General features: G+C 41.0%; 1 protein-coding gene across 1 annotated transcript; it reads right to left on the reverse strand.

Annotated features, from left to right (window-relative positions):
• Window positions 1-5,861: 5,861 nt before the first annotated feature.
• Window positions 5,862-55,158, reverse strand: ERBB3 (erb-b2 receptor tyrosine kinase 3). The gene is made up of 27 exons (XM_015812974.1): window positions 55,009-55,158; window positions 51,707-51,893; window positions 39,568-39,693; window positions 38,817-38,882; window positions 36,197-36,315; window positions 35,470-35,611; window positions 34,477-34,590; window positions 33,198-33,318; window positions 32,121-32,194; window positions 31,157-31,247; window positions 30,456-30,655; window positions 28,719-28,851; window positions 28,531-28,621; window positions 27,923-28,077; window positions 26,567-26,620; window positions 23,786-23,927; window positions 22,469-22,588; window positions 21,207-21,305; window positions 19,311-19,496; window positions 17,962-18,117; window positions 17,271-17,346; window positions 14,546-14,692; window positions 13,685-13,782; window positions 12,703-12,852; window positions 11,246-11,317; window positions 10,118-10,385; window positions 5,862-9,033 (listed from the first exon to the last, which is right to left on the reverse strand). Exons 1-27 carry the CDS (start codon window positions 55,087-55,089, stop codon window positions 8,492-8,494), a joined length of 3,810 nt encoding a protein of 1,269 aa, XP_015668460.1. The 5' UTR covers window positions 55,090-55,158; the 3' UTR covers window positions 5,862-8,491.
• Between the last annotated feature and the right edge of the window lie 1,318 nt (window positions 55,159-56,476).

Genomic DNA, 56,476 nt, shown 5'->3' on the forward strand with positions numbered 1-56,476 from the left:
AACAAAGAGAGGTTGCTCTACACCGTATCAGGAAAGGGGGAAATTTAGCATCATCCATATTACGGCCAACTCGAATTACGTTTCAAATCTCTGCATCAGGTCGGAGAGTATAGTGTTTGTTGCGTTGTGAGCATAGGGTGGTAACGAAGGACCAATCTATATAAACATTTACTAAAATTCCAAATTTATAAATTAAATATAAATTTATAAATTTAAACTCTAGCAGGATTCACATGATCACATCTCAAGATTTTATTTATTTACAAATTTATCTAAATTTATATTACACTAATTTAAAAACATTAATATAAATTTATATAATATATTTTTTTTAAATTAGTGTAATATAAATTATATAATATAAATTTTTAAATAAATAAAATCTTAAGATGTGATCTTGCTAATCCCGCTAGAGAGGTACAGTACTTGTTCAGCAGAAAACATGAGAAAACAAAAACAATATTCTGTGATGAATATGAGCTCTCAGCTGAGTAAGCAGCTTTGAGGCTGATGAGAAATTAAGGGAAAAGGGATGAAGAATGGGCATGTTGGCAAGGCAGACTACCCTAACAGAATGCCAGAGATAGACAGCCTTATGCCTTCCATGTATTGTGAACTGTAGTTTTCATCATCCTTTTCTAGTGACATGCTGACTGAGGCTGTTGGGAGTGGGTCAGAAACATCAGGAAGGCCCTAGGAGGCTTTTTCCTGAGTTGATAATAGCCAGATCACAATAGTGCAGCTTGATAGTTGTGAAACTCTCATGTCATGAAATGGGAACAAAGGTTGTATATCATGCCACCTTCAAGTCAAACCTTTAGCCACTCCCTATGTCAAAATTTTTTTTTAAAACAGTGCAGATTAAAGTTGAACAGGGCAGCATAAAGACAAAAAAAATGACTACAGTTGAGTGGGACAATGAGAATCAGCATGATAGCTCAGGATTTGAAAAGCTATGTGGTACCCCCTTTCCCTTAGTGCCCTAAGCATATGCTTATTTGGCTTAAATATTAATCTGAGGCTGATGATACCTCTTGAGCATGGTAGCCTGGCAGGTAGGCTGCTGGGTACGGAGAAACAAATATAAAATTGGAGCAGCCCCATGGCCTCTGTTGCACTGAGAGTACCTGTTGAATGACCAAGTGCTTATATACAGAAAGTTGTTGCCACATACCCCCCAAAATGAGGGAAGCTTGGACAAAACAGGTAAGTGTAGTCTATACCAGGGTAGGCAACCTTGGCTCTTTTATGACTCGTGGACTTCAACTCAGGAATGGCTGGCTCAGGAATTCTGGGAGTTGAAGTCCACGAGTCATAAAAGAGACAAGGTTGCCTACCCCTGGTCTATACCAACACAAAGACTGCACATTCCCATGCATAAATGCTTTTTCACCCCTTTGGGCTGAGGAATCCTCTGGCATAGACATGGAGAAGGATGGAATAAGCAGCCTCAATCTCCTTCTCCAGGAATTCTTAGATCTTACTGGCTTGGCTGCTGGGGTCACTTGTACTAAAGGCAATAAAGATACTATTGGGAAAGGATGCAAAACTTTTCCAGGCCTTTGCATGGGAAGCAGCTTAAGCAAAAATGTAAGGCATTTGATAAAGTAGATCACAACCTACTACTTGATAAGATAGAAAAATGTGGGTTAGACAGCATCACCACCAGATGGATTCGTAGCTGGCTGACCGGCCGTACTCAGCGTGTGGTCCTCAATGGAACCGCATCTACATGGAGGGAAGTGTGTAGTGGGGTGCCCCAGTGCTCTATTCTGGGCCCAGTGCTCTTCAACATCTTCATCAACGATTTGGACTAGGATAGATGGGGAACTCATCAAATTTGCAGACGACACCAAGCTGGCAGGAATAGCCAACACCCCAGAAAACAGGCTTAAGATACAGAAGGATCTGGACAGACTTGAACACTGGGCGCTATCTAACAAAATGAAATTCAATGGTGAAAAAAGTAAGGTTCAAATTTAGGCAAGAAAAACCAAATGTACAGGTATAGTATAGGGAGTACCTTGCTCAATAGTAGTAACTGTGAGAGGGATCTCGGAGTCCTAGTGGACAATCACTTAAATATGAGCCAGCAGTGTGCTGCAGCTGCCAAAAAAGCCAATACAGTGCTAGGCTGCATTAACAGAGGGATAGAATCAAGATCATGTGAAGTATTGATACCATTTTACAATGCCTTGGTAAGGCCACACTTGGAATACTGCATCCAGTTTTGGTCACCATGATGTAAAAAAGATGTTGAGACTCTAGAAAGAGTACAGAGAAGAGCAACAAAGATGATTAGGGGACTGGAGGCTAAAACATATAAAGAACGGTTCCTGGAATTGGGTATGTCTAGTTTAATGAAGAGAAGGACGAGGGGGGACATGATAGTAGTGTTTCAATATTTCAGGGGCTGCCACAAAGAAGAGGGAGTCAAGCTATTTTCTAAAGTGCCTGAAGGCAGGACAAGAAGCAAGGGCAAGAGAAGCAACCTAGAACTAAGGAGAAACTTCCTGACAGTTAGAACAATTAACCAGTGGAACAACCTGCCTCCAGAAGCTGTGAATGCTCCAACATTGGAAGTTTTTAAGAAGAGACTGGACAGCCATTTGTCCGAAATGCTATAGGGTTTCCTGCCTGAGCAGGGGGTTGGACTTGATGACCTCCAAGGTCCCTTCCAACAATAATAATAATAATAATAATAATAATAATAATAATAATAATAATAATAATAATAATAATAATAATAATAATAATAATAATAATAATAATAATAATAATAATAATAATTATTATTATTATTATTATTATTACTATTACTATTATTATTATCTCCTTGGCTTGTTATCCTCGGTAGAGTTCACAAACTGTATTAAGTCATGTAGTTTATTTAGGTTTGACTTAACAGATTAAATACTAACCACTGCAGTATGTAAACTATGGTTTATGGCATGAGTAAACTTAGATTTTGTGGTTTAAACCACTAATCACAGCTAAGGCAAATCATATTGTCCTGTAATACACAGATCTAGCCTTCTCAGTCCATTTGTCTCTTTTTAAAGCTCTTCTGTTGGCAGAAAATCAGTGATGCTTTTTTTCTCAAATGCAAATTGCAGTGATGAGGAAAGCTGCCTTTCATTACTTGGTGTAAAAATCAGTCTTTATTCTGCAGCAACTCCCCCCTTGAGGAGGGAGAGCAATTCCATCATGCCTATCAAGCATCAAATGTCCTCACCCAACTTCTCCCACGCAGATAACACTAAGGAAGTATACAGAACCCTTGAAATACATTATCACGTGGTGTGTTAAATAAAATTACCTCTGCCATACCCTAGTAATTTTCATCAACAGACAGATATAAACATTGTGCTTTATTGATATTTGTATTACACACACACATACACACACACACACACTTCTGTAAGGTCTTCAGCAACAGGAAGTACCTCTGTCTAGAAACTCAACCATCCCTTCTTTGAAAATGATTAAATGTGTAGTCCTTGCCCAGCAAGAAATAGACCTCTAGGTCTGAGGATATATGTAACAATTCATATCCAGCTCCAAGTGAAATCACAATAACTGGGGCCCCCAAATCTTGAAAATCTTGTCATCTTGTTAGATTCAGCTTTTCAAATCAGCACTGCTTTGATAAGGAAGCAGAAAGTTGTGATGTCTTTCTAAACATAACTCCACATGTAACCCGTGCCTGTTGCTATTCTTGCAATTTGCTTACATCTTGGCACAGGAAAGGACTCCCATCATCATAGCCAGTGACAATAGAGACAATGCATATTTGTTTGTTTGTTTGTTTACTTGCTTGCTTGCTTTAAAACACCACTATTATTCCTTGTTATACTGAAGCTGGAACATTTGTACTAAGCGATTTAAAGTATGCGATTTAAAGTATGCCAACCAATTTGGGTTTTTTTTAAAAAAAAGATAAAAACCTTCATTTCACCAGTTACAAAGCAAGGCAAAAATAAACAAAGCAATCCAACATGAATTTTATGACAAACAACATACAGAATAGGGAAACATTAAAAGTGGCACTTTTATCCTATAAAAACAATGAACAAAAAGTACCGGTTCTAAAACAATTCAACAAGTCACTTTCATGTTTTCGTTTTTTGCCATAGCCAACAACTAACATCTACTTGTTGTACCTCAATGAAAGCCTCATCTCTGATGTTGGCTGTTGTTCATATGGCACCAATGCATAAATGAAGAGAGAAGCAACGGGATCTGGAGTAAAGGTAGGGATTAGTACGCCTTCACTTCAAAATCTCAGCAACACAGATCCCTTTATTTTAACTCTAGTTTATCACTTTCCTTTCTCCTTAAATTGAGGGTGGCTCAAATTTCTTTCCTACAAATAAAACCATTAAAACCAAATAAAAGTGCCAAAACGACGGCTGTAGGGTTGCACAAAATACAGCATTTCAGTAAATGTGATTAATTCCTAGTAAATGCTGTAAGTGAAGGGAGAAGTAACAATTGGGGACGGTTTTTTTTTCCTCTCACCCCCAATATGTATAAAATAAATTCTCAAGGGTAAATCTCTCATAGATTTGCTAGATTTAAAAATGGCCTACATAGCTCTTCATTCTATTAAGAATTTGATCTGTAGCAATGTGATGGTGATAGTAATTGGGATCATCCTTCATGCTGTATTATATTATTTGCCTAATTTGGGGTTAATATGAGTGAACCTAGTCAATCAGGGGTTGTTAAACAAAGCATAGAATAGCACTGACCCTAGCCCAGGGGTGTCAAACTGCCAGCCTGCGGGCCGGATGCATCATAGCAAAACTGTGCCCACTCCATTGCCGGCAATGGCAAAAAAGTCATGATACGTCGTGACACGTTATGTGACATTTCAAGTTTGACACCCCTGCCCTAGCCACTATTTATCTTTATGCTATGAAAGCTTTAGCTAATGTTTCTTCATAATGATCTCTATTGGTAAGTACAAATAGTGCACACCAAACAATTTGGGTTTTTTTGCCAGGGATATTCTGGAACAACCAAAATTGGATTGCAGCCTTTGGAGACAGTTTGCAAATTCAAACAGTAATGTATCCATTTATCTAATACACAGAGTCACTTTAGTCTAGTGCAGGGGTAGGCAACCTCGGCTCTATGACTCATGGAATTCTGGGAGTTGAAGTCTATGAGTCATAAAAGAGCCGAGGTTGCCTACCCCTGGTCTAGTGGTTGAGGCATCAGGCTAAAAACCAGGAAACTGGGTTCTACCGTGGTCCCGTCTCAGGCATGAAAGCTGGCTGGGTGACTTTGGGCCAATCACACTCTGTCAGCCCAAAACCTTGGGTATGGGGATAACAGCTCAGTTCCCGTCACAACCAATGGATCAACAACCAGTTGGTCTGAAAAAGCAGGCTTTGCACTTGTGGGAAAACTCTAGGGGAAAAAATGGAATTATGCTAAATTTTAACACACCTATGTCTACCAGAATATGCCTCAATTTATCTGGAGTATTTTATGCACTCTTTGCATAAATGCTATCACAAAATGAGCATCAAAGCAGTGTCAACTATTGCTTCTTTACACTTGCAGATATCCAGGCCCAAATAGTCCAAAATCAGAACTTGTTAAAATTGCTTTTCTAATTTCATTTTTGCTATATGGGAATTTTTCCTTCAAAATTCACTGCATTTGAATTTTTTTCTTGAAGGAAGGTGGATTAATTTGTCTAATGAAAATTTTAAAATATTTGTAATGAGCATCCTGGTCTAGAGGTATGTGATCTTCTGGAAGAATAAAAAGTAGCTTTGGAAAAAGAGCTGGAAGAAACTTCCTGACTCAAAAATCAAGGCAAGTTTTTTTTTTTTTTTTTGCAATTACACACAGCTCTGGTGGATTTTGATTTTAGAATATAGCAAATCTATGTTTCTTTACTCAGAAGTACTTACTCCATTATGTTATGAATGTTGATGACATGCACAATTTAATCAATTTAAAATATTGGTTTTTACCCAGATACAGTGCTTTTTTTGGGGGAAAAAAAGGTGCTGGAACTCACACATGTCATACAACCCACCTTGTCTACCCTACAAGGTTCCATCCAAAAAAGGTGCCGGAACTCCGTTCTGGGCGTTCTATGACAAAAAAAGCCCTGCCCAGATATGTTCTACTATGGAGGGCAGAAGGAATGGGAAAAGCTATGTTTGTGTAAAGAACAAGGAGAACACATTTATACTTCCCATTTCCTCAAAGATTTTGTTTCAATGAATTTCTATCTCGGTCCAATCACAAAGCAAGATATTTTATGTAGTTTACTCACTAGAGGGCAGCCTACTAGCGTCCATAGCATCCTTTTCTTCTTGTGTGGCTCTCTAGCACTTCTAACTGGTAGGAGCTACCAGTAGATGAATTAGGCGGTTTATAGCCCTTCAGGTATGACTATACCTTAAGGAATTCTGACCTGGGCAGGAACAGGACAGATTTGTTCAATCAGCATTTTGTGTTTCTCAAAAGCAGCAGTAGCAAAATATCACTAATGGCCAGATTCCTTCAGAATCCCTTGAAACTCAAGGTCAGTTTAAATCCAATTGAGTTCAACAATCAATTCAAGAATGCACACCTGAAAATACATCATCATGGTTGTACTTGGCTCTCATGGGCAAAGAATTGAATTTCCTTTTATATCACACTCTTATTTTTATTTTTATTTTGTTTACTCAATGTGATTTAGAGGGGAAAAAATAGCTCGGCTGGCAACCATCAAAGCAGATTGATTGCATGCACATATATATAGGTTTTCTGAAATATAAACTGACATTTTAGTCAAACATTGGCAATTCAAAGGAATACCCAGGGACCAGCAGGATGGGCTCTTAAAACAACCTGGATAATTGTTCTGACCATAACAGTGCTGCATGGTAAATTCTACACTTGGCCACAACAGTGACCAGTTACAGAAGAGAGGAACATGCTGCTCAAAATTGTGGAGAAGCCATCGAAAAGAGCAAATCACAGCCTGGTCTCTCACAAATTGAGATGGATTTCTGCTTTTTCTGAATGCCTATTTATTTGGTGGAATCTGAAACACCTGGGTTATGTCGAGGTTGTGTATTCTGTAATAAGCCCTCAGGGTAGGGAGGAGAGATGGTGAGAAAAAGGGGGGGGATTGTTCCCAAGTCATGCTCTTGTATAAATGAGCTTGACTCAAAAGAATCATAATAATGCCATAAAATTCAGTGTGCCTTTATGCCCTTTCAAACAAAAGTACAGTAGTTACTTCAGGAATAAGGAGACCTCCCTCCTGTTATCAATTTTTTTGTAGCAAAGATTAAGTTGCTGCTGGTCTCTTTTCTTGGTCCTTAATCTGACAAACAACTCCATATTCCATTCTAGCAAAGGAGGAAATATAAAGCTTATTGCTTTTTTTTTTAAAAAAAAAAAGACTCTGGCTCTGGCATCTTCTGCATAGGACCATTGAAAAATTTCTGCCCCACCCCCTTCCTTATAACAGTTGGCACTCTCTCCCTATTGCTTGTGGTTTTGAGGTTATTTGGAGATTATTTGCTGGATCTTCCACAGTTGAGAAAAAGTTGCTTGTAATCGTGAATATCTACTGTAAATGCCCATAGTGGAAATTGGCCTCCTGCATGTTCAGACCCTTCTCACTCCGATATGGAGATTCCTAACAGCAAAACAGAAATATCACAACATAGTCAGAACCAAGAGTGCCAAATGTCTTATTGAGAGGTAGGAGCAAAACCTAAGTCATCTCATAGCTCATCCATGGGCACATTGGCTTCTTCGTTGAGGTTGCTTGTCACAAGTTCTCAGAAAAAGTACCATTATCCTTCATATCCACCCTGAGGATTAATCATTTCCTCTACTGTTACACATATTACTAGAGGAATATATTACAAGTATCAGCATCCTTTTTCTCAAGAAGTTTGTCCCTTCAGCCTTATGGCCAACTGTAAGGCTCAGCACATGCTTCGTTCACAATTAAAGCCCCTCTGCTTGTAACGGACAGAGGGTTGTCGCAGAGCACAACACTTCCCTAGACAGCACAGAAGGCTGGCTGTATCAGAGCTGCTTCCAGTGTTGTCCATCTGTGGGCAGAGCACTTTGGTTTGGAGCAGCTGTTACCAAGTCTCTTTCAAAACCCTACACTGCAAAAGTAGGCATTACTTTGTTTGCGAACAGGAATGGATTCCAGTTTGGACTCTGTTTCCTCAACTGGTCCTATTTGCCTTGCAGGTCCAATGCCTTTGAACCGAAGAGACCCAACCGAAGACAGCTGTTGATCCACAGTGCAAGACGGGAAAACTGCAATGCAGTTGTTCTTCAGAAGCCCATCATTGGTCTAGATATGTTGCTTACTAAGGTCAACATCACAGAGGCTTTGGAGACGAATAGAAGTCTGCCTTTGCAGTTCGCAATCACCATAAAGTGTGATTGCATTAAGGGTTTTTCAGCTACCCGTGAAAAGTCAGAAAAAGATTCCAGCCCCCAGCTATGTCCTCTGAGCATCAACTTTGCTGAACATCCGGCTGTGCCAGTAATCTGGATTATCGAAGGCACAATCTGAGGAGTCCAGTGTGCGCAAGGGTTTCATGAAAATATTCTTGGGACAGGGTGGACTCTGGCAGCCTTGACACTGGACTGTGGGCAACACAGTACCCATTTCCTCGTATCCCTGCTCATCTGGGGAGCTCTGGGTGATGCCGGAATCCATATCGGTATAGTCTCCCTGGGAACTGAGGATGCTACTCAGAGACTTGCTAAGTTTGGGCTGTTTGTTCATATACTCGTAGTCCTCTTCCTCGTCTTCATCCTCCCTGCAAGGTGTAGTCAATTGGGAGCTTGGCACACTGCCCAAAGAGGCACTCAGCTCTGAGCCAAGATCCATATACTCATAGCCAAGCTCCTCCAAAGAGGCTGGCCGGGGTTGTGAGGACTGTGGAGTGCGGCGGTTCATGTACTCATACTCTTCCTCCACTTCATGTACCGGGACGGAGCCACGCATCAGGGAAGCAGTAAGACCAGCAGCACGCTCTGTACAAAACAAAAAGGACAAAGGTGTTGTTGTTCTGTGGTCACCTAGGATAAGAAACAGCCATTGCTAAGATTGAGACAAGAATCCCCCTGAAATTAGTATACATCTGTGCAGTAAGTGAATTCAGCATTGAAGGATATGGGGTCTGCTTCTAGGAACAATGGAAGAAAAAAAAATATAAGCAGACTGTCTAGTGTTGCCTTGTGTGAAAGCAGGTAGGGTTACACTTATATTGACTCATCCCTATTCTAAGGAATAAGGTAAGAAATAACAAAAAAAACAACCTCAGGTGCAACCACATAACATTGCAAAACTGAGTTGAAAGCAGAGAATGAGATCATGGAAGCTATACCTGCAACTCCATTATAGGGCCATACCAGTTTCAAGATCTGCAATAATTTCATTCCTACGAGGAGGAGGAGGAGGAGGAGGAGGAGGAGGAGGAGGAGGAGGAAAGACGTAGCAGCAATTCCCCTAAATCATAGCTTTTGTTTATTCTATTTCAGTGTGACTGCTTCACACTGAAGCNTCAACCAGACAGTGTCGGCTGGCGACCCCCAGGGGGAGAGCCTTCTCTGTGGGAGCACCCACCCTCTGGAACGAGCTGCCCCCAGAGATCCGGGTGATTCCGGATCTCCCCTCCTTTCGCCGCGCCCTTAAGACTTGGTTATTTCAGCAGGCAGGACTGGCCTAGGGGTATTTTAAATTGGCTTTTAAATTTTTTTTAGTATAAGCGGCCTATTGAATATCTATTTTTAATTACTTTTAAATTTTGTATTATATTGTATTATTGTTTTTAAGTTGGCTGTAAGCCGCCCTGAGTCCTCCGGGAGAAGGGCGGGGTATAAATTTAATAAAACTAAAACTAAAAAACTAAACTTCAGAGTAAGTAAGTCAAAGTTATTAGCTATGGCCAACCAGAGCAAATCATGGTGAAAAGAGAGCCAAGATTATCCCTACAGGGCAGATCTGATAATAACCCTGGTTTCCCCATCACGGTATGGGTACATTAAGTGTTCTTTGTAGATGAGAACATGGATTGAATCTCATTTCTCTGCAGAGCCATTTCTGTGCTGCTCTTACCTCTGCCATTTCGATCTGGCATAACATAGCCATTGGCATCCTCCTCTCCGTCAGCATTGCCAATGGGCAGCATGAGACTCTCCCGCTGAGAGAGGTAAGCACTGTCTCCCCGGGACTGCAGGCTGCGGCATAAGCTTCCAGACAGTGACAGATCCTCCGTGAGGTCATAATCTGAGGTTGTGCCTCGTCCTTCAGAGGACTCCGATATAGTACGGCCCATCGACTCCTGCCTTATGCGCAAAGTAAGCCGGGAGCCCACTCCTGTACCCTGGATCCAAAAGGGGTCAGAAATCAGGTAACGATAAAGATTTATTGAGACTTGGAAGGCTCCCATTTTCTCTGATTACTAGAACTGGTAATGGTACCCTATACATGATTCTTTCCAAAATTCTACAGCCCGCTTTGTCACTGAGGAGAATTGTGAGAGTTGAATTCCATGCACCAAGAAGATACTTAGGCTGGATAATGCTGTCCGAAAGTTTTAAATATATGGAGCCACTTAGTTATGCTCCACAGTAGGCCTACCCAATTTGGAACCACCCAAGAAGGCCTAGGGCCTAGGCCAGGGGTAGGCAACCTTGGCTCTTTTATGACTCATGGACTTCAACTCCCAGAATTCCTGAGCCAGGCCTAGGCCTTTGGTTGTCAATGGTAGTCCATCAGAAGCTCAGAAGCTAAAAATCAGGAAGTTTGTCAAGGGCCTAACATGTACAAATACATGGCTAGTGACATTCAGAAGTCACAAATTATGAGGAATGGTCAGCGGGGGATAGCCTTTATCTGGAAGGTCTCTACCTGAGCTTCTTTAATAGCAGACACCAGACCTTCTAACGTAGCATTCTCCAACCTGGCACAGTCCAGATATTTCGGAGCAGAGCTCCCATATTTCCTCATTAACATAACCCAATACTTGCACTGTCTGGAAATAATAGCGTGACTCACTTGGAGATACATTAGGAAAAGCTAAGATAATTTTTCTGAAGAGCATTAAGGCTTTCCCTTTCCTGCCACCCACTAACAACACCCTCCTAATTCACTGCCTCCCTCCCATCATACTAGTGGTGGTCCTATGGTGGCTTATTGTTCTCCAGCTTTTTATCTCCAAACAAACTTAGAAGAAATCCGTACCTGCCGACTTCCACCGAGCCTGCTTTGATTCATGGGGATGTATCCAGCAGAGGAGTTCAGAAGATTTGGAGGCTGGAGTAGATTTTTTTTTTAAAAAAAAGAAACAGTGGTGGATATCATTTGGGTTTTTTTCTTAATGTATACATAGAATGGTTTTATTCTGCTTTCAACAAGTGTTCAATTATCATATAATGAGACAAGAATTAACATTTGTTAACCTTCATTTACAAATGTGCCTTGATCCTACATCTGTACGTTCTCCCTTGAGAAATGCAGCTACCAGACTCTAGTTGGCAGAGGCTGTAGGGCAGACATGTCAAACTCGTGATGTCACGTGACATCGTAAGATGTATCGGGACTGTTTTGCCATTGTCGGCAATGGGGTGGGCACGGCTTCCAGATGATGCATCCGGCCTGCGGGCCGGCAGTTTGACACCCCTGCTGTAGGGAATGCAGAGAAAGAGGGATACTGGGGTTGCACTGACTGGAAGCCCACTCTCAAACCTCAGCAGCAAAGGCACTCTAGCGGCAGCTCCTCCTGCACCAGTCTCCCGGTTTCCACTCTGTTGAGGATCCAGTTTGACTCTCTCTCTTGCAATTTCCAGAGAGCCCCAGTTCCCCATTTAAGACCTGATAGGATCAGTTACAACTCTTCCTGCCTATCCCTAGGTTACCTCCTGACCAGTTTGCTGTATATTAGGCCATCTTACATTCGTCTGTTTTCTAAGTGGGAGAAATAAAGGTAATAGTAATAGCACTTAGACTTATACACCGCTTCAAAGTGCTTTACAGCCCTCTCTAAGCGGTTTACAGAAGCCCCCAACAATCTGGGTCCTCATTTTATCATCCTCGGAAGGATGGAAGGTTGAGTCAACCTTGAGACAGTCATGATCAAACTCCTGGCAGTTGGCAGAATTAGCCTGCATTCTAACCACTGTGCTGCCATGGCTCTAATAAGGTAGTAGTTGAAAGCAAAGCCTCTTCCAATCAGCTAGAGCAGTGGCCCTCAACCTTTTGGGCACCAGGGATTGGTTCCATGGTTCCATAGAGAGAGGTTTTTCCATGCACCGGAGGGGGCGTGGTTTCACATGCTGCCTGCATCCTGTGGATGGGGCTTTGCTTGTTTGCGCGGCCCGATTTCTGGCATGCCGCAGCCTGGTACCAGTCCATGGACCGGGGGTTGAGGGCCCCTGAGCTAGAGTAGCAGAACATTGCTTCTCTCTGTGCAACTGAAAAGCCAGTGTTCTCCCAAGTAAAACAGAACCTTCTGGCGTGGTCCTCCAATTAATCACCCAACATCAGGAATCTCACTTGTCCCAAACAGTACATATATATTGATGGTGTCAGTGTAAATCTAATAAATCACTCTACAGCTTCAGTCCCCAACTTTCCGATTCTGTTCTCAAGTAGCTGTGAGGAGCAGGGTCACAGAGTATGATAAGGGGGAACCTTCTTACCCGCGTGGAGTCCACCCATTGCCGAGAGGCAAAAAGGTTGTGAAGTTCCTCCTCCTCCAACTCCGATTCCATCTCCAGTGTCTCCATCTCGTCTAACTCCTTTTCGCTGAGTGAGGGCGGCTCTACTGGAGAGAGCGTCCCACTTTCTCTCTGTGGGGAAAGCCAAGCATTGCCTTTTAACATTATTTCAAATGGCAACCTCTTAATACCTTGCCTCAGCAGCTGCTGAGCATTGTCATTAAACGTCATTGAGAGGAATATAGTGCGAGCAGACCATTTCATCTCAGGATAAGAGGCCTCTAGTGTAGAACAGAAGAAAGGGAAGGAATAGGCCTCCAGTTATCCTGGGAGTCCCTTCCACACTCCCTGCAGGTCTTGGTTTCTATAACATCCAGGCATGATGAGAGAGAAGATCCAAACTGCACATGAACTGCAACCAAACTTACTCTGGCAGACCTATTTCTCTTACTATACCAAGCAATATGCTAAGGAATCACACCTGTGTTTCCAGCAGGTTCCATGGTGAGTCTTGGGGCCTTAAAGGCATCTCTTGCCATGCCAAAGAACTCAGCTATGAGATGAGAACTTATGAAACTACTCTGTTCAATGGGGCATAGCCACTTTCTGGTAAGATAATTGCTTCAGCTGTGACATAGGAAATGTTTTATTATCCAAGAACATATTTCCATTAAGAAAAAGTTTTATTTTTTTATAAGTACTGGCATGCCACCCCCACCTCCTGCCTATGTCTCTCACACAGTATATTTCTATTTGCCTGTCTTGGAAAAGTGAAACATGACCAGGTCCTGTCTAATAAGCAGGATGTCACTACTGACCAAATAGGATTACAGAAAAAAAGCATGAGCACATCTCACGGATGTAACAAACGCGTGCTTAACCAAAGTGTTGAGTATTTCACACCTTTAAGGTCCTCATTGGTTTAATTTGTAACTTCAGCTTGGAAAGAGAGTCAACAACTGACCTTAATCACCAGGTAGCGAGGAGGGTCACGGGCCATTCGTGTGAACTCATTGGCTAGCTCTTTGAAGGTGGGACGAATGTTCTCATCAATCATCCAGCCTTTAAGGTTAGAAAAGGTGAAAATCTTTCAAATAAGCACCAAATACCACATCTCCTATAGTTTAGGACAGAGATAGGGAACTATGACTCCTTTATGACTTGTGGATTCAACTCCCAGAATTCCTGAGCCAGCAATGCTGGCTCAAGAATTCTGGGAGTTGAAGTCCACAGGTCATAAAAGGATCATTGTTATAAGACATGTATCCTGAACATTAGATCTTGTGATGTAATGTGATAAAGGGAATTGGGGTTATTTAAAACTTGGAATTTATAAATATTAATAAATTAAACATTAATGGGAAACTAAAATTGGAAAAAACTAACCAGGACATTGATTGTCGAAAAAGATTGAATGTTAAAACAACTAAGATATATATATATATAAACAAAAATTATTGATAAATGTAAGAAAGTTATTTTTATTTAAGCGATATAATAAGAATTATATTAATCAAAATATGGGACAGTAAATAGTAAGGGGAAAAGAGAGGGATTATTTAATGTAATAGTTTGTGATCTGCACTAAGGATATTTGTATATTATTGAATTATTGACCAACTCAGCCGTCACGTTGCTTTTCAAATATTTAAATGTAAAATTAGAAAATTAATTTAAAAAATTCAAAAAACAATAATAAAAGGGTCATTGTTCCCCACCTTTGGTTTAAGGTAACATCACAAGCCTATGGTTTCTGGATTAGTTAATGAAAAAACATTATTTTAGAAGCTGTTAGGGAGGCAGGAGCATAAAAAAATATACATACATTTTACCATCACCATGTAGACATCAATGGTGCAGATCTGGGGTTGTGAGAGGCGTTCTCCCTTTTCCAGTAGGTCAGGAACTTCTGAAAGGTGGATTCCAGCATAAGGTTCTCCTCCAAAAGTCATCATCTCCCATAATGTCACTCCTGTTAGGATGAAAAAAATGTGAGAGAACAGGTCAAACTAGACGTTGCATGATTAGCATGGTTACATATACCTGTAATATATGTGAAAATAGAGTTCTAATTTTTTTTCAGTTCAAGTTACACAACTCTCCTGAAATCTATCCATGGGAGCCCTAGCTTACAAAGCCATTTTAAACTTTAGAACATTAAAGGAGAAAAATCTCCTGGCCCCCAACATTGTAGACAGTCTCTGAATAAGCCAGAAGATTTCCACAACCTCAGAAGCAAACATGATTACAGGCAGTCCTCGACTTAAAATAGTTTGTTTAATTCAAAGTTACAACGGCACTGAAAAAAGTGACTTATGACTGTTTTTCACACTTATGACCATTGCAGCATTCCCATGGCCATGTGATCAAAATTCAGATGCTTGGCAGCTGGCTCATATTTATGACAATTGCAGTATCCCGGGGTCATGTGATCCGCTTTTGCGACCTTCTGATAAGCAAAGTCAATAAGGAAGCCAGATTCACTTAATCCCCGTGTTACTAACTTAACAAATGCAATGATCCACTTAACAAGTGTGGCAAGAAAGGTCGTAAAATGGGGCAAAACTCACTTAACAAATTTTTTTTTACTTAGCAATACAAATTTTGGGCTCAATTGTGGTCGTAAGTGCAGGACTATTTTGCAGTCTGTATTGTCCATGAGTGGAGAACCACAATTTGGCAAGCAGCAGCTCTTAATAACCTAGCACGAAGATTCCTAAAAAGTAAGAGGAATGTTGTCAGGACTACCAAAATAGTTGCCAAGAGAGTGGGCAGATCGTTCCCGCATTCTTCTCATTTACTGCATGTTTGGATCTGGAAGGAGGAAACGTACAGTCCCTTTTCTCCATGCATAAGGAGGACAAGTACTTCACAATTCTTATGCTGATTGTTACTGATAAAAATCTTTATAGAGTATCTCTAAGTTCTTAACTGGATCTGCTCATCAAAAGATCTCAAAGTATTTTAAAGCTTAATGAAGGCAGGTCTTTTACGGTAGGGCTGTGGGAATCACCCTTGATCTGATTTAAATAATTCAACAACACGAGTCAATTCAAACCATAAAATCTGAAGAGCATTTGGAAGCTATAGCTGGCACAGACTGTGGTGGCATGGGCGGCTCTTGGGACCTCTAGAATGGTCTGTGTTATTTCGCAAGCTGCACTGGTTGCCAGTTTGCTTCCAGTTGCGATTCAAGGTGTTGGTAATCACCTTTAAAGCCCTGCATGGCATGGGCCCAGGCTACTTGAGGAACTGTCTCACCCCGATGGGACTGGCCCGCCCCACCTGTGCTGGCCAAGGGGGCCTATTGCAGATCATGTCAGCCAAAGAATTTTGGCTAGTGGGATTCAAGAGAAGAGCTTTCTCTGCCATGGCTCCTGCTCTCTGGAACATTCTGTCCCCTGAGGAGAGATTGACTCCCACCCTCCTGACTTCATAAGAGCTTTAAGGGTTGCTCTGCCAGATGGCTTCATACTGGAGGTGGTTGACTAAACTTAATCCATATATCCGGCTCCCTCTTTTGCCGTCTTGTGTTAATGGTTTTATTTGCCGTGTTATTTTTGTAATTGGTGATCGTACAGGTAATCCCTGACTTACGACCAAAACTGAGCCCAAAATTTCTGTTGCTAAGTGAAATATTTGTTAAGTGAATTTTGCCCCATATTACAACCTTTCTTGCCACTGTCGTTAAGCGAATCACTGCAGTTGTTAAGTTAGGAACATGACTGTTAAGCGAATCTGGTTTTCCCATTGAATTTGCTTGTCAGAAGGGGATCACATGACCCTGGGACACTGCAACAATCCTAAATGTGAACCAGTTCCCAAGCATCTGAATTTTGATCAGGTGACCATGGGGATGCTGCAATGGTTGTAAGTGTGAAAAGTGGTCATGAGTTACTATTTTCAGTGCCACGGTAACTTTGAATAGTTGCTAAACGAATGGTTGTAAGTTAAGGACTATCTGTAACGTCTTCTAATGTTTTTATGTTGTAAGCCCCCTAGAGTCATTGGATATGAGATGGGCGGCAAATAAATTTCATAATAAATAAATGAAAATAAGTAAATACAATCATCAGATTGAGCTAATTTGATTAAGCTAGTCAATTCAGTAGCATTCACTTCAATTTACTTCAACACATTTATTGTAAGATTCATCGTGTAAAGATCGTCAACTGAAATCTTTAAATTCAATCTTTAAATGTAATATTTCAAAGCCTGAATCTGTCTCTCTGTCTTGAAATGCTGGTTTTATCATTAGGGACAAATCTAAAGACTAAGAAAGCAAAACTAGCTATAACTAAGCAGGCTCAAGTAAAAAAAAACAACTATAGATAGAGTAGAATATTTGTATCTCAGGGATGAAATAAAGGGTCATTGGTGCCCTTTGATCTTGATTGTTTTCTTGCAGACATTTCATTACCAAACTAGGTAACACCATCAAAACACCAAGGATCCCTAAAAATGTCTTCATTTCTGGAAACGTATAAACAATAACAAAGATTGAGTAGCTACAGTCAAATTCTTAACAGATGGAACAATCAGACACATACCATAACTCCACACATCACTTTGGTGTGTATATTTTCCAAAGTGTATACTCTCTAATGCCATCCACTTTATTGGTGTCTGAAAAATAAATCAGAAAGGAAAAGTCTAAGAATGAATTTGATCTACCTGTAGATACACATACATGGAGACACCGGTAGATAGATAGATAACCTTTATTGTCATTTTTTTCCTGTGGGCACAATGGCACACATTAAAAATGAAAATTTAGTTGCTTCCTCTCAAAGTGCACACATACATAACACAGTAGAAGTTTCTTCGTGGGTTGAGCAGCTATGAATGTGATTCCTTTCCCCTTGGAACCTTTGAAATAAAGTGGTCCTTTAAATCTATTTTTGTCAAATTGTAGCTCACAACTCCTTGGTAATAAAACCTTGACACATTCCAGTCAACCAAGAGTGTGAGAAGAGCACCATTCAATTGGTGTCCTGACCCATTTGACTGCTTGAGGAGCAACAAAAATCACCACTTGGAATATAAAGATAGCTTTACTCCAGTTTCAATGACCTAGTGCAGAGCTACAAGTAATTAACTTTTCTCCCCAATGTCAGATTGTGAAATCAGGCGTATCTATAGCTGAATCTAAACTGGTACAAAACATTCATGCAGAAGTGCTCTTATACACGTACAGATATACCCATCCATCCAATATCTTTCATTGAAACAAGCACTAACCTTAATTTCATTGTAAAAGTATTTCTTATCATCTGGGTAGAGCAAATCAGCAATGCCAAAATCTGCCACTTGTACTTGGCTAGAGGATTTAACCAAAACATTACGGGCAGCCAGGTTGCGGTGTACCATACGATGTTCTTCCAGATAGTACATACCCTGAATATTAAAAAGGAGGTATTAATTTTGCCATTTCCGTGAATTCCATCATCTTTACATTCCTCCGTTATGGATATTTCATTATTTTTTCCATCTTCATGCATATAGTAGTCTCAATGCAGTTACCATATATAAGTCTTTCCTAATTGGTTATCTATAAGTCCCAGTAAGAACAGTTCTGGTTTCATCTGTGTATTAAACTTTAGAATTCTTTGTATCGCCTATGCATTTCTATCCATTATTTTTTTTTTTGCTTTTTCACAAGTCCACCATGGATGATAAAATCAGTCTTCGTATGAATGACCGTATTCCAAAGCTCAAGACAGTTGGATTCGTTGTGGTTTGAGCATCTGATTTACAATATTCTATGCTAACCCTGCCCATACATGTTAGCTCAGCTCATCCTAATATAAATCAAGTATTGCATTTCATGCCCCCTCTCTTCAAGAGATTGTGAGTTTTGAAAGGGCTGCAGATCCCTTTCTGTAAGAATTTTCATCCAGGAGGTCATCCAAGAACATTTGCGGAAGAGCAAAATTGAAGGAGGTTGAACATTTGTGGAACTTATGAAAATATATTACATCATAGAAATTTTTGAAACAAGTTTTAGGATGTACACTTAGTTCACATTAGATTAGATCTGTTTAGGCATGTGGCTGCATTGTATGAGTCAAAAGAACAACCAAGAACACCCTTGGACAGACACATAATGCAAGGTAAGTTAAAAGAACATAAAAAATATTTCAGGGAAGTTTCTCCAAGTCCACTTATGTCAGTGAAAATGTACTTGTGCTCCTAGAAAGTATCCTGTGTCCTTAAAGTTTTGCAATTCTTCTATCCTGCAGGTGGCCCTGGGATATATCTCATATTATTCTAGAACAGGGGTCCCCAACCCCCGGTCTGTGGACTGGCACTGGGCCACGGCATGCCAGAAATTAGTCGCACAAACAAGCAAAGCCCATCCGCGGGATGCAGGCAGTACATGAAACCACGCCCCCTCCGGTCCGCAGAAAAACCTCTCTCCATGGAACTGGTCCCTGGTGCTCAAAAGGTTGGGGACCTCTGTTCTAGAAGATTCCTGTTTCTGAATTAAGATATACTGGAAGTAGAATGGAAGGCATTCTTTCCCTCAAACAATGGGAGATCCTAACTGACCTGAAAAAGGATTCTAGCTGTTCTTGTACAAAACCTACCTTGGCAATCTGGACACACCAGTTAAGCATCAGCTGAGGACTAATGGCATCTCTGTTTTTGCGAATATACTCCAGCAGGGAGCCCAATGGGAGAAGCTGGGTGACAAGTTGCAGCTGGGGACCAATACAGATGCCCAAGAGACGGACAATGTATGCGTGATCCAGGCTACCTATAGCTAGCATGTGCTACACAAAAGAAAAAGAAAGGCATCAGGGCAAAGTTTTGATTGCAGATGAAAGTGAAGGCAGGAACAGGGAAAGCTCCATGGGGAAAAAAAAGTCTAGTGCTGACTGAACACAGCTTGCTTCAGACTTTTCACTATCTACCCATCCACACACCCCTCACCCCTAGTCTGCCTATGCATATATAACAGATTAGCCATCTCCTCCAAACAGTAGCTAAGAAAAGCTTCCAACAGATTGTCAGTCTGTGCTTTCAATACTAGTTTCCACAGGGGTAGAGAGTGGGGATCAGCAGCAATGATGGTGCTATTGAAAGAGCATCAGATAAGGATCCTTCTTGCAATGCTAATGCTTGGCATTATCTACAAGGTACTTTCTTTGTCATTTTAATGCACCTGGACAGGTTAATTTGGGCATAATTTGCCAAAGATCTGCCCTGTCCATCATGCCCCAATCTGTTACCAATACCATGGACCTCTGTACACCCTTATGGCAGTTCTCTTCCAAAAAAATGGGATGTGTGTTTTGACTTTCACATAGATGACTTAATTTACTACAGTTTCTTCAGTCTGACCCCCTACAGGATTATAGTTCCCAATTTCTAATCAGCATAGAGAACCAACACGTCTGGAAGGCGCTGTTACAGAAATCCAGATTGTTACAGAATGTGCCCTGCTTGTGGTCAGGCACACTTCTTTCACTGCCTTATAGGGTAAAGAGTGCATTGGCCTCTTCCCCACTTGCTTTTCAGCTCCAAGGGGTCATTAGAATTCTCCTAGCTCTTGAGTTGGATGCAGCTGGAAGAGGAAGGAGACTTATTCGTGGCGTACAAGTGGAAATTTACAAGAGGAGGTTTGCATTTACAATATCAGTGTGGACAGACATCCTCAAGATAAACTACAGGTTCCTTATTTAAAGTCTGTAGTACCTAAAATCAGAGGAACAATAATGTTTGGGGAAGTGAAACCAATGGCTATATAGAAAAGCCCTAAACACCCCCTTGTTTTTACGCACAGATGCATGCTCACACACACAATATCACGGTCCTATTCCCAAAAGACTGATATGCAAAGAAGGTGGGATGTTGAGAGTCAGATGTTGGTAGACTGGCTAAAGTGGTGACTGGCAGTTCTAGTCCCACCATAGGCATGAAAGCTGGCTGGGTGAATTTGGGCCAGTCACACTTTTAGATAAGTTCACCGAGTTATATACTAAAAATGTGGGATTAAATAATAACTTATGTTTGACCACCACCCCCATCTTCCACGTTAAATGTTTCTGATTGGGACTACAAAGTGAAAGATTATGAGGACCATAATCAGTAATCACAGATGCAAAGTCTTCACTCCTACATAGAAATACTGAGGTGTAGCCATAAAAAACCAGCAGCTCAGGGATGAAGTTCACCATACATTCAAACGTACTTCTGAGTTATCAGTTATTAGCAATCCAACACAATTAAAAGTGACCAGCAAAGTTGAATAAATATTCAATCAAAAGCAACCAATTCATATCCAGATCAACTGCACTGAAGATGATTTCCTTGCAGTTGAAAAATAGGAAATCCGATGCCTTTTGGGATTTACTGCACTTTACCCAGAAATTTATCAATAGATAATGATCTATTAGTTTCTTGTCTGTCTGCCTGTGCATGAGAAGGAATTTGTGGAGGCCAATCACACCTTTTCTGCCTGTGAACTATGTAGCACTTACATCAGTTACAGCATGGAAGGACTGTCGACCGCTCGGATCCTGGATAACTTTGATGCTTACAGGGATCTTAATAGAGTCTCCTTCTGGAATCCAGACACCCTAAAATGGGAATAACCAATTGTTTAAAATGAGAAATCATGCATAAAACAATAAATGTTGAGGAATCACTGGGAATCATGATCATCTAACGTTCTTTTCTATCTTATCCTGTTTGTCATTCAGCTAAACTCCAGGTGGAATTTTTCCTATTTGCTGCTCTTTTCCGACAAAACAAGAAGCAGAGGATCCCATTAGTCTAAACTGGAGCAGTGGTGGCTCTAATTAAAGATCATATTTGCCCACCATCAGAATTTTTAATAGCTCCATCTCAGCCAAAGTAGAAAGTCACATTGAGCTGAGTCACTTCTCTGTTTAAGAGAGACAAATGCAATGTTATTCGGAAACAGAAAGCAAATGTAAGAGAATGAAGGATGCTTGATTTGATAAAGTATTTGTGAACTGTAGCTGATCATAAACTGAATGTAGGACAATAGTGAGATTTAGCTGCTAAACAAGGCAACTGCAGTTTTAGGCTGCATCGACAAAAACATTTCAATTAAATCATGGAACCCAATAATTCCTTTTTATTCTGCTTTGATCCAACCACAACTCAAGTACTGGTTTAGTACTGGGCACTGCACTTTCAGAAGATGGCAGAGAAATTGGAAAAGGTTCAGAAAAGAGCAGTGGAGATGATCAGGGACTAAGAACTAAGTTCTATGAAGAAATACGGAAGATGCTTGGTATGCTTAGCCTTTAAAAAATGGTTGAGAACTATGACATCATTTTCCCCTTTGATTATCTAGAACAGTGTTTCTCAACCTTGACAATTTTAAGGCATGTGGACTTCAACTCCCAGAATTCCACAGCCAGCATTGGTGGCTGTGGAATTCTGGGAGTTGAAGTCCACATGCCTTAAAATTGTCAAGGTTGAGAAACACTGATCTAGAAAGAGTTCATGTACAAGAGCACTGGGGTGGTTTTGTGTGCTGCCTGCATCCCGCGGATGGGGCTTTGCTTGTTTGTGCGGCCCAGCTGCTGGCATACCGTGGTCCGGTGCCGGTCCACAGACCGGGGGTTGGGGACCCCTGGTCTAGCTGCCATTTCTTCTTCGCAGGCAGAGCAATAGTCTCTGCTCCTTGCTACATTGCTACTTTAAAGCAGCCTGGAGCATGTTTAACCACACAGAAACAGAAGCTCTTCCTTCCAGGTTTCCAACTTACTCTATGCACTGTTCCGAACACGCCTGATCCTAGAACTTTCAGCTTCTTTAATTCCGTCTCCTTGAAGATTCGAGCCAGGACCTTATTGGCTTTCTCGCTGGGATCCAGAGGTTCCAAACTCTTAAGAGGAAAAAAAAACCAAAAGCTAGGTCAGGTGCTACTTGTTTTCTCAGTATTCCTCTTGGAAAAGGCAGGGGTGGGCCACTTTGGGGGCTAAGAGCACAAAAGGATTACCCCTAGAAACTTGCCTAGTTATAAAATGGATGCAATAACAAAACAGACATTTGTGAGAAGAAAAGACTAGCCTTCTCAAGTTGACTGCTGCCATCCTAGTGGGATTTTTGTAGGTGTTTGAAAGCTTTGCTAGGTATAAATATGATGCAGAGTTATAAATATTATGTTGAGAGCCAGTTCTTTGCTTCGCAACCAGCAACTTTTCTAATCATTTATTTTTTGTGAAAACAAACATCTAGAATCAGGAGAGCAAGGAACCTAAGGCACCTTTGTACCCATGGGCACAATGCTGCTTATTCCTAGTGATAGTAGCATCATAATTCTCAAACATACCAAAAACATTTAAGATTTTTAAAATAAGCTTCACTTCAACCTACAGAAATTGTACTAGGATGGCATCAGGCAACTTGAGAAGGCTAATCTTTTCTTCTCTTCTCACAAATGGTTGTTTCATTATTGCATCCATTTTATGGATTCGTCTGCTATTATCTCTAACGCAGCTTCTAGAAACCAAGATGATACAAAATAAAATTCTTCCCCATCATACCAGCATTTTTCAGTGGAATTTCTAATGAGTAATAGTATTTTTTTTAGGATCAGACATTTCTCATAGTCCTGAAGAACAGACACAATATCTCCCATCATCCCACCTCCATCAAGCAATGGAGGACTCAGGGGTGTCTGAAGGGTGGGGAGAAAGGGGGTATTAACAGTGTCAAATGACAGGACCAATTGGGCAACTGAAGTCCACCTTTTAGAAATGTATTTTATAACGATCAGTGCATATTAGGACAGTCCTAAATGGATTTTTCCTTTTTTTTCTAGGGTGATATTTTCCATTTCAGGGTATTTGGCTGTACTTCAGGCAAAGTTCAGTTCTATACTCTGAAGGCAACCTGTTTGGGTTTAATTTGGACTTATTTGCAAGCAAAAGTGCAGCTTTAATAGACTGTTCCCCCCACAACATAAAGAGATCCGGATCCAGTTTTGGATAATAAATGAAAACCTCCCCCTTCCTTCCATATGGTCAAATTTGACTGGTTACTTGCGATCCTCAGAGTGGCCTAGACTATATCCTCTTACCTCCCCTCTCTCTAAGTATCTGCGCATGGCTCTCTTCTTCTGAATCTTCTTGTTACGGCAGCATACGAAGGTGAGCAAAACAAATAAACAGAAGGCGGAGAGGCAGCCCACAACCACCATAGCAATCATTGTTGGAGCTTTCCTAAGAGAAAACTGTAGGTTAGGACTGCGCATGCATTCATGGCACATTAAAAACAGTAAAGGAGAAAAGGGGGTGGGGAAGAAAGATTTCAGCAACCTGAACATCCTAGCTTTCATCTGGAAACATATTTCTGGCCTTCAAGCTGCAATTAGTGAAATGAGAAGGCCGTACAAGTTAAACCTCGGTCGTGGGATGGCAGACATGTAAGATGTTTCTTGAGGGAGGGATAGAGGCTGAATAAATGGGTAAATATAATGGGCTTAATCCGAATCGGATTAAGGAAAAAAACCTCAGCCTCTCAGACCTTTTTTAAGAATTACCACAGAAAATGAAAGTGGAACATGACGAACATTCTAAAATAGGATGCTCGCATAAATAAATCCCCCAGTAAGCATATTTATTGTTCTTTGAGAAGGTTGCTCATAAATCATTTTCAGTACCATCAGTGCCTAATGCTGGAGATGCTTTAGCCAAGGAGCGATGCATCTGGCGGGTGGACAATCAAGAAAGGTGACTATCAGCAGTGCTGCCCAGCATCAAAGAGCTTGCCATAGTTCTACAGTCCATTGAGAGCCAGAGATGGAGCAGCAAAAGTTTGTGAGTAATTCCTCCTAAACGCTTCCATCATGCGCCTCTCTTGGAGAGCAGAGCATCTTCTGCACCCCCTTTTACTTGCCTGTTGTTCCTCGAGGCTCTGAGCCAAATTGTTTTATAATCTCTTCGGATTCTCTCCTTTCATCACGGAAGCTGCATCTCACCCGTAACAAGGGGGGTTTGGTGGGGATTGGCTACTTGTTTTGTGTTTTGCCAAGTGAGCCTAATTCTAGAAGTTTACTTTCCAAGCAAGTACAACAACAGCTCTTTTGAATGAAACTCAACTCTTAAAGGGTGAGTTTATGGGTATAAGCACATAATATTCGCTTGATGATGAAGTGGGTGGCATATAAATTTAATAAATAAACAATGGGATTCCCTTTTTTTTTTAATGCTTTTCTGACTTCCCAGGCTAGCCTAATTTCCCGATGTTCCTTCATCGAAGCATTAACCCGGTTTGACCCTGCTTAACTTTTCAAGACATGACAAGGTGCTGCTACCTAACTGGGCTCCAAGCCAACAGGGAGCCCAAATTCCAGCAATCCTCTTCACAATTGGCCTAATGACTTTCTCCCCTGCATTCTTGGCTCTGTTTCAAGAGCACGAGAAAGAAAGAGAAAGGAAATGAGCTTCCACAAAAAAAGGTGAGAACTTCCTTTCCCTTCTAGTTACGGGAGAAAACAGGTGGGTGGGAAGGAGATCAAAACGGGATGATCCTCGCCCTCCGGCAACAGGCCAGAACCTGCAGTAGCCAGCCCATGCCACCCATGAAGGCCTCCGGGCAAAACCACGGGCACTGGTGGGAAAAAGGCAGAAGGTTGCAAACAGAGCAGGAAAAAGTGGGAATGTGATGAGAAGGACCCTTTTAAGTCAACACTGGGAGAGGTAGAGATCTTGCACCAGGGTGGATGTGTGAGATCCAAATCTATCTTTTTGAATTTCTTCTTAATCCTCCCCTCCCACCAGCTTTTTGAAGTCTCTCGTTCTTTCTGAATGAGGGAGCTGAGAGCTCAGATTGTGAAACTATTTTTTTACAGGAGTGCCTGCCTTAGATGGAAGGACAATAAAAACAACAACGTTGGGGAGGAGGAGCCAACAGAGAAAAGAAAGGCTGTGATCCTGGCCAGTTTTTCTGTCTTGGCCCGTGGAAGCCTCTACAGATGTGCCAAAGTGCTCCTTCCAGCCCCAATTGGAAAGGGGTTAATCTTGGAGAGAATCCATGCCACAATTACAGTTTAATTTGGAAAAGGAACTTGAAAGAGGAACCCTTTGGCTAAAAAAAAATTGTAAAAATAAGGAAGCAAAAGCATTTATTTTAACCAGGTTTTAATGGAAAGAGGGCTTAACTCTTCAAAAGAAAATGTAATCTGTTATCTTCAACCAGCTGTTCACACAGTATGCTTTGGGGCAGAAGATGTAGTATATTATATACCACAACCAGGAATTGCCTAAGTTATTTTCTAGCTGTTGGAGGAAGATGTGCAAGAGAGGAGCAAAATAATAATCACGGTACAAAATAAATTATCAATTTCCAGTGTTCCTTGTAAACTGAGTGAACTCAGTGACTTTATCTAAACTATGATAATTCTAATCCTATGGATCTAACCTGAATAAATCTGGATCCAATTCATTATCTCTATCAGCCTTACAATCATTTGAAAGGACAGCCACTATTGTCTTCAAGGAAGACAAGAGAGAAAAGTACAGTGTTTGTCTATAGTCAAGATGTGATTTATACTTAAGAAGTGATTCAAATCAGGGGCATCACAGCCTATGTGGCAGACTATGCATCCATCAAATGGCAAGATTGGAGATACTAGAGATGGAATTTAGGACTTTCTTGCTACAAGGATACAGTGATGTAACACCATAGGTAAGGATATGTGATGTAACCTAACAATGCTTTGTAAGAGTTAAAACTTCTTTCAAATATTAGTAGTAATCTGAGAGCACAGGACAAATCACAAAGACTCTTTCTACCCACCCACTCTTTTTATATCCTCTCCCCGTCTCCCCCAGACTCCCCAACAGCTCCTGATAGGTACCTGGGGCCAGGCAGTCCCACAGTGAAGCAATTTTCAATCTCTGGACCAGAACACCTGTAAGAAATGGAAGCACAGGGTTACCTTGCTTACCCAAACCCAGATTCACTGAATTTATCCAACTGCTTGCATTCACACAACATCCCAAACCGTAAACTAACCACAGCGAATGGCAGAATGCCATGAGCCACAAAACAGCCTATGATGAGAACCCGGCCAGTATGTTTCTTACAGAAGAACTAAGTAGGTCAGGGGAATGCTCGCCTTTTTTGACAAACCCAGAGTCTTGCCGATATCACTCTCCTGTGGTTTTCCAAGACCAGGAGCCTATGAATTTTGTCCTCAGGGGACTCTATAGGTCTTTATTTTTTTTTTTTCAGAGCTGGGCAAGCAGTCCAATTCTTGGTCCCCCAAGCCCCATGAGTAACCTGACATTAATAATGCCTTGCCCTAACAAATACTTCAGTCCACAATCTCCATCCTGATAAGAGATTTTGGGCTGGTGTAAACATCAGGCATAATTTTTGGACTTTCCCCCATTTCAGAACCATTTTGCCCAATGAAAAATTCTGAAGAATTCAAACTCTTGCACCCTTGAATCCTTTTATCAATCAAATATGATTTGGAGATCCCCCCCCCCCGCTTTCTTCGCAAGCCTGTGAGGCTTGGACTGACAGGCTATTATTTTCATTATAAGGACTGTGGTCCCTTGACCCCACAAATACAATGCTGCACCTGAAGCTTCTCCAGGGAGAAACAGTACTGCCTATATTAACTCCAATGCAGTTTTCCACTGCCTTCCTCACCTGGCTGGGTTCCTGACATTTGAACAGTACAATACTTGTGGCTTCAGTCATAACAGTGCCAGCAAGAATTTTAGCCAAGTAGCTATCTGAAATCATGTTCTTAGTGCTACTTAAAAGATCTTAATTTCACACTTTGGACTGAAATCACTAAGCCCTGGGTTCAGAGCTGGGAGCAGAACTCTTCGCATATCTTGAGTGTGCCCTGTTCTTGAAAGACACCTGAAAAAGTTGGATTTTTCCAGGCACTTTGATAAGATATGTATGTGGCTTCTCCTGGATTTTTTGTACAAATATGATATCCTGCTCAGATAGCACTTGTGCACCTCTGGGGCGGGGTGGGTGGTTGTTACAGTACCAGCAATTAAAATCAATAAAAGGCTGTAACTAAGATTACCAACCAGAAGTGTGATATAATAAGTGTTTCTCAATCTTGGCAGCTTGAAGATGTGAGGACTTTAACTCCCAGCCAGCATGGGAGACGGAATTCAGTGAGAGATATTGCTGGAGAAGACATGATTGCAACAATCTGGGTGCTGGTTTTTTTAGCCCTTACCCCTCTGTGCAATTCTCATGGCACAGCCGACACTCCTTTTTGGCATCAGGATACTTGAAGATTAGTCCCTTCGCCCCAAGGATTCCTGATGGGCAGCTTTCAACACAATGGGGCCCATCCTTATAGTTTGCACAGGTCACACACTCATCAGCCCCCTGAAGAGGAAAACACAACACCATTTTATATGGGAAGGGGATGAAGTCAGAGCAGGTAGGCAGTACTCAGGATAGAGACAGTTCAGAAGTTAAGGTTATCAATCAAATTTCTGGAATATAGAGAGAGGGACAATTCAGAAGTTAAGGTTATCAGTCTTCCAAGGAACAGGGTCTTTACTGCCCTCCAAAAGCTAGAGGAACATCTCTAGAGACAAAGAGAGGAACATCTCAGCTCTTCCTGTCTAGCCCTCAGGAAAGGCTGCATCTGTTTAGGAAAAGCGGTTGTAGGATAGGAAATAGGAGCAGCTGTTTTGCCCCAGGACAATTCCTGGAAATTATTTTAGAGGTTTTTAAACTGCCTCTTGCCTCTGAAAATGCAGTGAGTTTAAATGAAGAAGTAATTTAAATGCAATCCCTCCCTCCCTGCCTCCTTAGAAATGTGTTCTATCATACTTGTCCATTACAGGTGAGGCCTCCCTCGATCTTCTGGCATTGTGGATGGCACAGCAAGCAAACGTCCCCTTGAGCAAACTCCCGGCTCTCCCTGCAGGCAGCCAAGGGAAGAAAGGAAGTGTTAGAAACAGGGGTCTGAGATGGAACCAGGGAGGAGGGAAGCAAGTGCCCTGGGCTGTTATTCTTACCCCTCGTAGAAGTTGCAGGAGACGGTGCAGACCCCTTCACGGCTGTAGTTCTGGCAAGAGACACACTGGTCTGGGCCAGGCCCCCAACACCCATCACTGGAGCAAAGAGGATCGCAGACCTTTCCCTCTTGCACTGACAGAAAAAAAGAGAACGGATCACAAATGGGAGGCATCTGTCAAAGCCCCTTTTGTTCCTCTTGAGCTGTCTGAAGGAAAACAGATCAAATCCAATCACCTCAGATTATATATTTTAATCAGAACCCTTTGGAAACACCGAAAGCTCTATTTGATAAATAGTTCTTGCTGTCCCCACCGCTATTACTGCAAGGAACAAGCATGCTTGCTGGCCATATTATCGAGGTGTTAGTGGAAGATTTGTGAGCAGCATTTGGCCAAGATAGCTGAGGGCAAAAGAGAATGAGCATTTTCAGAGTATGGATATTATGGGGTTGCAGTTTTGTTCACTACAATGGGATAGGAAAGGTGTGTATGAAAGACCTGTGACTGGTCTCTCCACCAGCAAACAATCGCATGTCGAAAGCAGACCCACATCATTCATTTTGTAAAGACGCCGAGAAGCAGAAGCACAATGCAAGTGGAAAATGTACGTGCCTAAGTGAGCCTCATCAAATCACTTTCCCTTATGAGGCTAGGCTGAAATTGCCATAATGAACCAGGCACGTAAGCAGGAGAGGACAAAAAGCCAGGAATCTTGACTAAAAGATCCATTTGGGAGGTAGATAAGAAGGAAACTTATTGAGGAAACAAAGGAAAAAAGTGTTACCTGAAGCAGACAAGGAAGCTGGGCCTGAGCACATGAGGAAAAACCCAATCCTAGCTAACCAACAAAACAAGGTCAAAAGAGGTTCTGAAACTGCCCAGTCCTGGAGTCATTTCTGCATCCAGACTTCCAGCAGCTTCCATCCCTCTAGCTCAGTGTTTCTCAACCTTGACAATTTTAAGGCATGTGGACTTCAACTCCCAGAATTCCACAGCCAGTGTAGCTAGTGCCTGCTGGTAAGTGTGGATGAGTGAGTGAATGACTCTTTCTGTGTGTGTGTGTGTGTGTGTGAGAGAGAGAGAGAGAGAGGGGGGGGGGGGGGAATGAGAATATGAATGAGAATGAATGTACCTTGTAACCAGGAAAGTTTTGCTACTTTAAATCAACTGGATCTCTGTATATTCAAAGAATCTGATATGCCTCACTGGTTGAAAGTGATTTGTATGTGTGTCCCCTATTATTTCCTCATTGTTGACTAGGGTTCTGTGTCTTGTCTTTTCTAGCCACACCCATCTGGAAAACCCAGTAGAAAGCAAAGGGGGCTTACAAGATCCACATTCCACAACAGGCTGTATGTGTGTGAGTAAATGAAACACTCCTTCCTATGAGAGTGCTCCCTTTCTAGGAAGGTGAAGAGGAGAGCACTCCAGGATGTCCTTGTAAGGTTAGTCCTGGAGAGGAAAAATGACCGGTTCATTCCTAAGGGATAGATGTGCTTCATGCTGTTTCCAAATTCTGGAAATTATAAATTAACATATCTGGAAGGCAGCAGGTTGGGCTGAGTAGCTTTATGTAATGCGCATATGTATGTTTGCTCACATCTGAAAAATAATTCCCAGTCCAGCAGTTAGCCACATCCTGTATTACTGCTAGAAGAAACAACTGCTGCTGTTTGATTCTGTTCATTAATGGGATCCCTCCACAGCCTCGCTCCCTTTCCTCTTATTCTCACTTACTGCATTTCCTGGAAGGTTTGTTACTCCTGATGTTAAGATCTGCCCGTCGGCGAGAGAGACGTGTCCAATTGATGGTGTGATAATAGCAAAGTTGTCGATTCTCAGTGATGTAGACCTGGCCAGCACTGATCTCCTGAAGGGAGCGGAAGTCTAAGGAGGTGATGTTCATGTTCTTCATGATCAGCAAAGAAAATCCACGGCTAAGAAAAACACACAGCAGACTCCGTCTCAGAAGAGGAATGGAAGCAACTCCATTAAGTTCATAAGTACTGGAAGCACAACGAGTGTGGAAAACTGGCAGAGCAGAATCCATATATGTGTCTTCAAACCCATCTTGGATCACCTACAGAGGAGTCTCCATATGCATGAAGGTGCTAGATTGCGAACCCTTTACTGAAGGGTGGAGAACCATGGCCCTTTTATGACTTGTGGACTTCAACTCCCAGAATTCCTGAGCCAGCATTCTCAGGAAATCTCCAGTTCTGGGAGTTGGAAGTCAAAAAGTCATAAAAGGGCCATGGTTCTCCACCCCTGCTTTACCACTGGAACCCACTATGGCAAAGCCTTTATTGTAGGGGCTTTTCAAACTTGCCAACTTCTCTTCAGCAGAAAAGGCAAATTGGAGGGATCGCTATCTTTAAAGTTTCCTACAACTCAAACGCAAAGGTAAAATATGCCGATCAAGGGGAAAAAATGCTTACTTATACAGGCTGCGCCCACCAATGGTAACCAAGTTGGAGAAGATGCTGAAATTCTGCATGTGCTTGGGCCATGACTGGATATTCAAGTAACCTACAGCAACAACAAGTTGTTAACTTTTGAATCCCTTATATACCTTGTTCCATCATTGCCAGGCATCCCCCTCTCCAGGTGCCTGCAAATAAGACTTTTTACTATGCAACTGACCTGCCCACTAACAGAATTTTGCAAGGGGGCAACATTGTCATTTGCTATTTACAATCCTATCAATGCTTCTTTCATTCCGTTTCTTTGTCCAGAAAATTCCCAAAAGTAAGATGAAATAATTACATCGCATATGTTGATTAGTGATATTAAGAATCAAACTTTGGGGGCTACCATTATGCCACCTCCAAAATTCAATTCCCTGCATGGTCAATTTTATTATTTTTCTAACTCCCAGAATGGCCTTGCCTAACGTTCTGGTATTCTCCAGAAAGCTCCCATAAGGACTAGGTAGCATGACTAATAGGTCACCACCTCCCCAAATAGTCTTTATTATGCAAGTTTTCCTTTCAAATAGCAAAACTGTACTTTTCATGTGGTACATTGTGGCCTGCATGGGTCTGAGGCTGTTTTATTACATCATGCATAGTCTGTTCCAAAATCTCATTTTATTTTATTTGAATTTTACTTTATTTGTATTCCATTTTGTCTGCCAACATAGTGCTCAAAACTCACAAAAGCAACTAGGACATTTGGGCTTTTCTTCTCCCAAACCCCAAAGTATAATCTTCTTCAGAGTTCCAAACACTCTTCCAAATAACTTTCTCTTACTTTCTAGTTTTTCTTCAAGCTTGCTTCATGCCAGAAGGAGGACACCAGAAAACAGATGAAATATAAGAAGAGCGCTGTCCTTCACACCTGCACTACACCCAACATGCTACATTTTCCATATTTCTCTAAAGTTCCCTGCACCCAACTCACCAGTGATCTCTTGCACTGTCCTGAAGACATTGAGTTTTTCTGGATCCAGTGCATTTATGTTGTGCCAGGGGTCTCTGTGGGAAGAATGGAGCTGATCAGAACCAGTGGAACACTTTGAGAAGGAATCTGATAGCTGTTTTCTTCAAGAATTTCATTACAGGAATATATATTACAGGGTATCTTATTCCAACTTGATTTATTTCCATAATTCCAAGTATGTGATTATTTACATGGCAGAAGGCCACACTGTGCGGCTTCTTGCCACGAGCAGCAGAAACGGCGCAAAGCACCATGCGGCCTTCTGCCATGAGTAGCAGCAAACGGCCGCAGAAGAAGTCAAGCAGCGGTGTGACAGGTGTTGGGGTGTGGGAGGCCTGGCTGTGGGGGTCCTAAAAATATAAGACTGGGTCTTAATTTCGGGAAAACATGGTATATATTAGTTAGCACATGTTAGTATCTATAAGTTAGTATCCACAAGAGTGCAAAGAAGCAACAAAGAGGATTCGTGGGCTGAGGGACAACCTATTCTCCAAAGCACTTGAGGGCAGGACAAGTACTGGATGGAAACTAACCAAGGAGAGATCCAACTTACAACTGAGGAGAAATTTCCTGACAGTGAGAACAATTAATCAGTGGAACAGCTTGCCTCCAGAAGCTGTGAATGCTCCATCATTGGAGGCTTTTAAGAAGAGATTGGACAGCCATTTTTCTCAAATGGTATAGGCCACTATAGGGTTTTCCTGCTTGAGCAGAGGGTTGGACTAGAAGACCTCCAAGATCTCTTCCAATTCTGTTATTCTGTATTCTATAAATTCAAGGATAGCCACATGCTTGTTACCAGGAAATGACCAAATTCCAATAAAAATGGTGGCAACTGGAGGGCAAAGAAGGAAGGATAAAAGAGGTGCTATATCTATTTCCATTCCAATTTTCTGGAGATATGACAGAACAACCCAAGCTAAGATTGACTCATTCAATAAATATAGCTATGTTTTAGAATGAGACACCATCTTTGCATATTTAAGTGGCAGAAAGACAGGATATAATTTGAAATAACACAGAGAGACACATACTTACCCTTCTAGACCAGTGATAAGAAAATCCAAATTGCCCAAGATTTTAGTGCAGTTTATAAATCGGTCAATGTTGCTGGAATCCACTGTCTGATATTTACTTCCAATACCAGTCCCTTCACAAGCTGTAGAGAAGAGAAAGTATGAGCTCAATAGTCAGTCGGTAAATGACTCCAATTTAGCCTCCTACTTCATATATTCTCAGGAAGTTAATGGAAAAGGGAAGGTTTAGGCCAGGGGACTGGGTTCTGCCCCAAGTTAGATTTATACAGTTTTACCCTTTGTAATCATCAGCATGCATATTTCTAAGGACAAAGGTGTAAAGTCCCAGAGTGTCTGTTTTTGCACTGGTTTCTTTAAAAACATCATAAGCAGCAGGCTAATACATTCCCAGTAAAAACACTTAATTTTTTCTAAAATAATATGCAGCTAATTTGTCATGCACAAGCCATGTATACCAAGAACATCTGGAGTAACTGAATGGGAGAACTGATATATGATAGAGTCAGTGACCCTGGTAAAATCAGTGGTTAGGTTAGCCATTGTAGATGACTTTAATTGCCCTCCCCCCCCAGCCTTTCCCTTAAATAATGTTCTCCCAGAGATAATATGATTCATATTTTCATTCATTGGCAGATGCTCAGGCTGACATGCAAAAGTTGATAATATATTGAGATAATTTTTAACAGCTCCACCCCTCCACCCCATACAGAATAGATGATGCAAAATCTATAAAACACACATATATATATATATATATACAAATTCAGTTTTTCAAACTTCACTCTGGGGTTCAATGTGATTGTGGTTTTTCTTTTTACTTCTTCATCCAGGAAATAATTTGTGTTGGGAGAATCAAAAATTAAAGTTACACCAACTGGAAGATTACATCTGAGGCCAATTAGTAATTTAGAAACTGGTTTCGCCTAGGCCAATAAGAAGCAGGAAGAAGCCTGCTCAATTTCAAAGTAATAGATGCTGGGATGATTTTTTAAAAAATAAACAAGTGCCTTTGATGTTTTAGTTACTGACAAATTTAAGTTTCATTTGAGGATTGTGGGCATAAAGACATTTAAAAGGACTTAAAAGTTAAGAATTTTTGCAGATGATTTGGTGTTAGTTTTGGAAAACCTTTCAAAGGGAATTGAATTATTAATGGTTAAATTTTTAAAAATTGTGCATTAGCATTATTAAGATTAATAAACCACTTGCATGGGACTTTCAAGTCTGTAACCCCTAATCCCATATAAAGTCTGAGAGTCAGAAGTGCTTCCAATTCATACCTTTTGGGCAGAGTCCCTCACAAAGCTGACAGATCTTCTGGCCATTTTTTTCAACTTCCATTTTATCATTGGGACAGGTTCTGACACAGGAGGTCCGATCCACCACAAAATTATCTGTGAGGAGGTAAAAATAAAGGGTGGGAAAAATAAAGCTGTAAGAATTTTGTAGTTGGAGAATAAGATATTATGAATCAAAGAAAGGCTGGGAATCAATCAATCAATCAATCAATCAATCAATCAATCAGAACAGAGCTGGAAGGAACCATGGAGGTCTTCTAGTCCAGCTCAAGGAAGAGTCCCTATGTCATTTCAGACAAGTGGATGTCCAGTCTCTTCTTAAAAACCTCAAGTGATGAAGCACCCACAACATCTGAAGGCAAGCTATTCACTGGCTAATTGTCCTCACTGTTAGGAAGTTTCTCCTTAACTGCTTCTTTCCTTGATAAGTTTCCACCCATTGTTTCTTGTCTTGCTTTCTGGTGCTTTGGAAAATAAATTGACACCCTCCTCCTTGTGGCAGCCTCTCAAATACTGGAATACTGCTATCGTGTGCCCCCTACTCCTTCTTTTCTCTAGACTTGCCATTCTCAAATCCTGCAACTGTTTTTCATATGATTTAGTCTCCAGGCCTTTAATCATCTTAGTTGTTCTTCTTTGCGCTTTTTCCAAAGTCTCAACATCTTTTTTGTACTATGGTGACCAAACCTGGATGCAGTATTCCAGATGTGGCCTTACTAAGGCTTTATAAAGCGGTACTAATACTTCACGTGATTTTGATTCTATGCCTCTGTTTATACAACCAAGGATTGTATTAGCTTTTTCGGCTGCTGCCGCACACTGCTAACTCATATTTAAGTGATCATCCACTAGGACTCCAAGGTCCCTCTCACAGTTACATCTTGGGAGAGGAAACATAAAAAGGAGAAATCCTAAGGAATTCGTCAATTTCTGTTTCATGTGAGTACATCACTGTATTCATGACCTAGGACTTACGTGGACAATTTTTAACACACACACCACCATATTGGTATTTAGCATCAGGATTGGTTTCCAGCTGAAAAGTGAGTCTGTTGTAGATCATTGGCTGAGGACAGAGGGTTTCACAGGCTCCACTGTCATTGAAGTGACGGCAGGCCTGGGATGGAGGAAAGAAAGTCATCAGATGATGAATTAGACTTTGTCCCCATCATCCCAGGCTGAGAGACCTTTCTCCTAATGAATGACAGAGTCTCCCCCACCCTTCCTGATAGCACACAACAGAACCTGAACAAATTAAAAGGAGACAGGATTTGGGGTGGATATTGCATAACAAGTGCTTCAAATTCTCCCTGGAACCTCACAAAAGATTGTAGATCAAAGGAAACCAAGGAGAGAAAATGTGGGAAGGAATACAGGAAGGGCAGAAAGGCAGGACACACTGGTTTTGGGATGAAAACAAAAGGCCTTAGCGTTCAAGAACTAGCGATGGCCAAACTGTGCAAAGATACAAATGCAGAGATTTAGCAAGGAGGCGGATGGTGTTGGCTGGCAGACCCTGGCAATGAAGTTCCAGAAGTCAAAAGAAAGTGGTAGGATTGAAACAGTATGACATTTTGGAAGTATTAGCAAAAGGGTAGAAATGAGGAAACTAGGCCAAATTGCAGAAAAATAGGCAGAGTTGTTAGATGAGGTAATGGCAATTGTGAAGGTCAAAACCCGGAAACTGGTCCTGGTTACGTACAAAGCACTTTGTCTTGAGCGGCCCAGTGCAACCTCCTGCACACTCATCGTGACAGCATTCATTGGGGTTGGGGCCAAAGCAGCGTTCATTGCACTGAGCAGCACAGATGGTTTTCGTCACTAAGGTAGAGATAGAAAAAAAAATGCTGGTCAGTGTCTTGGTAGCCCACTAAAGGTCACTCATTCTCTCCAATCTAAGGATTTGGGGCATCTACATGAAACACATTTAATACTGATCCTTTAACACAGAACCTTTCTAAATAATAATGAAAAGTGCAAGCCTTTGGGGCAGTGGTTCTCAACCTTTTTAATGTTGCGACCCCCAACCGGTCGTAAGTCGAGGACTAAACCAGTCGTAAGTCAAGGACTAAACCGGTCGTAAGTCGAGGACTACCCAACCGGTCGTAAGTCGAGGACTAAACCAGTCGTAAGTCAAGGACTAAACCGGTCGTAAGTCGAGGACTACCCAACCGGTTGTAAGTCGAGGACTTTCCTTGCCCGGGAGCGCCGCGCATGCGTGGTTCCGCCCCCTGCGCCGGCCGAGGCGTAGCTGGCAAGCGGCAGAGACGGAGCACGCCGACCACCAGCTGGCCCAGCCCAAGGGAGGTAAGGCATCCGCCGGAAAAGGGGGGAAAAATGGCGGACAAAAAAAATGGCGGACAGCCTTGCTTGGCGACCCCCGTGAAATGGTCAATCGACCCCAAATGGGGTCACGACCCATAGGTTGAGAACCGCTGCTTTGGGGTGATATAACTGATATGATGCTTAAACTGAACTCTAGCAAACTCTAATCCCAGGGTTTAAATGACACCGAACTGCCATGAATGGGAATGGGAAGGTAGCTTTGCTGTATTTGCAGCTTTTTTTTTTTTTAAAGGATGATTTTGCACTAGTTTTCCACAAATGGGAAACATACATAATCTAAAGGAAAAAAATAACACAGTTTTCTACACAATAAACAATTCTGAAACAGCAGAACGGGTTTTGTTTCCATCTGTACATGGGCAACTTCGCTGTTGAAAAATCAACTTTCTAATGCAATCAACACTTGACTACGACTCCCACAATCCCCAAGTAGCATTGCAACTGCCCATGTTGGTTGGGAAGTCCCAGACCTAAAAGCTACTTTTAATAGCATGTTCAGACAATGTCTGATTCCACTTTAAAACGTAACTGGAATTGCTAGAAACATGAGTTAGAGAAAAAGGAATGTGATATGTAACTTTGAATATATATTAGTAAGAAGACTATTGAGCGATTAATTAACATATTGTTTATGATAATTAACTATTATCTATTATTTCTTGTTAAACACATGAACCCAGACATTATGCTGTTTGCTAAATATTGAGAATGTTATTTGGAAAAACCCTAACCCCAACCCCAATCCCAACCCAAATCCCAATCCCGATCCCACCCCATTCCTAACCCTATAAAAACTAATAAAATTTATACCCTCCCCCCAAAAAAACTTAACTGGAATTGATCTGGGCTAGTTTAACTATTTGCAAACTCTTGCAACCTTCTTTCATCACAATAGCTCAGCCATAAAAAGAGGATTGGAATTGTCAGATGTTTGGTCTGTTTTCCCTTTTCTTTAACTATGATTCAGATGAGGTAAAGCTCGTATATATATATATTGTTTTCCCACAAGGGACCAGAGCTCGAGCAAAGCATTTGAAAGTGATTTAGCAGAAATGGAACATCTTTCTGAAGTCTTAAAGCAGTCCCATCCTCTGCAATGATGATGTGACTGCTTTGAATTCCACCTCCAGAAGCTTTAAGATGGTTGCCTCAAGAAGGGACATTCCACTTACCATATTTTTCCGTCTATAAGACGCACCCGTGTATAAGACGCTCTCCGTGCTGATCAGCTGTTCGGCAGAGTGCCAAACAGCTGAGCTGGCAAATCTGCACGCTCGGCCGGCCGACGATCTTGCCCCCTCCCCCCTCCCGTTAGTGGTAAGCCCACAGGAGCTTGATACCTGCACCAGGCAGCATGGCAACCCACACAGGCATGCCCTGGGCTGCGGAGGTTACCATTATTTTTCCGTGTATAAGACACACCTGATTTTTGAAGAGGGTGTTTGCAGGAAAAAATAGTGTCTTATACACGGAAAAATACGGTATTTATTTATTAATCAAATGTGTATGGCTGCCCATCTCACAAAAAGTGACTCTGGGCAGTGTCCCAACACTTTATGCTAAGACACTTCATGAAACACAGCTTTCAAATTGTTTGCACAGCCTATAAAGAATTGCCTTGAAAGGAAATTTTCCTGTTTATGGCACCAATGGGGATGGGGCTGCAATATATCATAACTTCAAGCTTCTGGCTTCAGTGCCATTTGTTCATGGGAGAGTTCACCTTGTTGAAAAGATAGATCAGGGGTCTTCAAACTTGGCCCTTTTATGACTTGTGGACTTCAACTCCCAGAATTTGAAATCTGGGAGTTGAAGTCCACAAGTCATAAAAGGGGCAAGTTTGAAGACCCCTGAGATAGATCGACCCTGCTGCTAAAAAAAAAAAGCTCTGAAAAAGCGGGGGGGGGGGGAAGCTGACTCCCAACTTTTAATTAAAGATAATAGCTGAATTATGCCAGATATTTTTTAATGCTTACATTTTTGACAGTCTTCAGGACCAGGTCCCCAACAGTGGCCATTGCAGTTTTCATGGCACGGAGTACCTGTATAGTGGGGGGAGGAAGACATATAACATCCCAACAATGTTAATGAGCTGGATGGATTAAAAGCAGGGTTACCATGCAAGGTGAATGCTAGCCTTATACCAACCGGCTGTTCTTACACTTCTGGAACTTTAGGTTGAACCCTTTAAAATCTGCGAAAGCTTCATTTAAAAATTTTAAAACATGATCACGGGGCAGTGTGATCAGTTGTGAGTGCAAATTGGTTGCGAAGCACCCAGCTCGTGGTCATGTGACCACACAGGTGCTGGAATGGCTGGATTTCCATGGACCAGTCATAACTACCATTCATTCAGGGCCATTCATTCAGGGCCATCCTAAGTTGCTTATTTATTTATTATTTAATTTATATCCTGCATTTATTATTATTGTTTTTAAATTACTCAAAGTGGCAAACATATCTTATATTTCTTTCCCCTCTTAATTTCCTCACAACCACAACTCTTTGAGGTGGGTTGGGCTGAGAGCGAGTGACTGGCCTAAAGACACTTAAAAATACTTATATCCTTAAATAAAACAACTCTCTCTCTTGTTTAATTTCTGACTCTCTAACCTGCTGTTTGTCTTCTTCTACTATGCTTTCTTTTAAGCTAATGAACCAGACCTTGCTGACCAAAAGGTCATAGATTCAGGATTTACCAATATTGGTACTGCAACCAATACTCACATTTCTCCCCGTTGTCATGGACCACTGCCTGGAATTTTGGTTCCCGGATGATGTCTTCCCAATCAATTGTGTTCACGTGACACAGCTGTTTGTTCTTTCCAATATAGACGCCCCCAGAGAGTATTTCTGAAAAAACAAAAACTGGAATCATTTCCTCTTGTACACTTAGACCTGTGCTACGCCTATATATAAGATACCCTTTCATGTCTGCTGTTCTCCTGGCTTCCTGCTGAAAATTACTGATAGGCAAAAACTGTGTTGAGTATCTCCATCAAGCCTGTTTCAGAAGGCAGAACAAGAAAGGAAAATGGGATCTTGAACCTTTGATTCCTGTAATTTGAGAAGTGTAAAAGAACTTCTAGGTGCTTCTGACCTAATGCAGAAGCTCTGAGCATTTAACATTTGTATCCAAGGACTTTTTTCAGACATTATTATGTATATGTGTAGATCTTCATCTCTGTTCAGTTATTATGTGCCATCAAATTGCTGTCAGCACTTAGTGACCACATTGATTTCCTCCATGATGATCTGTGTAATCATACAACTTCAAAAAGGGAGTAGAATGAACTCTCAAATAGAGTCTGAATTATAAATATATTTCCTTATTTGTTCCATCTCTTCTCCAAAACACTATTACAAATCTTTGGCATTATGTCCTATTCCCTTTTCAAATATTTTTTTCAAGCTGTTTGTATGCATGAATGCATGCATACTTACAAACTACTGATCCTTTCTATATACACCAAATTAGCATATTTGGTTCTTGGAGCCAGATGTTTAATCAAATGAATCCAGGCCAAATATATCATTGCCCTCACCAGCAGTTTGGAGTCTAAGGGATTTCTTCAGGTAGAGAAAGGATTATGGATATTTGTTGTCTAAAAATGGCTGTAAGAGGAAGTTTCCGAAGTATAAATATTTCATATTTATTGATGTGCTTTAGTTCCTGCTTGGCATGGGAGTTCCCTTAGGCAATTCTGACTGACTACCTGACTTAAGAAAATATAAAAAACTAGACTGCCACAACACATCACATGGGGTCCAAAGTTACATTTCATATCTTTGGATTGGTTCCCTAAGTGACTGATTACTTTGGATTGCCAAGGAAGTAATTTTATTGTTGTCTGAAGATACTCTGGATCTTCTTGAATCCTTAAAAGTTTTCATATAGATAGCTATTAAATTGGTCAAATTATTTGCTAAAGGTTATATTTGGAGAATTTTAAAATGCATATGGAGTGGGGAAAGATAAGCAATTGTCAACAAAGGCCAGCAATGTTTACATTTAACTAACTCTGCCAATATGAATTTTTCTTCCAAAGAAATCAGTAACAATTTTCTATATACTGCTCCAGGGATCTCCAAACTTGGCAATTGCTGGCTGGGGAATTCTGGGAGTTGAAGTCCACAAGTCTTAAAATTGCCAAGTTTGGAGACCCCTGTACTACTCAATCATACCTCCTACTAGGAGGCATAGCTAAGACACATAGACTACTTCCATAAATTCATTTACTGAAATGTGCAGACTAGCTTGTTTCTAACAAGCTTTTGGATTTTGGCTTGAGATAAACTAGAGATGTCAGCAAAAACATTCGCTCAACTAATCCCAGCAGGAATTTGCTTTAGTGGGGATGGAAAATTCCCATCATCTCTCACAATTAACTATTTTGGCTAGAGCTACTAGGAGTTGTAGTTTAGCCACAGTGGAAGAGTCATGAAATTCCTGTACTAATGTAGACACTCCTGCTGGCAGGAAGACTAAGTAGCAGATGTTGGCATATTCTTCATTAATGTAAACCAGAATTTGACCCACAATTATTAGAGTAATTTTTAATTAGAAAGAAGTATACAACACAGCCTGTATTCTACTATTCTATGAAGTATACAGTTGGTAGCATGAAATACATTCTAAGTCAGGGGTCTTCAAACTTGGCCCTTTTATGACTTGTGGACTTCAACTCCCAGAATTCCTCAGCCAGGCATGCTGGCTGAGGAATTCTGGGAGTTGAAGTCCACAAGTCAAAAAAGGGCCAAGTTTGAAGATCCCTGTTCTAAGTACTAGCAACAGACATGAACCCTCAAAGGTATTTCTGTGTAACAAGCAATTATACATTTTAAAAACACATACTGTAGTGTCTTTCCAGTTAAGGATGTGCTGTCATCCAACAGAAAGATCAAGTGATGGGAATACAGATAGACAGGTGTTGTCTTTTGGTGCCATGGTAGCTGAACAACAACAACATCAATATCAACCAAACAGGTTGGTTGGGCAGGAATTTACAACATGCACAGACCTGCTGCAGGTTTTCTGCCTTACTCTAACTCTGCTGACACGATCCCAAGAGCTTGTACACCTAGTCATCTGGGTTTAACTAATCTACTAATCAATAATATGGACAGCTAGTCTCTGGTCATCTGAGTTTAATTTAAAAAAATGTTAAACCAGACTTGGAAAACCTTTTGCTAATGTATATAGGTAACCAATCAAAACTGAGATTTCACCAATCAAAGCAGAGAAGCAGCCACCACGAATCACAGAAGGCAAAAGCTGATTGAGATTACCTCAGGGTCTTCAAACTTGGCCCTTTTATGACTTGTAGACTTCAACTCCCAGAATACCTCAGCCAGGCATGCCTGCTGAGGAATTCTGGGAATTGAAGACCACAAGTCATAAAAGGGCCAAGTTTGAAGACCTCTGTGCTAGGGCAATTAAATTTACTCTCAGGATGGTTTGCATGATCTCTATGCAGGCTTAAAACATAAAGATGACACCAGAAGTAGAAGGTTGATGAACATGGAAATAGCTCTGTGGTTTGTTTTAATCTAGCATGGGGACCAAGAACAACACTGACCAGAAAACTCTCAGAAGATAAGCTATACCTTTGACAGTTGTGCAAAATATAAATTAAACTTTGGGATTTTATTTGTACAAAGCATTTTAATATAAGGATTGATCTGGAACTTCAACCAGCCAAACTATTTAGCATTTGTTCCAGAATCTGGATAATGTAATCCTGTCTAGTCACTAAGAAAAATGATTCATAGAACAAATATTATATTGTAGCAATGATTTCTAGAGAAAAAAATGTGCTGAAAGAATCCTCCTGAAATGCTTTTCAAATACAGGGAGTCCTCAACTTACAACTGTTGGTTTAACAATATTTTGAATTTACAACAGCCTTTGAAAAAAGCAATTTACAACCTCTCCTCAAAGTTATGACTATGGTACCACTTCTGCAGTCACATGATCACAATCCAGATGTTTGGCAATCAGCTCACACGATGGTTGCAGCATACAGTAGTGTGATCACACGATTGTGATTTGCTAACTTCCCAGCCAGCTTCTGACAAGCAAAGTCAATCAGGAAAGCTAGATCTGTTTAGGTGTTTCACTTCAAAGACCACATGAATCATTTAACAGATGTGGCCAAAATGGTCATAACATTGAGTCTGGTCACATATGACTCGGTTAATGGCTGCATTGTTTAGTGACTAAAATTCCAGTACCAACTGTGGTCATAAGACAGGACTACCAGTACATACTTTGCAATCAATAAAATTGAATTTAGTGTTCTCCTTTCTTTTCCTGTTCTCCTCCCGCTTGATTTATCCACAAAGAAATCAAAAGTACCTTCCTGTATCAGGCATAGTTTGTTCCAGGCATTGAAAATACTCAGTTCACCAACTCATCTAAGCCTGTGAAAGGTCAGAGAACTGATCTGCAAACTTATGTGCTGCCTTCTTGAAATAATGTTCTACTTTTCTAAAATTTAACATACACACTGCCACAAACAAAATTAGTGACAAAAATTAGTGGACCAGAGGAATGCTGTGGGTATAATTTACTTGGATTTCAGTAAGGCATTTGATAAAGTAGACCACAACCTACTACTTGATAAGATAGAAAAATGTGGGTTAGACAGCATCACCTCCAGATGGATTGGTAGCTGGCTGACCGGCCGTACTCAGCGTGTGGTCCTCAATGGAACCACATCTACATGGAGGGAAGTGTGTAGTGGGATGTCCCAGGACTCTGTTCTGGGCCCAGTGCTCTTCAACATCTTTAATAATGATTTGGATGAGGGAATAGATGGGGAACTCATCAAATTTGCAGACGACACCAAGTTGGCAGGAATAGTCAACACTCCAGAAGATAGGCTTAAGATACAAAAAGGATCTTCACAGACTTGAACATTGGGTGCTATCTAACAAAATTAAATTCAATGGTGAAAAAAGTAAGGTTCTACATTTAGGCAAGAAAAACCAAATGCACAGGTATAGTATACAGTAGGTGCTATCTTGCTCAACAGTAGTAACTGTGAGAGGGATCTCAGAGTCCTAGTGGACAATCACTTGAATATGAGCCAGCAGTGTGCTGCAGCTGCCAAAAAAGCCAACACAGTGCTAGGCTGCATTAACAGAGGGATAGAATCAAGATCACGCAAAGTATTAATACCACTTTACAATGCCTTGGTAAGGCTACACTTGGAATACTACATCCAGTTTTGATCACCACGATGTAAAAAAGATGTCAAGACTTTAGAAAGAGTACAGAAAAGAGCAACAAAGATGATCAGGGGACTGGCGGCTAAAACATATAAGGAACAGTTGCTGGAATTGGGACTGTCTAGTTTAATGAAGAGAAGGATGAGGGGTGACATGATAGCAGTGTTCCAATATCTCGAGGATTTCCACAAAGAAGAGGGAGTCAAGCTATTCTCCAAAGCGCCTGAAGGCAGGACAGGAAGCAACGGATGGAAACTAATCAAGGAGAGAAGCAACTTAGAACTAAGGAGAAACTTCCTGACAGTTAGAACAATTAACCAGTGGAACAACCTGCCTCCAGAAGCAGTGAATGCTCCAACACTGGAAGTTTTTAAGAAGAGACTGGACAGCCATTTGTCTGAAATGGTATAGGGTTTCTTGCCTGAGCAGTGGGTTGGACTATAGATGACCTCCAAGGTCCCTTTCCAACATCATTATCATTATTATTATTATTATTATGAAAACTCAGGAGTCTACCAAATCCCAAAAAGGGCAAAATCCCCCCAGAAAATCTATCAACTGCTAACATTTTTTTTCAAATGTGGCTATACAGGTAGTCCTTGACTTACCACAGTTCACCTAGTGATTGTTCAAAGTTACAACATCACTGAAAAAAATGACATGACTATTTTTCACACTTACGACTTTGCCGCATCCCCATGATCACGTGATCAAAATTCAGACACTTGGCAACTGACTCATATTTATGACGGTTGCCGTGTCCTGCGATCATGTGATCACCTTTTGTGATCTTCTGACAAGCAAAGTCAATGGGGGAGCCAGATTCACTTAACAACCATGTTGCTATCTTAATAAGTGCAGTGAATCATTTAACAACTCTGGCAACAAAGGTCGCAAAATGGGGCAAAACTCACACTGTCTCACTTAGCAACATAAATTTTGGACTCAATTGTGATCGTAAGTCGAGGATTACCTGTATACTATAATTCCAAGCAGGAATCAGAAAAAGTTCCTTTTAGGACCCTAGAACTTGCTTAATCAAATGGTGTTATGCAATTATTGTGTAAAATAGTTGATGATAACCTATGTTGCAAATTAATCCCAAGATGTTTCACAATATCCATTTCATCATAGTTAGACAAGCCGAGGCAGTATATCTCTCAGCTAAATAGCTGATATATGTCTTTCTGAATGTTTTGTCCCCAAAGTATAGAGTCAAATCAAATTATTTCATCAGTGAATTCCAGGTGCTCCGCTGTGTATGGATTAGACCTTGAATCTGGCGTTTATATGCTTATTGTTTATTAGCCTTTACCTGTTGTAGAACTTCAGGTTTGGCCAGCTAAAAGACAGCATAACATAACTAGCTGATAAACCTGTTTCTTGGAATTGATAAAGAGGCAATTAAGTAAAACGCTGAAAGCTTATTGTCTAAGTAGATCCATAAATTCTTTTGGTGGATTGGACTTTCACTCATAAATCTCCAAATCAGAGAAATGATTTCAGATATAATCAGAAGTTCAAAGAGATAGCCATAGGAGAAACAAGGGCGTAGCCTACCGCTTAAAATACCTGATTCAGTGGCTGATAAGAGATACACAGGTTTGTTTTCCTCTCTTTCGTATGAAACCACCCCTTTATTAGGGCAGCTGTCAAAAATGTAACAAATACAGGTGGTCATCGACTTACAACCACAACTGAACCCAAAATTTCTGTTGCTAAGCGAGACCGTTCTTAAGTGAATTTTGCCTGATTTTATGACCTTTCTTGCCACATTTGTTAAGTGAATCACTGCAGTTGTTAAATTTGTTAAGATAGCTATTAAGTGAAATCTGGCTTCCCCATTGACTTTGCTTGTCAGAAGGTCACAAAAGGTGATCGCATGACCCTGGAATCCTGCAACCGTCATAAATATGAGTGAGTTGCCAAGCGCCTGAACTTTGATCACATGACCACTGGGATGCCGCAACGATTATAAGTGTGAAAAACAGTTATATCACTTTTTTGAGCATGGTTGTAACTTCAAACGGTCACTTCAAACAGCCAGCAGTGTGCTGCAGCTGCCAAAAAAGCCAACACAGTGCTAGGCTGCATTAACAGAGGGATAGAATCAAGATCACGTGAAGTACTGATACCACTTTACAATGCCTTGGTAAGGCCACACTTGGAATACTGCATCCAGTTTTGGTCACCACGATGTAAAAAAGATGCTGAGACTCTAGAAAGAGTACAGAGAAGAGCAACAAAGATGATTAGGGGACTGGAGGCTAAAGCATATAAGGAACGGTTGCTGGAATTGGGTATGTCTAGTTTAACGAAGAGAAGGATGAGGGGGGACATGATAGCAGTGTTCCAATATCTCAGGGGCTGCCACAAAGAAGAGGGAGTCAAGCTATTTTCCAAAGCACCTGAAGGCAGGACAAGAAGCAACAGATGGAAACTAACCAAAGAGAGAAGCAACCTAGAACTAAGAAGAAACTTCCTGACAGTTAGAACAATTAACCAGTGGAACAACCTGCCTCCAGAAGCGGTGAATGCTCCAACACTGGAAGTTTTTAAGAAGAAACTGGACAGCCATTTGTCCGAAATGGTATAAGGTTTCCTGCCTGAGCAGGGGGTTGGAGTAGATGACCTACAAGGTCCCTTCCAACTTTATCATCATCATCATCATCATTATGATTACGATTATGATTACGATTTACGAACTAAATGAATGGTTATAAGTCAAAGCCTACTTGTATTGAATCCTGAAATTTGAAAAGATCAAAATCCAGAAAGACCAGAAATAGAATGAATTGTGTAAATATCTACCTGTGCACATATTTTTATTTTTTTCCCTAGTGATATTTATAGATTGCAGAATTCATAGTTTGAATTGCTTTGGTACAAGTAACTTATCCTGTCCAGAAGACAGAGTGCTGCCAGTTAAATATAGGAGAACATCCCAATAAACATCTGTAAAGCTATCTCAGAATTATGACCTGTAGGTAGAACATCCAATCCTATTTCCTAATTCGGCAGTATCAAGGATGCTTTAAAGAAAACCCACACATTAATTACAGAGGAATCCATGCTATGCCATGCTTAATACTCCCACCACTGTCACAAACTACTCTGTGTTGCAACAAAGCCACACCAATGGAAGCTGGCCCAGAAAAACAACAACAAAACAAAACCCTTTCATTTTATCTTATATACCTTAATGAAGAATTGCTCTTTCACTTTTTATTCTCCTGACCTTTCCCTTTGATTTTAAATTTCCAAATATAGGAGTTGGGACTGAAAGAGCTGTTAGAATTGGCAGAGTGACTACCGTACTAATCTCCCTATGTTTTGCACCAAAAAGGCTAAATCGTGCCCACCGCATATGCACTTAAACATCTGTTTGTCATTGTTGTTGTTTTTTTAACTCAAATTTTTACATGTGGGTCAGGGGACAGATTGTATCTGCCCTCAGTGTGGAAGGGACTGCCATTCTCGAATTGGCCTTTTTAGCCACACCAGATGCTGCCTTAGAACCTCTTTCCAGAGCACGATACCATAGTCTCTCAAGACTGAAGGATGCCAATGGAATGGAATGGGTCACAGGGAAATAATTTGAACCATGGTTGAGTTAAGGAACTCCCCATCAGAGCCCTAGCCTAGTTTTTAAAATGGAAGCAGTTACCAACAAACTTATCAAATACATTTCAAGATGCACGACTTTTCCGAGGGCTAGAAAATTGGTTGGGAGAATAGTTGGGAAGATGGCAATTTTGGTAATTTGCAGGGCAGGTACTATTCTAGTCTAAAGAAAAGAATTGGCTAGTCTAAAGAAAAGAAGAAATAGGGGAGACATGACAGCTGCCACAAGGCAGAGAGGCCAGGTTGTTCACCAAAGCACCAGAGGGCAGGATGAGAAACAATGGTTGGAAACTGACCAAAGAGAGAAGCAACCTGGAATTAAGGAGAAACTTCCTAACAGTGAGGACAATTAACCAGTGGAACAGCTTGCCTTCAGAAACCGTAGGCGCTCCATCACTGGAGGTTTTTAAGAAGAGACTAGACAATCACCTGTCTGAGATGGTATGGGTTCTTCTGCTTGAGCAGGAGGCTGGACTAGAAGACCTCCAAGGTCCCTTCCAGCTCTATTCTATTCTATTCTATTCTATTCTATTCTATTCTATTCTATTCTATTCTATTCTATTCTATTCTATAACTAATAAGTGAAGCTGACTCTCAAAAGCCTTTCTCCAAGAGTTTCAGGATGATCCAGTTGTTGTTCAATGTAGAACTCAGACACTTGGAAGTTCTACTTTGTAGGTAGTCTTCAACTTATAACCACAATTGAGCCCCAAATTTCTCTCGTTAAGTGAGACAGTTCTTAAGTGAATTTTGTTTCATTTTAGCACCTTTCTTGCCACAGTTTTTAAGTGAATCACTGCAGTTGTTAAGTTAGTAACACGGTTGTTAAGTGAATCTGGCTTCCCCATTGACTTTACTTGCCAGAAGCTCTCAAAAGGTGATCACGTGACCCCGGGGACACTGCATCCGTCTTAAATATCAGTTGAACATGTGACCATGAGGACACTGCGACGGTTGTGTGAAAAACAGTCATAGGCCACTTTTTTTCAGTACCATTGTTACTTCGAACAGTCACTAAATGAACTGTTCTACGTGAGGACTACCTGTAGTTAATGAAGCAATGACTTAAATTTGCTACTGAAAAACAGGGAATAATAAATATTAAGAATAAAAAAAACCCAGTGTGGAATGTGTTGCCCTTCAGATGTTGCCGAATGACAATTCTATTGTTCCAGACCATTGTCTACTCTGGTTTGATAGTTGTCTAAGGAGGCTAAGTCTCACTGGTTTGGTTTGAGAATGGGTTGTATGTACACTATTTCTACCTTTAGCAACTTTCAATAAAGTCCAAGCGCATGTCCTGTTATTGTTTTTTTTTAAAGCCACACCGTTCAAATCCTTCCTGAATATCTGGAATAGGCACAAGGGATATTTACTGGTAGATCACTGGCCGAGTTAAAAGAAGTCAATAATTTCTGACATTCAACTATTTACAACAGTAATAGCAGAACGAGCCCATCCCAAAGCTATATTGCTGAAATTACAAAAGTTGCAGCAGAAGGGGAACAGGTAAGTCCAGAGTGGTTTTCTCCTATGGTAGGAGAATTCAATGTAGCTTCTTTTCTGTATGCTGAAGGGTTTTAATTAAAAAGAAAGCCAAACCGATCCCATAGATCTGAACTCTCTCTCCTCTGCTTGTTGTCTATCATATTGATGCAATCTGTTTGGATCCAATTATATTTCCTTTCAGCCTTCAGTCCTTATTTCCAGATAAGTGCAACCATAATGAAGATAGCAAGAAAAACGAAGGCGAGAACCCAAAAATCACAAGTAAGAGCTTGCCTGCACGCACATTCATATTAGGTAATTGTTTCGGTTTCTGTCAACTGTCCCTATGATCTGTAGTGAGATGCTCTGAGATCTAAGCGTTCATGATAAAAGTAGAACTTCTACTAGAATTCTCTGGGGGGGGGGGGAACCATCCCAAATATTTTCAGAGCAGTAAATATATAATGTTTTTTATTATGTCTCTCTTGAGAAGCACCCCAAGTTGGTGGAGGGTGAGGAGAAGGGGGAGATTATTCTCTAGCTCTGCCTTAAGAACCTGAAGCTGTTTTTGCCTTTTCAATTTTTTGGGAATAAACTTCACAAAATTACAACAAGAGGGAAGCTGTTTTGAAACTGGTTCCTTAAATTTGCATTTGCTGCCACAGTTCGGTCTTCAAGCTCTTATTTTTAGCTTCCCTCCCCCCCAAGTATCTAGCCTCCTGAAGAAGTCCACGGGATAATTTTGTATGAGCCTCATAATAATTCAATTCAAAAGAAAACAAACTCCCGACTGAACTTCATGACTGAATAGAAAACTAAAACTGTGTCTATTGTTCCATGATTAACATTATCCACTAGGCCCAAAGTCGCTTTTTCAAAAGGCAACTGGACTTTCTTTGTTTTTCCTTGAAGATGTTTCGCTTCTCATCCAAGAAGCTTCTTGGATGAGAAGCGAAACATCTTCAAGGAAAAACAAAGAAAGCCCAGCTGCCTTTTGAAAAAGCACCTTTGGGCCTAGTGGACAATCATGACCTGGATGACTGAGAATCTCCATAAACGTTATCCACAAGACTGCTTTATCATCTTCTCAGAACAAGTCTTAACTATTACAATACAGGGTTTTATTATCTACTTAATAACATGCAACCTATAGATCTTCTCACCATTTATCTTTAAGATCCACGTGTCTGGTTGTACACATCTTTTATAGTCCCAAGCCTAACAACTATTCACCTGTGTGGCTTTATCAAGGTATCAGAGGCAAATGGAATTTTAATCCTGACAAATTGTAGGCTTCTCTTTAGCACGCAACAACTCCCTTTATCTAAATGGCTCCTGGCTATGCCTTTGGCAAGACCAGGAATATTGTCCAAATGATACTTTTCACTCTAAAATATGATGGTGGAGAGGGAACCCTCTTTTTCTCTTCCCCTCATAATATTAGCATTCAAAGTTACACAGTTAGATCGACCTCCTCAAACAATCCAGAATTAATTGATTGAACATGCTGTTGTAAGAGCATATGGTGGCTTTCTATTTAAAAGGTAATCAGACAAATTCACTGATAGTGGCTAGGCTAGATCTCCAGGTTCAGAAGTAGGGTGCTGAATTTGTTAGGAATAAATATGCTAGAAGGCTATTTATGGCAGCTCTTGGCTGCCATCATGGGAAGTAGGAAGCCAGATCAATGCAGTGAGCCCTTTTCTTTTCCATCCTTTCCCTCCTCCTTCTTACTAACTCTGTTTACAGACTGAAAGATATTCCTCATTTATTAAGATGTATCATGTGTTCAGAATATTGGAGAGCACGGTGCTCTTCACACGTTCCTTCTTTCTGGTATAAGAATCCTTTTCATCAGGAAGGGAAATAGCTCGTTCTGGGCTCCCTTCTCAAATACTTTCAAGACAAGCCTCTCAAATGTCATCCCAACATCAGTCATTGCTTAAAGGACCTAGTGGCTACACTTGTTCTAGGACTCTGGGCCTGTGCCCAGAAGCTGCCCTTAGGCAGGAACAGCAGCAGTGTTACTTTAGGACACACTCTATGGGTGGAGCAGTGCCAGCAAGTTGCATCAATACTAGGTACTGCCTGATTGGGGCTGCAAAAATCCAAAGGATCACTAGATAGTAGCAAAGAGCGAGAATTTTCTGCAACTCTGTGCTGCCATCTAGAGGCCACCTCTCTTACTTGTTGCCTGTTGCCACTTGGTTCTCACTGATTGTGCCACTCTAGACCAGTGTTTCTCAACCTTGACCATTTTAAGGCACGTGGACTTCAACTCCCAGAATTCCACAGCCAGAAATGCTGGCTGTGGAATTCTGGGAGTTGAAGTCCACGTGCCTTAAAATAGTCAAGGTTGAGAAACACTGCTCTAGACAAATGCTTGTTGCTTGTCCTATGTTGTCCTATGTTGACTGTATATACACCACTGATATTCAACAAGCCTGCATAAGGAAGTTGCTTCACATGTAAAGGAACAAAGTCTGGTTTGCCTGGAGCCCAAACTCCATCCTCATCTTACCTGTGAGCTGATTGAAGCCCATTTGGTGTAGAGCATGTGTAACATTTTTTTCATAGTTGAGGACCACATAGAGGGCATACTTGTCTTCGTAGTACTGGGTCCCACGTATCATGCGGAGGTTCTGCAATGGCAGGTAAGTGAAGACATTCATGGCGATCAAAACATAGCCGGTCACTTCTCGGATAGTCTAGGAAGAATGAAATAAAATCACAAAAGACATCGTAACTCAGCCAGACTTAAATATCAAGCATACCCTTCAGAGATTATTTGCCATACTGGCTGGGAATTGTCAGAAATGCAGCAAGCTGGGGAAAACTATCATAACATTTATTGCATGTATTCACTATCAAATGTGTGGCATTTTGTTAATCAATCAGGCTCCCAAGTAAAATAGATGCCATCTTAAGATGCTGTGACTTAATGGAAGAGGAAAATGCATGTGATTGTAACTGGTTTTTCCTCAATGGATGGCAGCCTAAAACGCTGTATTTGATATCATAGTAGCTCCACTGGCATCACAGAGCTCTGCAAAAGTTTGGACCCAGTTCTGACGAACTACAACAAGGAATAGTTAGCGGAAAGGATCAATGAGTAAAGTGAAGCTAAGCAGACTCACATCTTCAAATAGAGATCACTGCCAAGGAGCACTAAATCAGCAGGGGGAGTGATTTCTGACTGAAATGTTCCAAACAGGAAGAAGGGATAGATCTTGGAGAGCTACCACCATCCATTTTTTTAATTTTTCCCAGCCAACTGTGTCTGAGAACCAGTATAGTTAGCAAAAATTATGTGGGAGATAGGCAAAAAAAAATCCCATCCCCTGCTTTCAGGTAGACTCCATAGCATATAGCAGTGGTGGCGAACCTATGGCACAGGTGCCAGAGGCGGCACTCAGAACCCTCTCTGTGGGCACGCACGCCGTTGCCCCAGTCCTAGGCCTTCAGCTGGGTTTTATAAAACCTTTTTATTTTAGGCCTCCACCGCCGTGTACAAAAAAAAAAAAAGGTTCAATCAGTCAATTTCAACTTCTCGCGGGAAAAAAAAGATCTTGCAAAGTTGGAATTGATTGATTGAACTTTTTAGTCCCACCCAGCCTGCCGTTACCACCACAGCCACACCCAGCCAATTGGCCACGCCCAGCCAATGGGCCACACCCACCTGGCATTCGACGATGCATAAGTGGGTTTTGGGTTGCAGTTTGGGCACTCAGTCTCTAAAAGGTTCGCCATCACTGGCATATAGTATACTGTTATTTGGATGTAATCCATATCTAAAAACTTAAATATTCTTTATAACCCAAAGGTGCTTTTTCCTCCAAAAAAAGTCAACTGGACTTCCTTTGTTTTGCTTGAAGGTGTTTTACTACTCAACCCAGAAACTTCTTCAATTCTGAGAAGCAAAACATCTTCAAGCAAAACAAAGGAAGTCCAGTTGCCTTTTGAAAAAAGCACCTTTGCGGAATAATCGTGACCTGGATGACTAAGAATCTCCATAGATGTTCCATATAACATGTAAACGTATACTAAACATTTACTTTCATAGTTCCTTTGCTGCACACCAGTTCTTTGCAATATTCACTGCATTTTCAGAAAAAAAAATAATATTGAATTTCTCATTGTTTGTTAGGTCCTGCTACAATTTCTTACATTTATATTCACAGTTCTATATTTTAGTTGTGGTGTTTTGATGTATATGTTGCTGCTTTTTTATTCACATCAGCTGCCTTGATTGTCAAAGAGACAGAAATGCAGAGTACCAATCAAATAAATTTCCTGCTTTCTTTGAGAAAAGTTCATATTTAGGGAAATAATTTTCAGGCTGCTTGTATCTCCTCCACCATCATCCCCTCTCTCATTTCATTAGTTATTATTTGTTTCTCTTTAAATTTCAGTCTTCATCCGGAAATGTAGATGTAAAGAGATGCATTTAACTCATGTGTGTGTGTGTGTGTGTGTGTGTGTGTGTGTGTGTGTGTGTGTGTATTGGGGAGAGTCCATGAAGTCTCCAAGAAATAAGTAAAACTTAAAAGTATTTACTTCATCTTCTTGAAAAATACAAAATCCGAAGTAAAATAAATAATTCCAGAAAATCTACTACTATCCTGAACATACCAAGATATACATAATATGTAAACATCAGGGCTTGACATATGTTGTTATAACTGAGACAATAATAGGTTTATCAGCCATATATGTAACCAATTCTCTTTCAGCCAGCTACCATATTGCATGGTGATTATCACCACATGGTGAGCTCTTTAGTTAGCTATGTGCCAGTTTTGGAGTCAGGAGTTGGCTAACTTCAGATAATACTTTTCAGAAACCCCAGATTATTGTGGGAGAGCAAATGGGTAAGGAAAGAACCTCTGAGATTTCTGAAAACACCCACTGGGTTAATGGTTGACAGATTATTGTGCCACTGAAAGGACGGAGAATTAACTTTGATCATTTAGCTCCATTTGTTTTTTCTATTTGTGATGCCATGGAGTCCACATTCCATAGGCAGGCTCGGTCTAGATTAATGTTACCATATAGCTATTTAGAGATGGGTATGTCATCCTTGCAGCCATTTCTCTGAGCATAATTCCAAACCTCCACTGCCTCAGTCACAAAATAAAAACAAATATCCCCAACAGAGACATTTTTAGCCAGCTACTACCAACACATTCTATGTTCTTCTCAACCAAGCAAATCCCCCTTTTTTTCTTTTTAATCAAACTAGGTTTCCTTCCTATATCTGAAGTTACCTATCAAAAATATTATTTTGTTGAATAAGCCATAATCTGAGATCCACTTAAATTGTTGATACTGACTTCAAAACATTATATATTGAAGCATTAATCCTAAATGTGTTTACTTTTGAGTAAAGCTCTTTAGGATGAATACATTTGGCATTTCACTTGGATAAATTATTTAAATTGTTGACAATCATTAGTCTCTCATGATTCAGGTTTTTGAGGAAGGGAAAGGAATGACGGGACACAATGGAATGGACATGTAAGCATTTTCTGGTTTTGCTCTGCAATCTATCCATTTTAATAAGAATATTCTTAGAAAATATAACAAAGTGAAATGTAGTCTATCACTGGATTTTTTTTAATCTGCCAGGAGTAAGCGAGAGCATGGCCATCATTTGTCATGTCTATGTACAATCATTAATAGAAACAGAAAGTTGGAGTAGATAACTTCAGCCTTATGAATGTAGATGGAGGAAGTCAAGATTCCCATGGAGAATTTTCTATGCTAGTTTCACACCTGCTAAAAAAAGAAAAAAATGTTAAGTCCTCCACCACATCTAGTTACCTGCAGGAAAGAAAGATCCTGGTTTTGTCCAATGAGCACTATCTCAAGGTTGCCCATGACGATCTCACAGTTGTTGTACATTTTATATAGAGTCTGATACCGTTGCTGGGCATCTCCTGTCACACTGAGTTCGTTTTGGGTGCCTGCACAAACTGCAAGGAAAAAAGAAAGGGAATGCATAAATCATTCATGAAGCTCACCAGTTCAGTGCTTATTCTATAATAGTCTCCACCATGAAAAGCAAAGTCATCCAGATATCATCACTTTCTGCTTTGAACAACCGTGTCCAGCAGAGCACGGCACAACTAAACATCAGAAATGGCGCGGATAAGGTGCCCCAGGCCAAGTTCTAAGTCCTTACAGGGTGCTATTCTTTCAAATTAATCAAAGTATCAGTCTTGATGGCTATATATTTACCCTGTATCAGTCTGAGGTCAGTTTCACTGTCATGGGTTCCATCTAAAAACATATGAATTAGATTTTTATGAAGGTGCTATTGTTGTTATCTCTTCCTGTGTTACTATTTGAAAAATTCTTCAGCAACAAGGGAGGATGATTAGACATTAGAGTTAAAAGAGGGGTCACTAGACAAAGGTGCTGTCCCAGTTTTGACATGGAATAAGTTCTTAGGTGATCCAGTGGCATCATGACCAAGGACTTGCAACTGAGAAAAATCTCATGATGTCCCTATAGCAGTGGTGGCGAACCTATGGCACGGGTGCCAGAGGCGGCACGCAGAGCCCTCTCTGTGGGCACACGCGCCGTCGCCCCAATCCTAGGCCTTCAGCCTGGTTTTATAAAACCTTTTCGCTTTAGGCCTCCGCCGCCATGTGCAAAAAAAAAAAAAAGGTTCAGTCAATCAGTCAATTTCAACTTCTTGCAGGAAAAAATAAGATCTTGCAAAGTTGGAATTGATTGATTGAACTTTTTAGTCCCGCCCAGTCTGCCATTACCACAGCCACACCCACCCAATGGGCCACACCCACCCAATGGGCCACACCCACCCGGCACCCGACGATGCCTAAGTGGGTTTTGGGTTGCAGTTTGGGCACTCGGTCTCTAAAAGGTTCGCCATCACTGCCCTATAGTTTCTATTGATGGGGAGCTTCCATTTCAAGGCAATTTCATTTCAAGTCATGGGGGGGGGGGGGAGAGAGAGCAGACAGTACAAACTCTGGTCAATTTTGACTCTGGCAGCAGGAGCTGCAAGGAATGAAAGACTGGGAATAAATCTACAGTGAAAATAGCCTGGATCAGTCTCAGATACAGCTGAGAAGGGGCGTTGTCTTACCTGAACGCCTTTTCTCAGCACGGAGATGGAGACTCCACCATTGGGTAGTAGACTGTATTCCTGCCCAATCAGATCAAGTCAGCCAAAGTTGCCACGCCCGTCCTGGACCGTGATCTTCAGTCTTTGACGCGAGCGTAGCCATTGACTGACAGCAAGACGTTGTGGCTCACCAAACTA

This window comes from Protobothrops mucrosquamatus, unplaced genomic scaffold (genome assembly GCF_001527695.2).
Source record: "Protobothrops mucrosquamatus isolate PMUCROS unplaced genomic scaffold, P.Mucros_1.0 scaffold124, whole genome shotgun sequence".
Taxonomy (NCBI): domain Eukaryota; kingdom Metazoa; phylum Chordata; class Lepidosauria; order Squamata; family Viperidae; genus Protobothrops; species Protobothrops mucrosquamatus.

What these genes read in the sequence shown, in the direction of transcription:
- ERBB3 (XM_015812974.1), bottom strand. Translation starts at nt 55,089, where the DNA reads ATGTACAACAACTGTGAGATCGTCATGGGCAACCTTGAGATAGTGCTC. An exon ending in CCATGACAACGGGGAGAAAT is followed by an intron (nt 38,883 to 39,567) that starts GTGAGTATTGGT and finishes CCCACTATACAG; the next exon opens with GTACTCCGTGCCATGAAAAC. An exon ending in ACTTTTACAATGAAATTAAG is followed by an intron (nt 17,347 to 17,961) that starts GTTAGTGCTTGT and finishes TTTATTTTTCAG; the next exon opens with ACACCAATAAAGTGGATGGC.